The sequence below is a fragment of the Musa acuminata genome, chromosome BXJ3-5 (assembly GCF_036884655.1).
Source record: "Musa acuminata AAA Group cultivar baxijiao chromosome BXJ3-5, Cavendish_Baxijiao_AAA, whole genome shotgun sequence".
In the NCBI taxonomy this organism is placed as follows: domain Eukaryota; kingdom Viridiplantae; phylum Streptophyta; class Magnoliopsida; order Zingiberales; family Musaceae; genus Musa; species Musa acuminata.
In genome coordinates this window covers 28268083-28340171 of record NC_088353.1, presented here as the reverse complement: position 1 = coordinate 28340171, position 72089 = coordinate 28268083, and the positions used below count along the sequence as shown (strand labels likewise).

The window sequence follows — 72089 nt, the reverse complement described above, 5'->3', positions numbered from 1 at the left end:
GATTCCTATTGCACAGATCCAAGGACATCACAATATATATATGTGTATATGCAATAATTAATATAAAGTGATAAAATATCAAAATATAATAAGAAAAATATTGTGTGTCAAGTCACACGTGTCATCACTCACGTGATTGGCTTGTAAGGCACCTATGACTAGCACTTATGTGTCCGATCCCCATCAGACCCCTGTGATGCTCAAAGATAATCTAAGACAACTGCTTTATCGGTGGATCTGTGATGCTATCTTCGGATGGAATTCTTTCCACTGCTACATCTTCTCGGGTCACGATCTCTCTGATCAGGTGGAACCTCCTCCGAATGTTTCTGATGAAACCTAGGTTTCTTGGCTTGAGCAATTGCCCTATTGTTGTCGCAATATAAGGAAATTGACTCCTTGCTGCTCAGCATGACTCCCAGATCTATGAAGAACTTATTCATCTAGACTCTCTCCTTTGCTGCCTTTGCTGCAGCAATGTACTTCGCCTCTGTGGTCGAGTCAGCAGTACTATCTTACTTGGAACTCTTCCATTATACTGCTCCTCCATTCAGGGTGTACGTATACCATGAATTCTACTTGCTATTATCGACATCGGACTGAAAACTTGAGTCAGTGTAGCCTTCAACCCTGAGGCTACTACCTCCATATATCAGTAAAAGATCCTTAGTCCTTCTCAAGTACTTAAGGATACACTTTACTGTTTTCTAGTGCTTCAAGTTTGGATCTGCTTGTGATACTCAGAGCATGCATTATATCAACTCTAGTACATAGCATGACCTGCATTATAGACCCTATCGCTAAGGCATAAGGTATTATATCCATGTTTGCCCTTTCGTCAGAAGTCTTTGGGGATATACTCCTAGAAAGTGATATCCCATGTCTCATCAGTATGAGACTTCTCTTGGAATTTTTCATACCAAACATTTCGATAATAAAGTCTATGTACCTAGACTAGGATAAGCCAAACATCCTCTTAGATCTATCTCTATAGATCCAAATCCCCAAGATATAGGATGCTTCCCCTAAGTCTTTCATAGAGAAGTATCTAGATAACCAAGTCTTTACCATGGATAGCATTCCTACATCATTCTCAATGATCAAGATGTCATCCACATATAACAACAAGAAGGTGATAGCGCTCTCACTTACCTTCGTGTATACACAAGGCTCATCTTCGTTCTTAACGAAGTCATAAGATCTGATTGCCTCATCAAATCTTATGTTCCAACTTCGAGAAGCTTGCTTTAGTCTATAAATAGACCTAAGCAATCTACACACATTATCTGGGTAGTCCTTGGATACGAATCCCTCAAGCAGTATCATATATATCTCCTCTTCGAGGTTGCCATTGAGGAATGTGGTTTTCACGTCAATCAGTCAGATCTCATAATCATAGTGTGCTGCAATAGCCAATAGAATTCGGATGTATTTTAGCATGGCTACGGGTGAGGAGATTTCATCATAGTCAACACATTGCCTTTAACGATACCCCTTAGCCACTAGCCTTGCTTTTATACCTTTCCATCTACTCCAATCTTCTTCTTGAAGATTCACCTGCAACCGATGGGTAAAATAACCTCGGGTGCATCAACTAGGTTCCAAACCTTATTGGAGTACATGGAATCCATCTCAGAATTTATGGCTTCTTGCTACTTCCTAGAGTCTATACTCGCAATAGCCTCCTCGTAGGTCGAGGATCAATATCCTCACCATCCTCTCCTTTAATATGTCTCACATATCTCTCAGGAGGATAAGATGCTATGTCGAACTTATGTAAAGTCGGAACTTGTGTGCTAAGTACCTAAACAGACTCGGGCTGTGGAGTGGTGCTTGAGCGAGGTTATTCAACCTCACTCAACTCTATCATGCTCCCATTGTCTCTGCCAAGAACATGTTCCTTCTCAAGGAACACCGCTCTCTTGGCTATAAAGACCTTTTAGTCCTTGGGATGATAGAAATAATACTCAAAAGTTTCCTTGGGGTATCCCATGAACTTACATCACTTCGTCCTCGATTCCAACTTAATGGGGTTATCTTTTAACGTGAATAGGGTAGCCCCAAATCTTAATAACCTTAAGATCGGACTTTTTCCCTTTTCATATCTCATCTGGTATAGTTACTACCGACTTAGTTGGAATTCTGTTCAGAAGGTAAGTTGCGGTCTCTAGGGCATATCCCTAGAATGAGATGAGTAGGTCATTGAAACTCATCATGGACTGTACCATGTCTAACAGTATACGGTTTCTCCTTTCAGATACACCATTGAGCTGAGGTGTATAAGGAGGTGTCCATTGGGATATAATCTCATGGTCCTTGAGGAACTAGGTGAACTCTGTACTCAAGTACTCTAATAGGACCTTAGCAAGGTTGGATCCTACTCAATCAAAAAGCAGCTAATAAAAAATATATGAGATTGTTATAAACCCCACCTAGTTGTCTCTATCCTATAAAGAAGAGTGGCTAGGGTTTATATTTGGGCCTTTGGGCTTCCTAGCTACCACCCCCCCTTTTACTAGGCCGGTCGACTAGGGTTGAGGGCAAAAGGGATAACTCACTTTGGAAGCAGCCCCTAGGGCTAGGGTTTGGAGTCCTATATAAGCATGTAGCCTCCATCTCTTTGAGAATAAGATACATCTACAATTATAACCATTTGGCAGACTTCTGGGAGGGTGGAACCCCTATAGCGTTTCAAGGGTTGATCCCCCTCAAAGATCAATCTACATAGAATTCCTCTGGGGTTCTATCATCTGATATCAGAGCAGTGATCTTGCTGCGTTTGATGCCACCCCTGCCACCTACCAATAACCAAGCAATTCACAATTGCTCTTGATGTCGCCATCTCTATCGTCATCTTCTACCGTTGATCAAATCAATCTACTATCGTCACCTCCAATTGCATCAAGAGATCTGGTATTCTCTTATCACCAATACCTTTTGCTGCTGTAATTTTCTATTTAAAATACCAAGAAGAAATCTTTTTATCTATCCCGTGCTACGAATTCCTTTCATCGTAAAAGTTATCATCTTTGCGAATGAAGGATTGTTGCAGAAAATTTCAACTGCATATTGTTGCCTTTAACCGATCTATTTGCTATCCTTTTTAAATGAAATTTCTTATAAGCTTCATAGATCATCTTGGCTTCCATCTAAGATTGATCTATTGAGGAATTCATCTCTAAAACATTCTTGTGTTACTGTAAATTTTCGTCGCAAACCATTAGAATTTTTCGACGAGAATTTTACTATCGTAACTTGCACCGATTTCCTTGCTGTTATACTACCGAAATCTTCTTAATCAAATTTGTCATCATTGCTGTTATCTAAACCAAGATTTTGTTATCAAATTTCCTCCTAAAATCTCTCAGTTTTTGTTAGAAATTTCATCGTGAAACCGTTGTTTCTTCGACGATAATTCTGCTCTTACACACACCAATCCACCAACCCGTTCGGCCACCACTTCTCTCAACCGATACATGCTTTTAACCCAATAACAAAAGAGAGATATTAATATTATAGATCTTGAAGCATATATTATGGCAACTGAGGAGGCAATCAATGCTAAATTCGAAGCCTTCGAGACGCGAATGGAGGATGAGATTCAAACTCTCTTTACCGAACTCAGTTTGGGCCAACCACCGAGCCCAAAGAAATCACATTAAGGAGAGAGCTCTAATCGAAGAGATGACTTCCAAGAGAGGGGAGACTCTATGACTAATCCCTACTATCCACGCATGAGGGTGGACTTCCCTAGACGGGAAGGAGACCCGATTGGTTGGATCTTGTGCATGAAGCGATATTTTCGGTACCATAAAACTACAAACGCATCTATGATGGAAATTATGGCTATACATCTTGAAGGGGATACCATATAGAGGTTTGATTGGTTTGAACATACTCATGGAGTCCTCTTATGGCAATAATTCAAAGGACTGCTGATCCACTTTGGACCAATCGATTACGAGAACATTGACGGACAACTAGCAAATATCTAACTAACCTCCACCATTCAGGAGTACCAAGCTAGGTTTGAAAGGTTATCTAATCAAACTCATGATTAGTCTAAAAAATAGCTATTAGGGACCTTTATTGAGGGCTTGAAGTTGGAGATCCGAGGAGAAGTTAAAGCGTGACAACCATACACGCTTATGGCAGTCATCTCTTTCGCACGACTTCAAGAGGAGCGATTGAACCATGAACCCTCGAGAACTAGGGTCACTCCTCAACTAGTAATACCGAAGCCCTTAGCCCCTCATGCTGTTAGTTGAGCCCCTGCACCAAAAAAGTTGACATGAGAAGAGCTTTGGGAGCAATCTATGAATGGGTTATATTGCCATTGCGACAAGCCGTGGAGCCACGAGCATCACTATAAAAAAAGGAGACTTTTTGTGATTGAACTAGTAGAAGAAGAGGTCATTGAATATCTAGAAGAGAGCCTTAAACATAAAGAAGAAGATGCAGAAGAAGAGCCACAATCGACCGACTTTATGGTACACGCGCTAGCCGGCTACTCAAACCCGCAAACTATGAAAGTTGGAGGCCTTCTCGATCACTGATCTCATCGACATGAGCAGAACTAATAACTTCCTAAACAGTAAGGTTGCTGCTCGGATGACACTCCACATCGAAGGTTGCAATAAGTTTGACGTAAAGGTCGCCGACGGCAGAATCCTAAAGTATGACCAAAGATGCCCGTAGGTGAAACTATTACTACAAGACCAAGAAATTATCGCCGACTTCTTCCTCCTACCAATTAATGATTATGAGGCCATGCTTGGCATAGAATGACTGATGATGCTAGGTGAAATTTCTTGAAACTTTTTCAAATTAATTAAGAAATTCTACTGCAAAGGCGAACAGATCATCCTATGTGGGAAGCGCAAAAGCAACGTAACTACCGTTTCGACCTAACGAATGGAGAAAGATTTACACAAGGTAAATGTCTCCAGCAGCAACCAGAGGGGAAGAAAATAGAAATTGAATATCAAAATCTTTCCCAATTGCTTGCTGAATTTGTTGATATTTTTACTGAACCGCGCAGTCTTCCTCCTACAAGACAACATGACCATCGGATTCCAATTCTTCCAGGCAAACCACCAGTGAACACTCGATCGTACCATTATCCTCACCTCCAAAAGGATGGAATTGAAAAGATTGTAAAGGAGATGCTTGAAATAGGGGTGATTCGGCCAAGTTGCTGCCCCTATTCTTCATTAGTGCTACTTGTACGCAAGAAGGACGGAACTTGACGGATGTGCATCAACTACCGAGCTTTAAATGACATCATGTTTATTTTCATGAGATTCACAAGATTGGTAAAATAAATTCATTAATCTCAATATGATAGAAAATTATTTCCATTTCATATAATTGATTTCATGTGAGGGTATTCAAGTCTTTTTATGAAAACAAGTATCATCATTTAAAATTGAAACATAAGTTTCGTCATGAAGCCGTTAAGACCAAACACATCATGATATCAGGTCTATCATCAAAAGACTATCAAGAAATTCATACATAGATGTACATGTACTATGTCATCTTAATATGTCATGAGAATGTAATCTTAATTCATCATAAAAACGATTAGACCAAAAGCATATTAATCTAAAATGAGAGGTTCAAATCAACATTTACTTCAAAAACTCATGCATGACGTATACATATGTATGGATTAATCCTAAACATTATCACATATCATATTATCATCCCTAATATTACATCATTCAACATTTCAAAGCATAACATGCATGAAACCTTTGCAATATACTTTTCATGATCAAATTTTTTAATTTTTCAAAGATGCTACAAAGAAAAACATGATATGATTTTTGAAAAATAATTTTTTTTTATTTCCTATTCCTACTATCTAAATTAAGCACTCATGAAGGGCTTTAAGTAATTTCAAAATAATTCAAGAGAGTTGAGTTACTCACCTTGTAGTCGAAGCCCGTCAAAGCCCAATTCGCCGTTTCGCCTTTGGAAGTTTCTGATTTATCCTTGGTTGCCTTCCTCTTCTTTGGCCTCTTCCTCCGTTTAAGTTCATTGTTTATTTTAGATTTTTGTTTAATAAACTTATTAAGATTTAGTGTTCGAAGTTCAAGTTCAACATTGTCCTCATCACTTGAGTCATCGCTCAAGTGGTATTCATTTGTCCGGAGTTCCAAATCCTTCATGTTCTTTGGAAGGTGATTTTGTTCATCATGTTCATCATGTGTATTGTGAACCATTTCATATGTCATCAATGAACCAATTAGTTCGTCAAGTAGAAAAATATTTAATTTTTTTGTTTCTTGTATTGCGGTTATTTTAGGATCCCACCTTTTTGGAAGTGATCTTAAGATCTTGCTCACGAGATCAAAATTCGAAAAAGATTTACCAAGAACACTTAGATTATTGACGACATCCGTGAAACGGGTGTACATGTCGCCTATAGTCTCGCTTGGTTGCATTCGAAAAAGCTCAAAATCATGCAATAAAATGTTAACTTTCGAGTCTTTGACTCTACTAGTTCCCTCGTGCGTGATTTCAAGTGTTCGCTAAATATTAAAAGCCATTTCGCATGTTGAAATCCGATTGAACTTAGTTTTGTCCAAAGCGCAAAATAAGGCATTCATAGCCTTTGCGTTTAAAGAAAAATACTTCTTCTCCAAATCCGACCATTCGTTCATCGGTTTAGAGGGAAGTTGAAAACTGTTTTCAACGATATTCCATAAATCCAAATTCATAAAAATCAAGAAAACTCTCATTCGAGTTTTCCAATAAGTGTAGTTCAATCCGTTAAACAACGGTGGACGAAAAACCGATAAGCCCTCTTGAAAGCCATGAAGAGCCATTTCTCTCGGGTGTAAATCCGAAATGAGAAATATCAGGCTCTGATACCAATTGTTAGGATCAGAGCAGCACTAAGAGGGGGGGGGGGTGAATTAGTGCAGCGGATTAAAACTTCGGTTTTGATAAATCTTTCGTACGATGAAAAGCAATATCAATGGAAACCGATTTTAGAGGCTTGATAACTTAGAAACGTATGGAAGCATAGTAACTAAGTAGAGAAGTTTGCAGTATGTAAATGGCAAGAGTAGGATGCAAACCAGATAACACAGCAGTTTTTAAAGTGGTTCGGTCAAAATGACCTACATCCACTTGCGAAGCCTTCTTCGAAGAGGCTTCCAACTTCCACTAGCAAATTTCTTGTAGGGGAAGGACTAATACCCCTCTTACAACCTTTACAAGTGGTTCACACTCTTACAATTCTTTTCAACAAGATGGGAGGAGGTGAACACTTAAGCAATATGAAAAATAAGGCTTGCAAAGACTATTCTAAGGCTCTTAACTCAAACTAAAGGTTGTTATCTCAGTTGAGATTTGAGGGGTATTTATAGGCCTCAAGAGGATTCAAATTTGGGCTCCAAAATTTGAATTCTCTTTGGTTCCCGATGCTGGCGGTGCCACCGCGCAGCCAAGCGGTGCCACCGCCTGGCTCTCGGGTGCTAGGCGGTGCCATCGCCAAATCTGGCGGTGCCACCGCCTACACTATTTCAGCTCACTGGTTGGGCTCCAAAATTGGCCCAAACCAGTCCGAACTAGAGCCCAATTAGCCCCTACTTGGTTTATAGGATTAATACCTAATCCTAACACTAAGTAACATGCTAACTACGAATTTAAAGACATTTTCTAAGCTATTACAAAGTCTGTAAGTCAAGACTTCTTTCGGCGAGCTTCCGGCGAACTTCCGACGGTTTTTCGAAAAACTCTCGGAAACCATTATGCAGACTCCCGGCAAGCTCCTAGACTTCACGATTTGATCTTGACGAGTTCCAACGAGCGTCTTCGGCAAGCTCCGATCTTTCTCGGCGAGCTCCGCGAACTTCCAACGAACCTTCCAGCGAGCTTCCGAAAAACCCTTCGGCAAGCTCCCTACTCATTCTCGGCTAGTTCCGGCAGCATTCCCGATGAACCTTCGGACTTCCGTCGAACTCTCGAACTCGCAATGAATCCTTCGTGCTTGACTCCGACACTTTGTTTTGCTTTATGTCTTCGTCGTTATCGTAGTTAATCCTGCACACACAAGCTAAAACTCTACTCCGATCTAGACAATTATTACAACGTGAATTGACATTCTGTTGCCCGGCACGTCATTGGTTGGCGCTTCATCCGATTCTTCGGTGCATCGTCCTCTCTTGCGGCTTGTTGCCCAATCGGTGGTTGACCTTCGCAACCCCGATATCCTTAGCGCAATTTCGCTCTCCTTGGCCCGATGCCCGACGTCCGAAGCCTTCTGCCGTCCAATACCCTGACGTAATCTCCTCCGGCGCAACATCAATTCCTCCTGCGTCAACTGTCTAATCCTGATCAAGTAGACCTACATCACTCAAAATGCAGTTAAACATCTAAATACAATTAATTAGTTTCATCATCAAAATCCGAGATTCAACAATGACTCTAGCTAGGAGAGTCCTAATTGAGTTTCGTTGAAAGAGGCATTCATGTAAAACCTACCTATCCGACCCCTATTAAAGAGGTGAAGAGGTCGGCTAAGGTTAGGATTAGTTTGGAGGTTACTTCTTAGAGAAGCATTAGGAGTTGGTTAGAAGCAGGAGTCTTGAGTAGGAGTACTATTAGGAGTTGGGGTTTAGAAGCCCTATAAATAGTCATGTATTCATCATCTTTTGATAAGCAATAGATGAATATTTTTAGCAGCCTTTGAGCAGCAACTTAGAGGAAGAAACTCCTATAAAGTTTCAAGGAGGCCGATCCCCTAAAGAGATCAACCCCAAGCTTAGAATCCACAAGGGTTCTAACACGGAGCCCCATGATTGTATTCCAGCCAATTGTACCATTGAATAGCATCTCCTTCAAAGTGGATGACAACAATTTCCACCATAGCATCATCCAACGTTCGGTAGTAGCGAAAGTAACATTCGACGCGTGAAATCCACCCCGTCGGGTCTCTTTCTTCCCATCGCGGGAAGTCCACCCTCATACGTGGCTGAAGCATATCCGAGGACTGTCCCTCCTTCTTTGGAGGCCTCTCTGAACTCTCTCCTTGCTGAAATTTGGTTGGACTCAGTGGTTGTCCAATTCTGAATTCTGCAAACAAAGCGCGCAATTTGTCCTCCAAGTGCGATTCAAGCCGCGATTCAATCCGAGATTCCATTGCTTCAAATTTGGCATCAATTGTACTAGGCCACTATGCCGCAGTCCCTAGATAATATAGGGAAATCCAATCCATTAGACATATCTGTCCTTAGTTATCGTGTACCTATAGTCCCTCATCCATCTAATATCCCAAAGACCGTATATTGGGCATGGTGCTATCAGACCCATACAGTTTCTACTCGAGTCTCACTCTAATCGGATTCTCTCGGAGAACTCTTTCTCTCTCAATCCGAATGACCTTGGCCTAGGATTTGTTTAAGCAAGAACACATGAGACATTCCTCTCATGACATCGAGAGTGGATAATCCTCTATCGACACTCAATAGCTCTCGTAAGGTTGACTACCACTCCCGATGACCAACTGTGTTAGATCTGGAACATCCAAACCTATAAGTCTGGTATCAAAGAGTGGAGCATCATACAAGACATTCTTGGTGTCTCATGTCTAAGGACCAGATACACCACTGGGACTACAAAATCATTGTCTGACAATAATGCATCATCAACCATTCAGCATTCCGTAAACGGATCAATCAATGAACTCATTCCCTAATGAGCACCTGTATTGTATCCCTAGTGTCCCCACATGAGCAGCTATGAGATCAACTGCATCTATCATATGAATGAGTATATAACACACCAGTTTGTCCGGTTATCTCGATGTCCCTCTCGAGTAATCTATGACCAAGATTATTTAGGATTTATGTTTAAAGGCGAATTAGTCTCATTATCATGATCTCATTATGATCTGATTCCCATTGCATAGATCTCACATATATATATGTATACATATATATGTATACATATATATATGTATACATATATATATATGCAACAAGCAATATAAAGTAATAAATGCCAAAATATAATAAGCAAAAAGAATGCATGTCAAGTCACACGTGTCATCACTCACGTAATTGGCTTGTAGGGCACCTATAACTAGTAGTAATAGCCTCTTCGTAGGTTGGATGATCAATATCCTCAACATTCTCTCCTCAATATATCCCACATATCTCTCATGAGGTTGGGATACTCTGCCGGATCTACGTAAAGTCGGAACTTGTGTGCTAGATACTTAAACAGACTCGAGATGTGGAGTGGTGTTTGAGCTAGGTTCTCCAACCTCGCTCAACTCTATCACGCTCCCACTGTCTCCGCCTAAAATGTATTCCTTCTCAAGGAACACCGCTCTCTTGGCTACAAAGACCTTTTGGTCCTCGGGATGATAGAAATAATATCCACAAGTTTTCTTGGGATATCCCATGAACTTGCACTGCACCGTCCTTGATTCCAACTTATTGGGGTTGCATTTTTTAACGTGAGTAGGGTAGCCCCAAATCTTAATAACCTTAAGATCGAGATTCTTCATTTTCCATATCTTATATGGTGTAGACACTACCGACTAAGCTAGAACTCTGTTCAGAAGGTAAGCTGCGGTTTCTATGGCGTATCCCAAGAATGAGATGGGTAGGTCGACAAAGTTCATCATAGACCGTACCATGTCTAAAAGTATACGATTCATCCTTTCAGATACACCATTGAGTTGAGGTATATAAGAAGACATCAATTGGGATAGAATCTCATGGTCCTTGAGGGATTGGATATATCTATATATTTGTTATATATATATATGTTATATATATATATATATGTGTATATATATATATATATTATATGTATATGCACTTGTATATACAAGTACTTATACATTTATATACATATATATGCACACACACATATATATATAAATAAATAAATAAATAAATAAATAAATATACATATATATATGTATATATATATATATGTATATATACATATATATATATTTATATATATACTTACATGTATATATACATACATTTATACATATATATATATATACATGTATATATATACATGTATGCATATATTTATATATATACTTACATGTATATATATACATTTATATATATGTATGTGTATATTTACTTATATAGTTTTTAATTAGTGAAATGACTCGTTGAGTTAACAAAACTAAGATTATAAAGCTAAATTAGTTGGACCCGGTTAAAGAACGACTGCTTTTTATCCATGCATTTAACAACTCAAATTTATAACTTGTTCCAAATGTGATACTTGGTTGGCCTGTACAGCACGTGGTGACGTGGGAACATTGGGATAAGCTGGCTCCACCGAGGGCGCGCCTCACGTTTTCGGCAATTTGCCACTGAAGCTCCGCCACGTCCCCGCATTACTTAACTATAACAGAAAAACAGCTGTCCGGGACGCAGTAGCTGTTTCAGAAGGCATGGAACATCCACCGCACGATCTGGGGATCGCGGTCCTGATCCCCTCGACGTGCTTGTGACTCGCCCCGTCGCATTTCAACTACCCCCTGCCGTCGGAACTAAAAAAAAAAAGAATATTCCATTTGGAAATGGAATACTATTTTCTTTTTCTCGTCACTCCGACGAGTGCAATCCATCACAATTCGGTCTCCACTAATCCTCGTCTCTCATTCGCTACGATTAGGGGCCTCCTTGATTTCGTCGTCAGACACTTTTGTTTGTTCTGGCGATCTCGTTCTTGCCGAAGATTAGGGTTTTCATTCCGTTCTTTGGTTTCCCTTGTCGCATTAAATTGAGGGGTTGGATCATTTGCGGCTTTTGAGGGCCCGTTTTTGATGCTTTACTTGCTTGTCTGAAGTTGGAGGGGCATCTGTCGTGGGTTTGAACTGGGGTAGAAATTTGATGAAGAAGAAGTTCGAATCGGGTAAATTTGGTATTTTTTTTATTCCGTTAAAGGAAGAGTGGAATTTTAGTGAATAAGACTGCATCTTTGCAGGTATTCTTTGGCAACTCGAGGGGTAGTCGGTGGCCTTGTGACTTTCTGGCATAAAAGGAGTGGTCATTAATGGGTGCTCTGCAAGTCGGGGAAGTTACCATCGCAAGAAGAAGCTAAATTTAGGGCTTTAGTCCGACGAAGTGTTCCTTCATCATTTGCTTTTGTAACAGAACCATCGCAGTAAAACATGACATGCTATGCATGATTGATCTTTAAATCCGAAGTTGTGGGAGAAGTTTTGCGGGCATTTTCAGTTCGATATCAATTTCTGAAGGTTTTGACCTGATGTTCTCTTCTAGAACCGACTGTACACACGATACAGCTGGAATTTCCGGTCAGGTGCTTATAGCAACGAAGTTTGTCTGGCCCTATGGTGGGAGAACGGTTTCCCTGATTGGCTCTTTTACGGGGTGGGATCTCTTTCTTTTTTCACTCCGTTTCGTTTTTTAAAAATTTATTTTGCTTTCTATTTGTGTAATTGTGAATTAAAGAAATACCACCAAAATGACTGGTTTAATTATCTTTTGTTAGAAAGTGCGATTAGATACTTCTCAGAATTCTAAAGAGTTAGCTTCAGTATATGCGCTTGCAGCCATACAGTGGGAAACTACATCAAGTTCCTTTTCTTATACATCTTGGTTTTGATTAATAAAAGTCAATCCTGTTCTTAAAATGGAAATGTTCTTCTTTAACACATGCAGAGTGTCAAGGTTACTTGTGGTGAATGGAAGTGTAGTGCGCATGCCATGACATATCAACCATACTGGACTACATATAAATAGGCAGTGCAACTATGATTGCTTGTATTTGTGTAATTGTCTGACGTATATCCATATAGGGATATACAATTTTAATTTTCTGGTTAGTCAAGACATTTTGGCTTGTGAAATCCTTATGATGTATTAAACTTTGGAATCTGAAAGAATACAGGCTAGCTTGTTGTTATTTTATCTTTAACGCTACAGCTTATCTATTTTAATTTTCATCATAGGTGGACTGATCGTTATCCAATGTTCCCTGTGGAGGGTTGTCCTAACATATTTCAAGCTGTCTACAGCTTAACACCAGGCATTCATCAGGTCAGCATAAATCTGTCATATCAGAGTTTGACATGGATGGACCATGTCAACATCATGTTGTCCACTTATCATATGCATTTTGAATTCTTTAAACATGTCATGTCTCTTGATATAATATTATTTGCTCTTATGAACATTGGCATCCAATTCATGAACTTTATTACTATTATCTGCAGTATAAGTTCTTTGTTGACGGTGAATGGCGGCATGATGATCAGCAACCTCATGTGGTGGGAAATTATGGGATAGTGAACACTCTTATTCTCCCCCAAGAATCTAATCCTATACTGACTGCCTTAGGCCTTGAGAAACCTAGTAACCGGATAAACATGGATGTAGACAATTGGAACTTCCGGCATGTGGTAAGTCTGCATGTATGTTACTGCATCCATATGTAATCCATGTCCATGACTCACTTTATTGCATACATATGTTGTGCTTTTATGGAATATACTTGCATGCATCACCATCTTTGTGCTAAGTATATGCTTAGTTTTGTACTTTAAATATGTATATATGGTTTGAATTGTAATGCTTGCCACCAAATCACTAAGTTGGACGTGTTTAGAACATTGTTTAACTATTTTCTGCATCTATTATGTTTGCATTTACTGAGACAATATATAGATTCAAGAGACTTGATAAGATATAGCTACTTGTTTGTTGCATATTCATCTTGTTAGGATCTTCACTGTGGTCTTTGGAGTCCTTGAGTGTGGACCCATTTTTAAATGCTTGGCTGTAGATAGCTCTTAGGAAAAAAATGAATGACAAATTGAGTTGTATTTCTGTCTTTTTTTTGACCAGTGGTACTTCTCAACATAAGCAACCTATGTACTTTATTGGTGTGGCTGCACATATCATTGGATCTCTTCAGATGCCGCATTGATAGAAGCCCTGTGCACTAGGTTACTCTTTTTAGTGATGTTACTCATTAGATGGTTGAATTTTCAACAAATTTCTTGTTTCATTGAGTCATTTCCTGATTAAACCCTGAACATGGAAGTCTTATCATGGGAGAATTTCAGAAAGTGTGCTGCATCTCAATTTACACAATATTTGGTAGAACAAATAATATGATATTCAATGGGGAATGGTGGGGAGGTATGTTTACTGGGAGAAGCAGATAGAGTGAGAAACTGAGAATGTCAGCTACAAGGGCTTTCTAGGGGAAAAGCGAGGAGGAAGAGGAGGTGGAGGGAGAGGAAGGGAGATTATCAAGAAGGCTTAGGGGCAATAATGGATGCAGAGGAGAAAGAAGGAGAGCGATAGTGGCAGGGAAGAAGAGGGCGAGGAGGAAGAAACATGGAGGAGGGAAGGGGGAGGGGGTTGTTGGGACACTCGGTAGGGGGCGATGGTGGAGGAGGGAGACATGCAGTAGGAGGGAAGGAGAGGGGGGAGGGGTGGTATGAAGGAGGCTTGATGGGGCAACTACGGAGGAGGGAGAGAGAGAGCTGGAGGAAGGAGAGGGGTGGGAAGGGGGTGAGAAGCACGGAGGAGGTGGAAGGGAGGGGGGTGTCGAGGAGTCTCAACGGGTACGACAATGAAGGAGGAGAGGGAAAAAGAGGGAGAGTGATAGCGAATGGGAAAGGGAGAGCTGCCTTGTGCATGGATATGGGGAGGAGTTTTCACCATGACACCACCAATGGAGGGCTGCCTTACGCATGGATATGGGGAGGAGTGACGGGAATCATCATTGAAGAGGCGGCGACAAGGAGCTTTGGTTGTTGGTGAAGAGGAGGGGGGAAAGCATCTGAAGAGGATAGGAAAACAACAATAAGGAGATCGAGCAATCAAGGGAACAAGAACATGGTTTCTCTCACCAATGGGCTCACGAAATGAGATTGGGGATGGGACTTGGCTTAATTGAATTGATTGTAACATTTGGGTTCACTTCAAGCCAAATTAATTTTAATCGGGTTTCAAATTAGGCCAGGCAAGCGCTTGGGCCCAATTATGCGACTAAGCAACACCTAATAGAAGGCGCCTGCCTGAACCCTATTTGAGGCACTATATGTTAGCTTGTGTTGACTATTTTAGTGTTTATTTTTTATTTAAGATCAATATCTTTCTTTTCCATAAAAAATGTGGACTCTATGGGGATTTGCCCTTGTAGAGTCTGCCTTCTACTCTCATGAGCACTTCCTCTTGGTGTCTTGCTCCACCTGTTGCAGTCTTCATCGCATGACATTTTGAGGAGTTGTCAATCCTACTGTTATTGTGGTTCACCATTCTTCATGGTGACTTTGGCTATTTCTCTTCTCTTTCTCTCTTCTCAGACTACGGTTAAAGAGGATTGACCCGACAGGTTTATCACATCTTTTGTGCATCCTGTGGATAACCCCAACTAAAATCAGTCAATCTTGATCAGGATTGCTGACTTTTTTAAACCTTTAACTGGGACTTGCCCAAACATTGGTTAGGACTGGTTGTAACCTGTTGAGAATTGGTGGGAGCATATAAGTAACACATTGGAACAAGTATGGTTAGCTGAGAGAATTGGAATAGACGAATTCGGTTATTTTTGGTGAATCCAACTGATTTTGGCTGATGCTTTGAAAATTAAAGGGTTTTTTGGTTGGGTCCTTGTTATGAGATTTTGGAGACAATAATCTTGCAAATGATGAAAAATTGGCCAATCTTGAATTGCATCTCCCTACATTCCAACTCATAGGAACTTCTTTCCCTAGAATTTTTATTCTTTGCATCATAAGTCTATTTATGAAAATGTTCTGTGATAAAAAATCCCTTTAAAACCGAGTTCCATATCTTAATGGGTATATCTGAAACTTCCATTGATATGAATTTGTGTTATTGTTCTTTGTGCTTATCTAGTTATTAACTATTAGAAAATTGTGGGGTCATTGTTTGTGATGAAGTCAATTGTAAATTGTAATTATAGATATTTTTATTTTTGAAATATTTAGAGCAAGGACATATGGTGTAATCACTGATAATTTCTCCCTTAACATAAATTAATTACTATAAATGATGTATTATTTTATTATTAACTTCTATGTTTGTGTACTATAGTTAAGGAAATGATTAAATTTGGTTTCCTTAATTATATGGATAAGTTAGGAATTCTACTAATCAATCAAATTATTAATTGATTTATTTCCTAATGAATGATTTGATTGTTAGGAAGTAAATAGTTTACATTCCATTTTTGTATGTGAACTATAAGAAATGAATATTATATTTCTTTCTTTGTGTGCAAAAGAAAAATATAAATAAATTTTAAAAGATAAATTAAATTATTACTTATCTTTCGGGGAGATCTCATCTTCTCCTATATAAAGGGGACTACTCCTCCCTCATTTCTCACCGTGTCTAACAATGGGAGGATTGAGGAGAGGACTTCCCGAGGAGATGATATCGAGGAAAGGATAGCCGAGGAGAGGTAGGATCATTTTTCTTTTTTAATTAACTTTGATTTATGTTTTAAAATCTTGATGTTGAAATTGTTATAATTTTATGATGTATAATGATATTTTAATTTCAAAATTTCATGATTAGTAAATAATAACAATTGATTTGTGATGTTAGAATGATTATTTGATTTATATTGATCTCTTAAACTTCAGTAAATTTTAATATTGATTTAATTATTAAAATTCTTATTTTTGGATTAGCATAATAGTTCTAATTTATTTAATTAGATATATCTATGTTTCAAAAATTATGTGTGAATTTCTATAATGTAATTTAGTTTTAAATTTAAGATCATTAATTAAAATTTTTAATTAATGAATTTGAATTATTCTTTAATAATTTTAGATATTGAAATCCAATTTGATAAGAGGAGTCTAATTGAGGTCTGACTTGAGTCAAGTTGATCTGTCAAACCGGATCGACTCAGCCCGTGTGTTCATGTGACTCAGCCCATATAGCCAAGTACAACCTAGCCCATGTGACTCGACATGACCTAGCCTATGTGGCCAGGTAGGAGTTAGCTTTTTATGGCTAGGTACGACCCAACCCATGTGGCCAAGCATGACCCAACCTATGTGGCTGAGTACGATCTAGTCCATTGACCATGTATGACCTAGCCCATGTGGCTAGGCATGGGCCAGCTTATGTGGCTAGGTACGACTCAATCCATGTGGTCAGGTATGATCCTAACTCATGTGTCTAGGTACGACCAACTCGCGAGCCAAGCATGGCCTAGTTCAGTGGTAAGGCTTAGCCTAGTCCATGAAGTTAAGCTTGCCTAGCTATTTGATTGGCATTAGACACATCGTCGCTCCTCTATCTAGCTCGTTGTACCTCAACTCAACCTATTACTTGGAACAAGCATGTGTAGTGCATATGACCCATCCAAGACTCAGGTTGGTTGTTTCGGTTTAGGCTAGTATTATATGACATAGTCCAATTTCCTCTCCCTTTATTGGTTTGAGCTCGTTAATTGACTAAATCAAATAGGTTTGATAAGTTGAAACCAGTTTAGGGTGATTCCAGACTAACTTGACTAATTCAAACCTACTTGACTTAATCGAGATCAATCAAATCTAAATTAGACCAGTCTAGGGTGATTTTAGACCGGTTATATAAGGATTTGAGGTTGGTTCTATTAGGTCATAATCGAATTGAGCTTGGTTTAAGTCAATTTAGCTATTCCAATTAGGGTTTTAGTTGATTGAGGACTATTGAGAGATTGATGTTTCATGCATTTATGATTTGATGAACTTAAATGTTTTATCTAAAGATATTATTTGAAAATGATTATTGATTTTCTACTTTTCTTAAGTTTATGATATTGATATGATTGTTATCATGTAGTAGATGTAACTAGGCTAGTAGTTCACATTGGAAGTGCAACCTGTGAAAGGAGCTGTGGGCCCATTACAGTGTGGTGCCACCAATGAACATAGTCTAGCAAATTTAAATCAAGTATAGTCTCTCATAATATTTAATCATATTGATTTCTTGATGCATGCGTGAGTGTATGGATGCGTGTAAATGAATGATCATGAATGTTTATGTATCCCTGCCGAGGGCAGGTATGACGATTCCCTTCAGTGATTAGCGGACCGTTAGACGTGATGGTTAGACGGTTCTTCCATCCGCTATTGGGAGGAACGTGTCCTTAGGCGAGTGAAGGATATCACTCCATCCGCTGTTCGGAGTACGATATAGATTATTTCTATCCACTGTTGGGAGGAATCCATCACGTGGAATATGCCTCTATATTTTGAATATGATTTTGCCATTGCCCTCTTCTCTCCTTTTTGCAGAGTAGATAAGAGTTGTTAATTTAATTATAGAATGTATTATTTTCCTTTTGAGACATATATGATAAATAAATATTATTAATTAACTTAGTTATTCGTGAAGATGCACATATTAGATTTATATCTAATACTGAAAAAAAAAAATAATAATTTGGCAATTTGACTAGAAATATTATATGATGCTTATGTTCACTGTAAAATATTTAGATTTATATTTTATTTTATAAAAAATAAATAAATTAAGTTTATTGCATAAGTCTTATAGCATTTATTATTTTGACCATATCATTTTTATGTTAGGGATCTAAAATTCATTCATATAATTTTGTTATAAATTTAAAGTAGATTATAATAAAGGAAGTTTTACATAATTTCTATTATAGTTTGACATATTATTTTTGTTACCCTTTGTTCTAGAATATTATTTTATCTATAATTATGAATATGGTAAATTTAATAAAACATATTTGTTACTGTGTGGATTCTTTAGGATTGATGATTAATTATCTTTTACAGTTTTGTCTTACATTGTTATGAATATTTATAGTTAATATATCTAGTTTTACTAATTGAAGATTATACTAAGTATCAATTATTCTCTCGGATGTAAAAGTTTTGATAATTTTAAGTTTAAAATTTTATAGGATCTTTTAAAAATATAAATTAAAAAGTATTTACCTTTATAATTTTTATTATCATATATTATTCTTAAAATTGAGATTAGATTTGACATGTGCTAGGATGGTTTGTAGAAGTTATTATTGATATTAATAAAATATGTGCCTTTGAAGTTGAATAAATTTGATCGTGCATTGATATTTAAACTTAATCGTATGAGTAATTAATTTAAATAGAGTTTTGATTTAGTGTCAAATTAATTATTAGATATTATTTGTTTAATGCAATGATGAGTCTAATGAGAATTAAATATAATGTTATTTTTTTGACACATATAATATATAAATCATTTGAAATTATAAAAGAATATATGTTGAATAGTTGGATAAATTTTCATTATTTCAATTGCTTTTGTTTGTTGAGTTGTACTTCAACTTATATTTTATGTCGACAATCAATTAATTTTTAAAAATTAAAATTTTTATTGATTTATTAGATATAGAATTTGATATACTTGTTATGGGTAATCTAAAACCAAATTTATTCAATAAGTTTCATTAATTTGTTATATATTTTATGTTAAAAAAAATATTTTTGACTTAAAAGTTTTCAAGTGGCATATTTAATCAAAATATTTTTCAAGCTAGTTTAGTTTTGTCCTTTGACTTAGTATTTCAAAAGCTAACTATATTGATTAATGTTATTTTTAATCAAATTTGGGGACCAAATTTCTATTAAGTGGGGGAGAAATGTAATCACCAATAATTTCTTCCTTAACATAAATTAATTACTATAAATGATGTATTGCTTTATTATTAACTTTTATGTTTGTGTACTATAGTTAAGGAAATGATTCAATTTGATTTTCTTAATTATGTGGATAAGTTAGGAATTCTACTAATCAATCAAATTATTAATTGATTTATTTCCTAATGAATGATTTGATTTTTAGGAAGTAAATAGTTTATATTCTATTTTCGTGTGTGAACTATAAGAAATGAATATTATATTTCTTTCTTTGTGTGTGAAAAAAATAAAAAAAATAAAAAAATTAAATTAAATTATTCCTTCTCTTATATATAAAGGGGACGACTCCTCCCTCATTCCTCATCGAGCCTAACAATGAGAGGATTGATGAGAGGACTTCCCGAGGAGATGATATCGAGGAAAGGATAGTCGAGGAGAGGTAGGATCCTTTCTTTTTTTTAATTAACTTTGATTTATGTTTTGAAATCTTAATGTTGAGATTGTTATAATTTTCTAATGTATAATGATGTTTTAATTTCGAAATTTCATGATTAGTAAATAATGATAATTGATTTGTGATGTTAGAATGATTATTTGATTTATATTGATATCTTAAGTTAAGTGAATTTTAATATTGATTTAATTATTCAAATTCTTATTTTTGGATTAGCATAATAGGTCTAATTTATTTAATTAGATATTCTACGTTTCAAGAATTATATGTGAATTTCTATAATGTAATTAGTTTTAAATTTGAGATCATGAATTAAAATGTTTAATTAATAGATTTGAATTATTCTTTAATAATTTTAGATATTGAAATCTAATTTGATAAGAGGAGTCTAATTGGGGTATGAGTTGAGTCAAGTTGATCTATCAAACCGGATCGACTCAGCCCATGTGTTCATGTACGACCTAGCCCGTATAGCCAAGTACAACCTAGCCCATATGACTCGGCATGACCCAACCTATGTGGCCAGGTAGGAGTCAGCTCATGTGACAAGGTATGACCCAACCTATGTGGCCAAGCATGACCCAACCCATGTGGCTGGGTATGATCTAGTCCATGTGGCCATGTATGACCCAGCCTATATGGCCAGGCATGGGCCAGCTTATGCGGCTAGGTACGACCCAATCCATGTGGTCAGGTATGACCCTAACTTATGTGTCTAGGTACGACCAACTCGCGAGTCAAGCATGACCTAGTTCAGTGGTAAGGCTCAGCCCAACTTATAAGTGAGGCTTAGCCTAGTCCATGAAGTTAAGCCTGCCCAGCTATGCCATTGGCAGTAGACACATCGTCGCTCCTCTATGTAGCATGTTGTACCTCAACTCAACTTATTACTTGGAACAAGCATGTGCAGCGCATGTGACCCATCCAAGACTTAGGTGGGTTGGTTCGGTTTGGGCTAGCATTACATGACATAGTCCAATTTCCTCTTCCTTTATTGGTTTGAGCTCGTTAATTGACTAAATCAAATAGGTTTGATCAGTTAAAATCGGTTTAGGGTGATTCCAGACTAACTTGACTAATTCAAACATACTCGACCTAATCGAGATCAATCAAATGTAAATTAGACCAGTCTAGGGTGATTCCAGACCGGTTCTATAAGGATTTGAGGATTTGAGATTGGTTCTGTTAGGTTATAATCGAATTGAGCTTGTTTTAAGTCAATTGAGCTATTCCAATTAGGGTTTTGGTTGATTGAGGACTATTGAGAGATTGATGTTTCATGCATTTATGATTTGATGAACTTAAAGGTTTTATCTGAAGATATCATTTGAAAATGATTATTGATTTTCTACTTTTCTTAAGTTTATGATATTGATATGATTGTTATAATGTAGTAGATGTAACTAGGCTAGTAGTTCACAATGGAAGTGCAACCTATGAAAGGAGCTGTGGGCTCATTACAGTGCGGTGCCACCAATGAACATAGTCTAGTAGATTTACATCAAGTATGGTCTCTCATAATATTTAATCATATTGATTTCTTGATGCATGCGTGAGTGAATAGATAAGTGTAAATGAATGATCATGAATGTTTATGTATCCCTATCGAGGGCAGGCATGACGATTCCCTTCGGGGATTAGCGGACCATCAGATGTGATGGTTAGACGGTTCCTCCATCCGTTGTTGGGAGGAACGTGTCCCCACTTAGGCGGGTGAGGGATACCACTCCATCCGCTGTTAAGAGAGTGTACCATCGGGTATAATGTATGCCTTTGTTATCTAATTATTATGTATGTGTTGTATGTGGCTGATGCATGATTTTGTTTATTATGTAAGAAATTATTATTATTTTTTTGATGCATAAGTTTTATAATGAATCGATATATTATCATTTTTATTGATTTCTTATTGAATTATTGATATTTATTTATATTACACGAATGTTAAAGATTATTTTTATGATTTTTTCAAGGTTTCTACCAGCATGTGTGATTGCTGATATGTTTTTATTTTATATTTATTTTCAGAGTAATCTACTACTTTTTAATAGATCTGAAGCTTGGGTGGAAGAGACTTGTGACTCTACCAAGAAGATGTCATTCTTTTTCTAGTTAATAGAACATTTACTATTGTAAAAACAATGATTTGAATTCAAGGATGAAGGAAAAAAAAGGAGAGTTTATTATGTAAATTATGGATAATAAAATACTGATTTTATTATTCTTTTTATAAATCTGGGATGTGACATATTGAGCTATCTTTGATTTATTATTTTAGATAAATATTTCATTCATATTATTTACATAGGTTCAAATAAAACTTTATGTGGATAAATTTATTATTTGATAAGATAAATATGTTGTTATGTTCAATCTTAGCATATAGAATCCTTATTTAAGTTTTGATGGGTTAGTTGTTTAATTAAGGATTGAACATATCTTCTAACAAGAAAGAAAAAGAGAGAAGAGGATATTGATCTAATAATCTAAGAACAAAACAAAGTGCTTCATGTGCATAAGAAAGTTAAGTGCTTTGCACATTTTAGTGTTACCAAATATTAAAAGAAAACTTGTCGTTCACATAGCTAGTAGATTAGCTAAAGAGGGGGAAGTTAGTTAACAAATAAATTTTAAACTTTTGAAGGGATCAAATAAGTTGTCGTTTTCATCATGGTTAGGTTTGATACCTAGTTTTACGTGTAAGGAGCATCAAAGAAGTGAAAAGGATCCAGAAACACTTCAAATTGATTAGTTTCTTTAAAGATCATAAACCGTAAAAGATATTAAAATCAAAACCATTTATTCTCTGTGCATTTTAGATTATAGGACATGATCAACGGCCTAAGAGCTTTTCTAAAACAATTCTTTGTGCAATTTGCATCAAAAGATTTATATAAAAGTTTTTTTTGAAATAGATTTATATAAAAGAAAATATTTTCAATCACACAATTGTATATTGTCAACCAAGGTTCGCCTTGCCAGTCCGAACCAATGTATTGGTTGGTCGATAGTATGGCATGTATCGCTCTATGTCGACGTACCATGTGTCGGTACGGCGGGGCATACTGATAGCATGGAAAAATGTTCGACAATAGTTCCAAAAAATTTTGAAAAAAAAAAAAAAAAGTTAAATTAGGGTTTCAAAGAAAGACGTGGAGGATCTCCCGCCTCATCAAGTAGAGGATTCTCTTGGTTCTTCGTTGCTTCGACCCACTCTAACATCGGTTGTGAATCTTCATTGTAGCATTGGAGGTCAATGAGATCAATCTCTAGTTCCTCTAGCTCATTGTCTAACTCGGTGTATTGTAACCTTAGTTGCATATTGTAGTGGACATATACTAATTTCTTTAACTGTTTATACAATAGTCTGTTGCGGACCTTTGTGTGAATCAATATCTATGTTGACCAGTTATGTTTCCAACCACTCGATATTGTCGTTTGCGGAAGTACACAAACGACAACCTTCCTTAAATTTGGTGTATCCCCTCCAAATTGTAGCCACCACTTGATTATAAAAAGATATAAATAAGACTTTATTAGCATAATAAATAATTAATGTCAAATATAGTTTATAATCAATATGTGTGTAACTTTCTCCAGTGATTTTAAAAGGCACTCAGGCGAGGCAAGGCGAGGTTCAAATGCCTCGTTTAATGGCCAAGCGACGCACTTCAAAGAGGTGCCGGTTAGGTGCTCGCCCGAGTCCAAGCACCGGGCGCTTCGGGCGAGCGCTTGGTTTAAACCAGGCGACCAATCGTAACAGCGGTAGCGGAGAGAGGCAACGAGCGCCCGATTAATTGGTTCGATTGAATTAACTAATGCACGCATATCAGTCTCCCCCTCCTCACGACTTCCCCTTACCCTACGATTGATTCCGCTGCCTCTCTCTACCGTTGCCGCTACCTCTCTCTGCTGTCACTACTACTGTCGTTGCCTCTCTTCGCTGCTGCTGCCTCTCTTCACTGTTGCTGCTGCTGCCGCTACTGTTGCTGCTGCTGCCTCTCCTCGCTGTCGCCGTTAGTGCCGTTGCTCTCCGTTGTTGCCAGCTATCGCTGCTCTCCGCTATTGCCCGTTGCTGCTGGGCTCAAACAACAACCTCCTGTCTGCGACTCAGTTCTCACCATGACTTAGCTTCTCACCTCGGTCTCCTTACATTATACTCTTCTCTACTGCTGTTAATAGTAGAGAATATTTTAAAATATTAAAATATATTTTTAATATTTTAATATTTTAAAATATTAAAAATATTTTTTTTATATTTTAATATTTTAGAGAGCCTTGCGTTGCTTGGGCAAGCGCCTAGCGCCTCGGACATTTTGGGACCTTGGCGTCTTTTGATGCTTAGTGCTTTTTAAATCATTAACTTTCTTTTACTAGTATCCATATTGTAATGACACGATATAACTACACCGTCAGAGAATGAACCGATTGTTTTCTGGAAGAATTGACCCTCCATAATAGCTTTGGTAGTGTTTTACAAGAGTTGATATATAACATTTCTTAGTGCTAACTAAATCTATTTGCGTTCTAAGATTATATTGAAATTGAATTGCCGAATTTAAATAATACGTTGCAAGACAAATAATTTTATTAGTAATAATTTTTTAAATATTGAAAACTATGAATTAAATTATACTGAATATGAATTTACTTGCATTATTGATGTCTTGGTCCATATGAGCTTTGGTCTTGTGATGGATGATCTGTAAGTATTGCTCGACCTTCAAATCATCTATGAATGCTTTCTTGATCTCTTCTCTTATTGTAATCAACATATATCTAAGATAAGACATTTGGAGACACTTGTCCATATCAATCTTACGAACGACAATGTAAAGTTGTTCTACCCTTATTATTTCATTTATAGTATCCCAAAATCTAGAAAAAAATTCACATTTTTTCTATCGTTTGGTCTTGAATACTTGAGTTGGACCATTCCTGCGAGGTGACTATTACCTTAAGGCCCTACCTCTTTTGCTGTATTGATTATAAGACAATGAAATTTATAGTAAATTGACTGACTCTAGGTCGGAGTATCTCACCATTTATATACTTTTGTATTAAAGAGTGGTCCCAATGATGATTATATATAAATATTATGATCGACTGTGCCCAAGCTACACACTTGCTGACTGATGATAGCTCGCTAATATCATTTAACATTTCATTTATGCAATGAGCTACACATGGAGTCCAAAACAATGTTTCTCTTTTTTCTATGAATAGTAAATCGACCTTATTGAAATTGGCTCTATTGTTGGTGACCATCTAGACAATGTACTATGGTTCGATCTCCTCTACTATGGTGTCCCTTAGGTTTTCAATATAGTTTGCATATTGAATCATGTCGAAAACATTAACTGACTTGTGAAAAACCACACATTTGTTGTAATACACAAGAAAATTGACGAGACTTACTCTTGTTGGCCTATCTAATTGTCACACATCAATGTCACTCATATTCATCCCGTGCCTCTTGAAGGATTTGATCCAATCCTCTTCAGTTCTGCCACGTCATTTAAATACACGTTGTGGATCTCCTTCATTGTTGGAGGTTGGGTTCCTGTGCCAACTATTAGGACCCTTTTTCTGAGCTTTTGAATAATGTTTATTGAGTCTGTTTAGTCCAGTTGTTTATTGAGTCGATTTGGTTCAATTAGAGTCAAGTAGAGGTTTATTTAATATTTATTTATTATTAGACTTCAAGTCCTGATGGACTTTGGGTGGAACTCTATAAATAGGGATGTAACTGCTTCTTTTCAGTAATCTATGAAAAATACTATTCTGTCTTTGGACAACCTTAGGAGGTCGATCCCCTCGAAGTGATCAAGGAGGGTCGATCCCCTCGAAGCAATCAAGGAGGGCCGATCCCCTCGAAGCGATCAAGGAGGCCGATCCCCTCGAAGCGATCATTATCATCCCCTTTCCCTTCTTCTTTTTTACGATAAGACTTTAGGGTCTTATCAATTGGTATCAGAGCCACGATCCTTGGCGCAACCCGCCGCAGCCTTGCTTCCCTTCTTCCCCACCACCACTACAAGGCAACTCTTTCTTCACAGTTGTCGCTGCTTCTCCTCGGCCAGCGACCTTCGACCACCGCTCGACCTCCTCGCTGCCCCATCTCGATAATAAAAAAAAAAGAGGAAAAGAAGAAACAATAGAGGAAGAAGAAGCCGCAGCCACCCCTGCGTCCCCTGCTTCCGGCCAGCCCACCCGCCGCTGCTGCTCTCCGGCCAGCGCCCACCATCGCCCCGCTTCCCGGCCGGCGACCACCGTCGCCGCTGTTCCCCGGCCAGGAGACGACGCTGCCAGCGTCCATCCCAGCCCTACTGTCGTTGCCGCCTCCCCTTGGATCGCAGCCGCAGTCGCTCGACCTCCCCTCGTCAGCGATCGTTGGTGACACTGCTTCTAGCCGCGCCACCATTGCTGCCTCCTTCTTCACCGCCGCACCGCTGTTGCCAGCATCGCCAGTGGCTCCGGCTGTGGTGCGATAGAAACAGAGCACCCTGTTTCCCATCTCCAGCATCGCAACTTCCTGGCCAGCCACGACGCTCGCTGCCTTTTTCTCCACCGCTGCCGCTGCTTCCCGATCGCTCGATCACAGCCGCTGTAAGGCAACCCTAACCAAGCCCCCCCCGGGTCGCAGCCGCAGCCGCCGGTTGCCGCAGCCCCTCGTTGCAGCGGTTGTAGAAACAGAGCTTCCTCTGTTGCCGCAGCCCCTCGTCGATCGTAGCCGCGCCTCGAGCGCCGTCGCCTTCCAGCCGACCCACCACCGCTGCCAGCCACCGTGAGGCGACCGCCGCTCGCCTCCCAGCTGCCGCTCCCCCTTGGCTCGGGCGAGAACAACCGCTGCCACTCCCCCTTGCTCTGCCCCTTGGTGACCGAAACAGAGCAATCCTCTTGCTGCTGCAAAGCAGTCGCCGGTCCTCTTGCTGCTGCGAACGCCGGTTGCCACCACCGTCGCCGCTGCTGCCCAGCCAGCGACGACGCCGCTTGCCGCCCAGCCTGCCACCGTCGATTCCTATTTTCCACTGCAGCCTCAACCTCGGTGACGCACGTACCGACTCCTCTTCTTAACCTCGACTGCTTCAACGGCACCGTCGCATCCTCAACCGCACGTGATTCCTCGGCATCACCAACGCCTCCTTCCATAGTGCGGTAGAGACAGAGCAACGCTGCCTTCCATTCGCATCGTCGCAACCACCGCAGCGACAGGCCCTTGGCGACGCTGCCCCCAACTGCAGCCACATCAACGCAGTCGCCTTCCAACCTCGGCGCTCTCACCCCACGCCTCGATAAAAATAGGGCAGCTACTCTTCCTCCAATGCAGCGACCGCAGCACTGCCCTTGGCGTCCACCTCCTCGGTAACTTCGCATCTACAGTGTTGATGCCCTTGTCCGACACCAAAAACAGGAGTTGAGATTACAGATTTGCAGTCTTACGCAATGGCCATCGATAACTCAGTGAAAGCACAAATGGAAGCATTGGAAATTAGAATTGAGAACCGGTTACAAGAAGTACTTAATGATTTCAAAAAGGACTTACTGGGGAGCCTTAGTAAATTTCAACAAGGTGGGAGCTCAAGTTCTACGTTGCACAGATCTGAAAATACAGGAAAAGGGCCCCAAGATTATGACACAAATTACTCACACATGAAGATGAAATTTCCGAGATGGAAAGATGGAGATCCGACCAATTGGATCTCTAAGGCAGAAAATGTTTTCCGTTTTCATAGAACCCTAGAAGAATCCAAGGTAGAAGTGGCCTCAATCCAACTCGAGGGAGATGCACTCCAGTGGTACGATTGGTATGAAACTTTTCACGGAGTTCCTTCGTGGGAGCAGTTCAAAAGAGAGCTTCTTGTTCGCTTTGGCCCATCCGAATATGAGAATGTTGATTGTCAGCTCGTCAAAATTCATCAAACTTCTACAGTGTTAGAATATCAGAGTAGGTTTGAAAGATTATCAAATCAAGCTAGAGATTGGTCGAACCGACAACTTCTGGATACATTTATTGAAGGGCTTATTCCAGAGATCCGGTGTGAAGTTAAGGCTCGTCAACCCCGTACTATGATAGCTGCGATCTCATTTGCAAATCTACATGAGAAAAAAATTAGCAAGGAAAGATCAGCAAGGGGTTTGTATTATGATGAAAAATGGAGTATGGAGCACCGATGTAAACAAGGGCAACTTCTGATGATTGAACCAATTGGAGAGGAACCGAAAGCTAAGAATGTGGACTCCGATCATGAAGGTATAAATTCTAATGAAGATGTTGGACCTATCATATATACAATGCATGCATTAGCCGACTACTCTAACCCGCAAACTATGGAAGTTGGCGAAACTCTGGAACATCAGCCTGTTATAGTTTTGATTGATACTGGTAGCACTAATAATTTTATGGACAGTGAGACTGTTGACCGATTGGCCCACCACATTGAAGACTACGACAGATTCGAAGTAAAGATCGTTGATGGACGGATTTTCACTTGTGATAGCAAAGGTTCAAAGATAAAATTGATTATACAGGGCCAGAAGTTTCATGCAACGATTTCTACATTGAAAGACCGACTTGTTGCTTACACTATTAAAAAGTGGAGATCATACTTACTTGATCAACGGGTTGTGATGCGTTACAGATAGTCTATGGCTAAAGTGCTGAAAGAGAAGCTCCTAGAGATTGATGCTGCTCAGCCTTGAGGACAAGGCTGATTTGAAGAGGGAGGAACTATTAGGACCCTTTTTCTGAGCTTTTGAATAATGTTTATTGAGTCTGTTTAGTCCAGTTGTTTATTGAGTCGATTTAGTTCAATTAGAGTCAAGTAGAGGTTTATTTAATATTTATTTATTATTAGACTTCAAGTCCTGATGGACTTTGGGTGGAACTCTATAAATAGGGATGTAACTGCTTCTTTTCAGTAATCTATGAAAAATACTATTCTGTCTTTGGACAACCCTAGGAGGCCGATCCCCTCGAAGCGATCAAGGAGGGTCGATCCCCTCGAAGCGATCAAGGAGGGCCGATCCCCTCGAAGCGATCAAGGAGGCCGATCCCCTCGAAGCGATCATTATCATCCCCTTTCCCTTCTTCTTTTTTACGATAAGACTTTAGGGTCTTATCACCAACCTTTTGAATAGAGGAGATCATGCTATGACAATATAGACCTTGGGCTGTGTATGCTTGAACTCTGTGGAATTTGAACCATGTAGCTATTGCCTTCCTAATATCCCTCTTCTTTCTTTTGTATATGCATCGTTAATCCGTGTCTTTGCTATTTGTAGATGATAGGTTTGCGGATCAATATCACTAATATTTAGTGTTGACCTCCTGCCAAGTCTTTTGATAAAACCATTGATTCTACCTTGCCTCATGTTACCATTTCGACTTAACTAAGGAGGAGGGTCAGTTGGTTACCTAATGCTGGCTGACCTCTGGAATTCTTGTGACGTAGACTCACTACCATTGCCATGCTCCCATTGAGAGTCAGGTCGTCGATCCATCATTGTTTCCTCGTATATGTTTTGATGCTCTAGTGATGCACAAGTACTAGCTTTGAGATCTGAGTTGCTATCATTGTCACGACTCTTTTATTCATCATAAATTGGTTTATGCATAGGCCTGTAGTATTATTCCTCAACTCTTGTCTCCTTTTTAATTGTATCTTCCCTTGCCTATTGTAATTTGTCTTGAAATGATTTACGAGCCTTCGTTGGAGCCTCTTTACATTTTGTAAAATCGGGATACCCATCGATCAAATGCATCTTCACCCGTGTGATTTCTTCACCATTGCTGATGTAGTCACAATAAATGCACTACCAATGATAACGATTCCCGTTTATCTTTCGAGCATGATTTCATGTGTCATCATGTGTTTGTTCCTTTGGTGTCATATTCCTATCAAGATTGAATAAAATAATCAAGCTACGTTTGTCCTAATCATGTGCCTATTTCTTTGGTGTCATATTCATACCAAAATTGAATTAAATAATCAAGCTATGATTTGCTCTAATTTGAAATAACGAGGATCCGGTTATACGTAATGAACCCTATTGCCACTATAAATATGTCAATCAACCTATTCGACATTAAATATATAGAATTGGTGTCATATTCCTATCAAGATTTCATGTGTCATCATGTGTTTGTTCTTTTGGTGTCATATTCCTATCAAGATTGAATAAAATAATCAAGCTACGTTTGTCCTAATCATGTGCCTATTTCTTTGGTGTCATATTCATACCAAAATTGAATTAAATAATCAAGCTATGATTTGCTCTAATTTGAAATAACGAGGATCCGGTTGTACGTAATGAACCCTATTGCCACTATAAATATGTCAATCAACCTATTCGACATTAAATATATAGAATTGACTCAATATAGGTGCAATTACGATGAATTCATACTTAAATATATTAATCACTAGGGATTATTGTACCGCTCGAAATGGTACAGTTTAGGCAGTAAATACCGGTTCGGACATGGACCAATACATGAACCACCCCATTTCCGGTAGTCTGCATTAAAATAATAAAAAAAATCAAAAAGTGGTGGGCCTCAGTTCATTTTAGTGTAAAAAAAATGCATATTAGGGCTATTCTCGTGTACGAAGCCGTGACAGTGTCTTTTTGCCATTGCGTTGCTGCAGCGGCATTACCTCTTTGCTGATTTGCCACTGCGATGCTGCAGCAGCATTGCCTCTTTGTCACTTCACCGCTGTGATGCTGCAACGGCACTTCCTCTTTGCGGCTTCGCCACTGCGATGCTGCAGCGGTGCTGCCACTTCGCCGTTGCGATGTTGTAGTGACATCATCTCTTCGCTGTTGTGATGCTACTGCTTCCCTTCGATTTTGCCGTCGCTGCTTCCTAAGTATCGCTGCACTTCTCCTTTTCTTTCTTCTTCTTCTTCCTTTCTTTCTCTTTCCTGCTCTGTTCCTCCATCGAACCTTCCTCTTTAACCTCTTTTTCTTCCTCATCGAAGCATCAGTACATATCGGCGTACCGTGTGTCGGTACACCGGTACGGAGCAGCACGTGTCGTGCTGTCTGTCGACCAGCACACCGGCTCAGACCGATAAGTCAAACCTTGTTGATCACAACATTAGAAATACTAATTACTCCTTAATTAGCCCTCTTTACCACAATAAGCATGTCAAACACTCTAATAATTATTAAAAACATAAAATTGACCTAATAAAGGATCAAATAACGATTAATATATCATTAAATACACTAATTACAGTGCTAAAATACTTAATTAAACCCTAATTAGCCCTATTTTGCCATTATTCATATGTCAAACACCCTAAGGGGCATTAAATACGTAAATTTGATCTAATATAAGTAAAATTCGGATGAAATCATCATTAAATATACTAATAACACCATTAACAGTTTATTATTCCCTACTATAAACACGCCAAACACTTTAATAGGCATTAAAGATATTTAATTGATCCAATATAGGTCAAATTTTGATTAAATCAACATTAAATACACTAACCACAGCATGAACATAGTTAATTAATCTCTAATTAGTCTTCTTTCACCACTGTAAACATATCAAACACTCTAACAGATATTAAAGATATTGAATTGACTCGATATGGGTCAAAATTTTGATTAAATCATCATTAAAATCACTAGTTACAGTATTAAAAAATTTAATTAAAATTTAATTAAACCTATTATACTATCACAATCATGTAAATCACCTTAATATTATGAAATACAAAGATTTGACCCACTAAATGTCTAATTTTAAAAAAATAAACATTAAATACACTAATCACAACATCAAAAGCCTTAATTACTCCCTAATTAACACCATTCTATAATCATAAAGACCTCAAATAACATATTAGATATTGCGAACATAGAATGTGCTTAATCATCTCATAAATCATTGAAAATCATGTAAAAAATACATATATTTGATTAGAGAGTTCTTCCTCTTACTTAGGTGTTAATCCTCCCTAATTAGTCTTCTAAGCTTGATCCAAACCACAAATCGCAGCGTTGTGAAGTCTTAAGAGGGTCCAAATATGAGAATGAGAGAAAGAAATGAGTGAGAAAGAGATAGAGAGAGAGAGAGTTTGAGAGAGTGAAAATGGGTGAATGAGGGGGAGGAAAGAGTTTAAAAACCTTTCCAAATGGGTCTGATTGTTGAAATTGGTTGAATCTAAGCCATCCATTGATAATAGTCAAAATTTAACTGTTACTGATCAGTACAAGTCGGTAATGGTCAAATTTTGATCGCTCCAACCGGTACAGGCCTTGTTTCAAGCGATACGAGATCATTTAGTATATACCACTCGGTACTGGGTGGTTCGCATATCATTCCCCTATCGGACCAGTATGTACCACCCATACTGCACAATATACCACAACACGACAAACCTTGTTTTCAACAACACAATGAGTTGGAACTTAACCCATATAATGAAGGCCTAGATCTATGTCTAATTAGGATCCTTTAGAATTAAACCCAGTACATCATTTCTAATTCATTTTGCAGTGGAACTAAGTTCAAGAAAGCGCAAAGCCCTGAATTATATATATATTTTAATACTGTAATTAGTGATCTGAGATGTTATCGGTAACTAGTCTCGACTTTGACATGTGTTCTCTTGTCATTTCCATCTACTGAAAGCTTGGATGATGATGATGTTGATGATGAAAGGACAATAGAATTATGAATTAAACTAAGGATCATAATAACTAGGGTAACATTTCACAATCTGTTTGATGACACTGCTAGTGAAAAGTTATCAAACACAACAAAGCAACAATAGGATCCTTTTTAGTTGGACAACTGAATTTTGTACATATCAATATGTTAAATGCTTGCCTGCTTAAATAAATTGAGGGGTTTTACTTTTTGAGAGAGCTGCAAATATATATAGATCCATTGTTATTGAGGACAGAGGACTGTACATTGTTGGTTGGTATGAAGATCAAAACAGGAAGGTAATGGTCCAATTGTGAATAAAAGGTTTGCAATATCGTACCGTACCGATGTTTCGAGGTTGGCTCGGTATGGTACAGTATCGTGTACCGAGCGGAACGCCAGGGCGTACCGAGCGGTACACCTAATTTAGGGTGTAAAACCCTCCGAAAATACTTGAAAATAAAAAAAAAGTTAGGATAGGGTTTTCCATTATCATCATTAGATACACTAATTACATGATTAACATAGTTAATTTTTCATTAATTACTTCTCTTTCAACACTATAAACATGACAAACACCCTAATAGGTATTAAACACATTGAATTGACATAAAATTGAATAAATTTTGATTAAATCATCATTAAAATGACTAATCGCAGCATCATAAATATTTTTTAATATTTAATATGCATGAAACACACTAATCATAATATTAAATATCTTAATTATTCTCTAATTAAAAAAAGAGAATACATACTTCTTGATTAGAAAGTTATTCCTCTTAATCTTCTTAAATTAGCTTCGATTGAATTCACAAATCGTTGTTTTGTAGAGTTTAGGAGAGAAAAAAGAGTTTGAGATAGTTTAAAAGAGCATGAGAATCTAATGAAGTGAAATAGGGAAGAAGAAGGGTTTAAATACTATGAGAAAGGGCTCCAACGGTCAATTTGACCGTTGGAGCACTGTAGCACTGTTATAGTGCGGTAATGGTCGATTTCGACCGTTACGGAGTTGTGCTCGACGGTAACGGTCGAAATTTCGACCGTTAACGCTTGATATTACCCGCACTTTTAAACGTTCCGTCCGGTTGCGGGCGGTCCGCGTACTGGTATGTCGTCGGACCGATACGTACCGCCCATACTAGGCGGTATCATTCGGTATTGCCTACCTCGCCGAATACCATGTCTCAAAGTATGAACATGAAGAATATAAACTGATAATTTCTGTTACATGACGTTCATGTGATTCATGGTGCTTAACAGATGTTTGTAGGATTCAATTTCATGTGATGAACAAGAAGAATATAAACTGATAATTCCATTAGGATTCAATTTCTGTTACTGGCCATACCCTGATTCAAGGTTTGCAATTTTGAGTTTCGGTACTGTGCTGGTTATGGCTCAAACCAGTATCATACTGGTCAGTATCAAGTATCAGTGTACCGAGTGTCGGTACGTCAGTATGTATCGTTTCAAAAAAAAAGAAAAAGAAAAAAAAGGAAATCGGAACCTGAACCTGTACCGCTTGGAAGAGGTCTGATATTTACCGATAACATTTCAGATCGGTAAATTCCACCTGTACCAAACCAATACCAGTCGATACTGCAAACCTTGGTAAGCATTCAATTTTCCATCATCTGTAGGCTTTCTGAATGTGGTTGTCTTGCTCTCTTGAATTCATGGAATTATTTTTTGATAGGATATGATTTGAATCAGGGTTTAATTTAATTCAAGGATAGTTGGCTTCATAAGGATGAGAGGGAGACATAGATAAGAAGTAACTATTAAGTAATGATAATTCTGTTGCAATATAGAAACAATTCAGGACACATGCCTCAACTCATCAACTCAGGAGCTTGGTTATTAGGTAACTTGATAGATTGAAATGATGTCCCATTAACATGTTGAAACAGAGGATTGCCATGTTGAACTTTGGTTAAATCCAGAGTGACCAGAGGCACAACCAACATAGTTATACTTTTATAGTGCTTGTAACAAGAAATTTGTTTGCATAACTTCCAATGATCAAATTGAACATTGTTATACTATCAAAGGGGAAAGAACCCACTGGTTAGAAAATGCTACATCTTGATCTTTGATTCATTCTCATTTCTGTTCAACAAACAATTTCAATGCCAGATGTTTTGTTGCAGGAGACAACTTTGAGGGTTCCAGAGGCTGATATTGGACGCTTTCGTGATCATATTTTTGAACTTTTGTCCACCCGTACTGCTTATGAATTGCTTCCAGATTCAGGAAAGGTACATTATTTCCTTTTATTAATGAATAAGATTTATGTGGCTTCTAGCATATTATAAACTCTGACTTGCATTTTTTGACTTCTTGATTCATTATTGACATTGTTCTTTAGGTCATTGCTCTTGATAGCAATTTGCCAGTAAAACAAGCATTTCATATCCTCTACGAGCAGGTATCTCTTTTATCGGATTTTGATTTACATTGAAAAAGTGATTTTATGCTAAAGTTTGGCTTTTCTGTGTCTTGCATATCTCTTGCTGAATACTAGAGTGATGCAGTATTTTAGTAATCCTTGCTAAATGAAAGGATTATGAGTTATATATGACATTACTGGTTGGTATTCTTATAAGGACATCGCCAAATTAAGAACATCTGAAGGTCACTGATTTTTCAAGGAAAATAAAATAATATATGTCTCTAGGATGAAAACTCTGCGCCTTAGATTTTGTCTACTCTGTACCTGTTTTGAAGAACCACAAATGAGTACCATGAGTAAGGTCTTTAGAATGCTCTACAAGACATTGGTCATATGTCTATTATTGATGTTCAAGTAACTGTTTAATATAGATGTAATCGATTGTCATGAGTATATTTCTGTCAACAAGTCTCTGCTATTTATAAATAGAATATCAACTGGCGTTGATCCCATTATAATTAATTAAAGGAGTGCCAGGATTGAGGGTTGAAGTTTTTCAGCTGGTTCGAGGGGTTCTTTGTCAAGCCTTCTTTAGCGATGCTGTTATTAGAGCCAAATATGGTGGATCATGGTTCTTAGAGCCAAGGACTTCCTTAGTGACGGGGGGTTCTGGCATTGATGACACCATGTGGTGCTGGTTGGTATAAGGGATTTCTGCATTATATCATCACAGCTTGACTCAGCTCCACACAACCAATCACATTATGCTGCCGAACAAGCCAAAAAATGATTTGTCCAAATTATAGTTAATGAAAAGGTGCATCATGAATGGCTCAGTATCATAGTACCTGTGCCTGCTGAAATTTCATTAAATCACTAGGGAAATATATATTTTGTATTGTTTTGGAATGTTTAAAGAGGATCTTCATTCAGATTCATCATTCAAGGATAAGGTGATGACAGTTCATTGTTTATCTGTGTTAAATGATATCTCTATTTCCACCAGTAAGGAATGCTAAGTTTGTTAAAATTTGAGGTTTCAATAGGATGAGTGGAAGGCCTAAGAAGACTTCTTAAATTATGCAAGGTGATTTGAAGATGATTTCCTTGCTGTCCTAAATGGCAGAAAGGATCTATGGAGTGAACCACTGGTAATAGGATTTTGGGCTTTCTGTTGTCATTGTTTCTATTATCTTTTACATAGATTTTTTTTTTTTTGAATATAGATTTCTGCATCTGTTTATATTATTTCATTTCCTATTCCTTTGGAAATTAAAACTGTTAGAGCTGGCAAGCCATAATCTTAGTCTGTTTAATACTTGATCTTTATATATAGTGCTGTACTTTCTATGTCAATGTTTTAGGGCATCATTGTAGCTGCAATGGATTATTATGTATTAAGCATTTCACATATTGCTTATTTTTATCCATCTTATCTTTTTATTTAATTGAATGGTTATTTGGGATTTACTGTACACTCCTAGATATTGCTGTTATGCCTTAGACATAGTGAGCTTCTCAGAAAAAAAAAAAATTTAAATAAAAAAAAATATATGCAAAAGGCTATAGATGTTTCACTTGGTACTTTTGTTGATTGATCATTTCTTTTTCAGTAACTGATGTGTGCTTTTTCTTTTTAAACCTTACTTTCGTCAGGGAATTCCTGTTGCTCCTTTATTGGACACATACAAGGGAGAATTTGTTGGAGTACTCAGTCCATTAGATTTTATATTGATTCTGAAAGCGGTACGAGTGGAATACAAATTATCTGATTTTTTCCATTTAAAAGTATTAATGTTTTCTTGTGGTTGCTTCTTGAATCTTTCTGAAGGTTAGCTATGGGATCCTTAACTGAAATTGTTTTCTTCAATTCAAAGTTTCTTTCATTTGATATATTCTGGAAGATTGCCTTTAAATTGAGTGGATCCTGATGGCTGACTTTCTGTTCTTTATGTGTGGTTTATGGGACTGCTATTTATCAACTGATACATATTCTATCTGTTCTAGGATGAAAATCAAAGTATGCAATCTCGATGGTTCTGCTGTGAACTGGTACAATACTGGTCCATACCGGTGTACCGAGTGTTCGTACACCGGTATGTGCTGGGTTTCAGTAAATACAATAAAATAACCCTAGAAATAAAAACCTATTTTGTTCTAATTTCTTCCCTTTTATGGTTGTGTACAATCAAATTAGGCATTTTTTTGGGAAAAATGAGACACAGATTATTGAAAACGTCCCTCTCGAGAGGCAATAGCAATTGAGACTTTTTTGAGCCCTAATTACATGAAATTAACATAGAGATCATGTTTCAAGTTATCTTGATTCGAAGACAGTTACAATCAATATTGAGATTAAACCCCTGTTCAGTTGCCAATCAACCATCCTTAATCAGTTTCTAAGGCAGTTAGAGAAGATCTACTCGTTTAACCCAAGGAATCAAAAGAATTAGGAGACTGAGTTTAAGAAAGAATGTGAGTGACAGAGTGAGAGAGGAGGAGAAATGAGCGAGAGTTTGTTTAAATAGATCTGCATCGACCCTCCAACTAGGCCCCAACGGTCAAATTGTTCACCGATTGGTATTGTTTGGTAACAGTCGAATTCCGATTAATATGACCTGTGTACCAAGTGGTACACCTCCGATATTACACCTATACTGAGTTTGACCTGATCGCAATTAGCTAGGTCTGCATCTCGATGGCCAATCAGACCAGTAAACATTGGTGACTTTTTGTTTTCTGTTCTTGCATGTACACTCCTCTATGGAATGCTCTGCTACACTAAGATGGTTGATCCATAACCCAATCCTAATTTTTGAAACTTGGATTTATAAGTCATCTGTTTTATCTTTTGTCCAGCTCTCATCTAATTTATTCTTACATCAACTTTACCATCTCAACACCCAGCTTATTCATATTTCAACAACTTTAATATTTCTCTTTCTTCATCCCTTCTCACCAATAATGTTGACATTGAATCTAATGATATCTAACGGAAGTGTCTTGGCACCAAGGTACATTACATACCATAAAAATAATTTAAATTTGTGTAGTTTCCAACACTTTTAGTTATTCATGATTTCTTTAATGCAAAAATCATATATGATAACCCTTGCATAATCCTCATGCATCAATTTTACTATGATTATATAAAATGGAGATTTAACATCCATTGTTCATATTGGGCCAGTTACAATCCTAGGACTTCTGAATATTGAATTTGATGTCCTATTTATAAGCATTTTGATGGAAAATACTTCTTAAAATAGTAACACAAATAAAAAGAAAAAGAAAGAATAAAAGACATATTACAATTTACTAAAACATAGTGGCACCAATCATGGATGAAGAAGTTTTCTGATAAAGAATATTTAACAAACCAATGCATTTACTATTGTTATTTGTTTGTTGCACAAGTACAGAAAACAACTACCTTGGCTCATAACTTGTATATAACTAGTTGCACTTGCTGCCATAAAAGAATTTCTTTTGATCTCCTTGAGTCAAATTCTATTTCCCTTTGCAAACAATACTACTCCATGTTCTGGTTTTTCATTGGATTGGTATGCCTATGGAGCTATGTAGTGGTATTAAAATTGTTGGACTCTACATGTGTTGGCCATGCCACTGTGGTAGCGGCACAGGCCTCTCTGACAAGGGTTTCCTGGCACTCTGTTGGCATGGACCCCTCATGTTGTACCAAGCTGGTGGGCTTGTGACAATATATGGAGTTTGCTGGGACATGATGTACATGGGGCATGCCAGTGAACAATGAAATTCTCAGCTGGCTCGTTGCTTTGAAGTTTGAACTATTGATTTGATACCTCTTTTAACTATTCTTCTCTCACATTTTTGTTTTTCTTATTTCATATTGTGTTTTATTATTGCTCTAACCTTTTCCCTCTGGCAGCTCAGTAATCATGGTTCCAATTTGGCGGAGGAAGAGCTTGAGAGCCATACTATTTCTGCTTGGAAAGAGGCAAAACAACACCTAAGCAGGCAAATAGTTATGCATCAAAGACAATCTCAGAGACAATTAATCCATGTACCTTCTTCTGTCATTACTGTCTCTTCCATCCATTCTTCCTTACTACCTAAGGAATAATCGGTCTCAAATATTTTGATTTTGATCTAATAGGTGTTTGTGATTTCATTAATTGTTGCAAAAGACACCAGAAATGAGTCAAATGAAGCCTTTTCTGTTTGGCAGGAATTATTATATAGCACACTTTTTATAAGAAGGTTCTGGACAATTTAGTTGATCTGTAGGTCAGTGAATCATTTTACTGACATACTTTTATAGTTTTATTAGTATGTTCTCATTAAGGGGCCTTGAAGAAATGCACATAGCTTTAACTGATGTTACTGACATTGAGGAGTCATCATATAGCATCATTTGGTACCTTTGTGAATGTATCAGAAGTGCAATAGAAGAATTTCCTGACTAGGATATATTGCTGGAGTCTAGGGTAATAATTTGACATTTGATTCCACATTGCTTGTGCATGAGAGAATGACATACTACATTTGGATGGACAAACCATGCACAATAAATATTTATCAATAGCATACAATAATTTGTAGGTATTAAATTTTATATTGCAATGCTGACAAGGCATTCGACTATATGAAAGCTATTTGTCAATGTCACAAGGTTTCTTTTACAATAACGTTCTATGATCTGTAGAAATTTTGGTCTACTATATTGTCATGCAGAAACAAAAACAGTGTCACAGAGTATTATGAGTTAAAATTAGCTTTGACTTATGATGCCTACGTTTTGCAGCAAGAAGGCATGAGATAATAAGACCAATTCAAACATACATTCCAAATTAGGAAAATATATAAGTAGTTATGATTGATAGGATCAAAGGCTCATTAAAGCAGTATCGTTTAGGTCTTATATTTGGTAAAAGGATATTATGACTGTCCATTCCAAGCCAGACAGCCTGTGTCAATGGCATACCAGGTGATGCCTAGCATCAAAATAGTACAAATGTGTCATGTGCCATGATGGTGCATGACCACCATGGTTTTCTATAAGAAGAATTATAGTATTTGTGTTTGGGTCCATTAACGCAATTTAATTAACTTCAGACTTTGGTCACCTATAATCATCCAACACAAAAATCAGCCCTAAACTTTCCTGGGTTTCTCCTCTGGTTTTGGTTTGAATTTGACATCTTTTTTCACCCTGGACCCATCTCCATCAGTTCAAGGCTTAGCATTAACCTTTGCAGTTCTGGCACAAACTCTGGGCTATTAATGAAGCCAAGGAATTGAGTCAGTGTCATCGTTTGCTACAGCTATGGGCAGACTGTTGGTGCACAATTTCAGCATGTTGCAGCTTTTTTTAAGTTTAAGATCTAGTATGGCCAGTAACATGGAGGGCCTGGTGGGTCCATGCTATGGCCACATCATCAGGGCAAGGCTCTTATGTTGACTTTGGATAGCATATGGAAAGCTATTTCAAAGCACACAGGTGAGATTCCTAAGCTATATCAGTTTCTTAGTTGAGTTAAGAATGGGGGGAGCAACATTTTATATATATTGGATCACTCTTATTTGTACTTAGAGACGACCTCATTAATCGGTCCAAGGATCTCTAGTAGTTGGCAAATGTATCTACATCAGCCTAGTGATTGTTGGACTTGACCAGATTTTGGACCATTTAAAATATGCATTAGGATAAAAAATTCTACTAGAGTTATCTGTGTATGTTAGTCTACCTAGTGTCCAAGCTTCACATTGTATATTGTGTATAGATTTTGTTTATTATTCATGTTTGTATTGTCTAAGAGTTCTGGATATCTCTTTTAGTGAATTTTCCGAAGTGATGAGATCAATTGTCTGTTGTAGTGAATTCATCGGGCTCCCGTGAGCACCTCAAGATTACCCAAGCGAGGTGCTTGGGCTTGAGCACCACCTAGGTGAGCGCTTGTGCCTGGGTGCTTGGCGGCCCAAGCAAGTGTCTGATTTGATCACTTTTGCTAGGTTGGATCATATCCTATCTCGAGTTTGGTTCGGGCCACTTGATCTAATTTGATCAAGTCTAAATTGACCCAAGCCACTTGATTTGATTTAATCATGTCCAAATTAAAACCTCCTAGTGTGGCACATGTCCCTCGACCACTTCTTTGTAGGAAAACTTAGATCAAGACTTGCGAAGTGAAGACCACTTCTTCTCCCCATCAGTGACCGACTCTCCTTGTTGGCAATCGACTCGGTGGTGCCTCCATCTGTCTCCTTGCCGCAATCTCTTCCCTACGGGAAGTGGTTAAATATGCATAATTTGAGGTTTTAGTATTAGTATTTTGAATATGAAATGATATGGAACTCATGTACTGTCTATTTTATTCTAATTATTATCTTTTCCTTATTATACTTTTTTATTAAGGTTTGTTGTACTGATGCGTACCTCTCGATACGAGTGGTATGTACTAGTCTGATAGGGTATCAGTACGTGGACCGCCCTCTACTAAGCGGTGTCGGTCACTTGTCCTCATATCGGGCAATATAGGGTCTATACCTAGCGGTAATGTTCGAAATTCGATCGTTACTGATCAAGGGCTGAGATCGCCCTATTTCAAGAGGTCAATTTGACCATACAATTATCGATCTTACGATACGGAGCAACAAATCAGTAGCAAAAGTAGAAGTTTTGACATTCTGTCATGAACTTAGCTGGTTTTGCCTAAGTCGTGCGGCACCCTTGCGTGTCCGTCCGCAAAGGTCAGCCTCCCCGAAGCCTCCCATGTCCCTTAGGACCCATAAAAGAGAGAACGGGTTAGAGAAAACGTCTCATTCGGGATCCACAAGCAAACATCTCCGAAAACACTTCATAGACAATGCAAATTACAAACAGACTTTACAAGCTCTGAACAGTTGCACAACAAAGGGTAAAATGGTCCATTACAGATCGAAAATCTCTCACACGTGTCCTCATGACACAACCTTTAATTACAAGCCTAAAGCGGCCACCAACCTAACTAAAATGGGACTATTAAGCCTTCGGCCATCCCTCTACATGGTGTACAAAGCATAAACATACCAAAAGACACGGACATACATAAGCATTACATCAAACATCCTGTTTAGAAGTTTGTCCGTGACATTCTCCCCCACTTATTCCTTCGACGTCCTCGTCGAAGCCTTTGTCGACACTGCAACTCCTCGCCTTTGCTGAGTCTTCAATCTTCTGCTCCAGCTGCAATGCGCCTCTTGGCTCCCAGCTGCTCTCCACTGCTGTTTTTGAGTAGTCGAACCTTTAATCCGCTATGCTACTTCAACTCGCCAATGACTCTGACTCTAGTGTGGGGTTGGCTGAGTTGTGTTGATCCCTGTTGGTTCCTGCGGATCCTCCAGATGAAGGAAAAGACCATCCTTACTACGCCAGTCTCTCAAATGCCTCATGCTGCTTGAACTGGGTGGATGCTTGTTGGAGCTTTAACGAGCATCGTCTCGCAAACTTCTGAAGTTTTGGGTCCTTCCTCCACAAAATTTGTTCATTGACTCTTCTTTCACTTAGTTATCACATCCAAGTAGGTTCGCATCACTTCCGCTTTCGATTGGCATTTCGTTGGGAAATGAAGCGAACAATCTACTCTTAGTAACACTGATCACCGTTGGTGAGGATTTGACAACTATTGTCTTCCATTATCTTCGAAGGGTCTTTGAACTTGTGCAGAGCTCCTCTACTGGATAGATAAGAGAATTGGGGTACTCGGTTTCGCCCATTCTCTTAAGGGTTGAGAAGGCAAATGTTACTTGACTTTGCCCGCCTCCTCGAGGTTGTACTCCATGCATCAAGCTGGTTACTGGCCTTCGCCGGCTCTTTGCTCACACTTCTGAAGCACTTGAAGTGTTTGCACTCCTTGCGTTGAGTAAGTTACTGTGATTCACCTTCTCAATGCCATCGAACTTTTAGAATGCAGGAATTTTTCACCCTAACTTGGAGTAATTCTCTCATAGGTTTGGTCGCCTCTGGGATTGTACCGTCTTCTCCATCAACCCTGTCGCCTACTCCACTGAGTAGCAAAGGTACAATACCGTGTACTGCCTGCTTCGTTCCTTGGTCATGCACTCTTGCCTGACCCGAAGTCCTTTACTTTCGGTTATCATGATGAGAAGTTCGTTGACACCGGTCTTACGAAGTTCCTTGGCCTCTGCCCTTCAGCCTTGTCTCGGTACTTTGAGTTTGCCTCTGTATGCTCCACCTCCTCGACCCCTTTCACGACCAAGCGCTCTCTCTCCCTCCATGAGAGCAAGGGATCAATGACTTTCACGGAAGTCCCGCCTCTGCGGTACCATGGCGCTGCCATGCCCATGGCCTTACTATTCGTCGCCTCGTATCTGCATCCCTTTTCTTCACGGTCAGTAGATATGTCTCCGTGGCACTCCTCTGAGTCCACCTTCATTCTAACTGATGCTTGATTTTGGGTAGCTAAGTCCCTCTGGACTCGTCGTCGCTTCCTCGCCCCTTTTGACCCCTGCTTCAACACCTCTGTGTTCTCCAAGCAGCTCCCTTTTGGTCGATGGAAAGACAGACTGCAACTCCCATGCATGGCCTCTGCCATCGCATTATAGGGTTTGCACCGATTCTGTTCTCCTTAGCTTCCTTGGTAGCAACGTTTGCTTACTCGACCTTGTCCTCTGACTTGTCGGGCTCCCTTAAGCGAATATGAGCTCTGGAGCAGTCCAACTCTCCAACTGCTTCGATCATACCTCTGTTTGATCAAGTCCCTCCCATGGGACTCACTGGTACTTGCATTCGAACTTTTCCCTTGGTGGAACCCAGACCCTATATGCTGATGACCAAGGTTTTCATCCGATGCAAAATTCGATGCACGCACGGAAGACCCGCCTTTGCAGTACCATGGCCTTCACTCCTTGAATCCATAGCCCTTCTTACCGTTATGTTGTTCACCGAAGTGGAGCTTCCAATAGCTCCCGATCATACCTCCGTATAATCTAGTCCCTCGCGGGACTATGTCGTGTGTAGTGCATTGCCACGAACTGTTCCACCACGATCTGCTGCACCATGTCGCCTCCTGGTGACATCTCTATTGCATTCTGATCCTTGTGGGATGAACTCGAATTGTGAACCCTTCATGTGTGGCCTCTGCCGATACATCGCAGGGTCTCTTCCACCTTCGATTTTGTTCGCTCCTTTGGCAATCGACCTTCATCCACCCACTCTTGGGTCACACCTAGATGAAGCATCACTCTAGGACAGTCCGTCGCCTAGTAGCTCCCGAAGTCCCCCGACTTCGCTGCAATTAGTGCCCCATTGTCTGGATCCTGGGCCTCTGCCCCTACCAGCACAATCTCTGCTGCGCACCGCTTCCTGCCTAGCAACTTGATTTGCAACGCTGTGACATATTCTTCAAGAGTACCCGCCTCTGCGTCCTCTTGCCCCATGCTAAGGCCTTCTGAACCCAACTTTGCCTCCTCAAATTGAGTCGCCTTAGTTCCTCCATCAAATGCTTTTCCGAGATAAGGTGCATGTGCCCAGAAGCTCCCTTCGTCTTTGGCACCATACAAGATGAGTCCGCTCCGTCAGAATGAAGGACCCATGGAACAACATGATCCTACTCTTACCTCTGCAAGAGTTCATGTCCTTGACCTCTATCTAAGGAAAGCACTGTGCCTCTGCTCCATGTTCCAGCTTCTATGCTGGCTCCCTTCATGCGGCTTGGGTACTTCGCCAAGTGACACCCAAGTTGCTCCGCTCCTTGTTTTTGCATTGAGTCGATGGTGGCCCTCGCGCCTACCATTCCACGGGTCAGCCCTCCCTTGAGTCCGATCTCCATATCGACTCCAAGTGTGCCTTCATTTGAGTTGCTTTGGGTCGCTCCCCCACTTGATCTCGCAATGCATCCACCAATGCATTCTCTTGAGCGAGATCATGCGACGACTCCTCGCCGCTTGCTCAGTCCATTGAGCTTCGTGGAATTGTTGTTTGTTGAGGTACTCCTCAACATGTGAGGTCCGTCCCACATGATTCTCCCTCTGGAGAGCCAGGACTTATCCCTCCTGGATAACTGTCCCGTTGGAGCAACATCTCTCTTCGTTTTGGAGACCACCATTCCCTTGGACTACTCCGATCTGTTGAACAAACTATGCATTGTTCTGCCTCCTGTAAACTCACTTGCTAGATTGCGACTCCACGTCAATACAGCCCCCGCTGTGTTAGGATCAAGAGCACTAAGAGGGGGGGGGGGGGTGAATTAGTGCAGCGGAAAACCTTCTATGATAAAAACTACGTTCGTTCGTTAAAAGTGATTTCGATAAGAAAGCCGATTCGTAAATCACTTTAACTTTTGTTTAAGCGAGATGCAGCAAAGATATAAATGCAGTTTGTAGTTATGATTCAAATCCGATAGTAGGCGCAAACTGAAATATGATATTCGTACGAAGAAACTGATTTACGTCTAAATGATGATTTGTAAATCACTTGATTAGGCGAGATGCAGTTTAAGCAAGGATATAAAGGCAGTTTGCAGTTATGATAGAAATCAAAACGTAAACGCAAACTGAAATATGATATCGTACGAAAAAACAGATTTACGTCTAAACGCTGATTCGGAAAGTGCAAAGCTTGAAACCCGATCGTATATGCGCAGAAAGCAGTAAGCTTTTGAGGAGGTTTGCAGTAAAGATAATATGCTCAAAGTAAATGCAAACCGAGATTTAGAGTGGTTCGGTCAATCTTGACCTACTCCACTTTTGGCTTCCTCCACCGACGAGGTCACCGACGTCACTAGAGGCCTTCCTTTAATAGGCGAAGGGCAACCACCCTTTTACAGTTTCACTCCTTTTGACGGGCTTAGGAGACAACCCTTACAGAATTTTCTCTCCTTTCTTTACAACTCAGAACTTGGAAGAAAAGAGGGAGAAGAACTTTTGGCCTTTACAACAATTTTGAGCTCTAAAAATCACAGAACAAGATCAAGATTTCGGTGTAAGTTCATGCTCTTTCAGTGCTGAATGGGTGGGGTATTTATAGGCCCCAACCCAGTTCAAATTTGGAGCTCAAAACTGTCAATTCCCGGAATTCCGGGATCAGGCGGTTGCACCTCCTGACTGAGGCGGTTGCACCGCCTGGCAGAGCTCGAAGACTGAGCCTCTGGGCGGTGCCACCTCTGTCAGGGGCGGTTGCACCTCCTGCCAAAGCTCGAAGACCGAGCTCAGGCGGTGCCACCGCCTGACTGAGGCGGTTGAACCTCCTGCCAGAGCTCGAAGACCGAGCTCAGGCGGTGCTACCTCCTGTCAGGGGAGGTTGCACCGCCCAGTCTCGCTCGGAGACTGAGCCCAAGCGGTGCCACCTCCTGGCTGGGGCGGTTGCACCGCCCAGTCTCGCTCGGAGACTTAGCCCAGGCGGTGCCACCTCCTGGCTTGGGCGGTTGCACCTCCCAACAGAAATCAGGGTCCGAATGGGTTGATCCATTCGGCCCAATTTGGGTTTTTCAGGGGCCCAATTGCCCCAAGATTAAGTTAATGGGATCACCTCCCATTTCCAACTTAATCATTGTGCTAACTACGATATTTCCTAAGACAATTACTGCAACTTGCTCCGGTGCGTCAATCGCTTCTTCCGGCGAGCTTCCGGCGAACTTCCGTCGATCATCCGATGAACCTTCGGTGATGCTCCTGCGGACTTCCGGCAAACTCCTGGACTTGCGACGATCCACTTGGCGAGTTCCGACGAGCTTCTTTGGCAAGCTCATGGACTTCTCGGATTTGTTCCCGCAGAACCTCCGACGACTGTCCGAACTTTCGTCGAACTCTCGAACTCCCAACGTGATCATTGTCTTGACTCCGGCGCAACTCCTGCTGCATGTCTTTCTTCCATCGTAGTTAATCCTACACACTTAAAACAAAACTTCGATCGAGACAATTAATCCTAAGCAATTAACCAAGTTGTTCGGCATGTTATTGGTCCCTCGACGCTTCGTCCGATTCTTCGGCGCATCGTCCTCTCCTACAGCCTATTGCCCAATCGGCCAGTTGACTCCGCAACTCCGATATCCTTGGCACAATACCTGCTCTTCTTGGCCCGATGCCCGAGTCCACGGCCCGAAGCCTTCTGTCGATACGTCGACCGATCCACCGACCCGATGTCCAATTTTCTGACATGTTCCTTTGACACAACATGATTTTCCTGCTTTAATTGTCTCATCCTGATCGAAGCATCCCGCGTCACTCAAAACGCAGATTAAATCATAAACACATATCAAGTAGTTTCATCATCAAAATACGAGATTCAACACGCTGCACCCCTCAAGGCCTAGCAACATGCTGAACTAGTTGCACCCTTCAGCTTCCTACGGACGTATCCTTCACATGCCGAAGAGAAAGTTTCAATGCTCCATGGCGTCGAGTTTCGGTCGCCTTGGGATGGCCGCGAACATTCTATCGTCCGTATACAAGCCCATGCATGAGTACCGAATTCTTTGAGTTAGCAATTCCTCTCACCTTTGTGAGCTTTTGCACAACTCTTTCGGTCGCTGAACAACTCATTCCACCTTGCATGGTCTCATCCTTTACCAAGCGCCTCGTTTGTCTTGAGCACCATCAAGTATAGTTGTCAACGTTGAGCCGTAGCTCAAACTCAGCCATCCCAACCTTTGTGCGCTCCGCATTCTTCCAAGCTTGCCTGTTCTCGTAGTGCCTCTTGCGCGAAGGGTTGGCCATTCCTCTGAATGCCAATGTCAGATGCCCGCTCCTCCAAGCGACTCCTCTTCCCTACATCTCCATGCCCGTTTTTCTCCAAACGGTCGTGCGTGTGCTGACTGCCCTCAACGCAGCCCCGCTAGGTCCCCCACGTTTGCATGCTAAGTGTTTCTATGAGTGCTTGTCCCGCTCTGATACCATCTGTCACGAACTTAGCTGGTTTTGCCTAAGTCGTGCGGCACCCTTGCGTGTCCGTCCGCAAAGGTCAGCCTCCCCGAAGCCTCCCATGTCCCTTAGGACCCACAAAAGAGAGAACGGGTTAGAGAAAACGCCTCATTCGGGATCCACAAGCAAACATCTCCGAAAACACTTCATAGACAATGCAAATTACAAACAGACTTTACAAGCTCTGAACAGTTGCACAACAAAGGGTAAAATGGTTTATTACAGACCGAAAATCTCTCACACATGTCCTCATGACACAACCTTTATTTACAAGCCTAAAGCGACCACCAACCTAACTAAAATGGGACTACTAAGCCTTCGGCCAGCCCTCTACATGGTGTACAAAGCATGAACATACCAAAAGACACGGACATACATAAGCATTACATCAAACATCCTGTTTAGAAGTTTGTCCGTGACAATTCCCTATGCTCCATTCAAATATATACCACATTCGTCATTGCCTCAAGAGCCTTCTTGTACACGTGGTTCATGATGATCAACCTACGACCATCACCACATTGATGCACCAATGATATATGTTATATCATTATATTATGTCATGATATCAATCTTAGGATTGGGTCCGATAAGGCGACAAATATATTTTTGGTGGTAGAACAAGTATATCCATCAATTGATTATTTAATTTATTTGAATTTTAAAGCTTAAGTTATATAAAAAATAATTTAATAAACGAGAGAACGATCCATAACGTACCACAAAGCTTACTCCTCAAAGCTCGAAAAAGATATGTGACACTATTCTTTCCAAATTTATATTATTTTTACAAAAAATATACTAAATTTATATTTATTTCTAACTTAAAAACTATAATCTAACTTTTTTTCTATTTTCAAGTATTTTTGGAGGTTTTTTTATGATTTTGGGCATATTGTTGGGATGCCCCAACATACTATTGGTCAAGGATTGAAATATCGTACCGTACTGGAGTTTCGACGTTTGCTCGGTACGATACGATACTGTATACTGAACGGTATACCGCTTGGTATATATATATATATATATATATATATATATATATATATATATATATATATATATTTCGGCGACTTCACCTCTCTCTTCTCTCAGGCGGGGCGACATTGCCTCGTTTATATATATATGTAAATTAATAAATATATATTTATATATAAAATATTATATATATATTTTATAAAAGGTGACGTCGCATCGCCTCGGCAACGTCGCCTTTTCTCCCATGCAGGGTGACGTTGTCGAGGCGACGCGACGTCGCCTCGTTTATATATATATATATATTCTTATAAAAGGCGACGTCGCATCGCTCGGCGACGTTGCTGAAAAAGGCGACGCGACGTCGCCTTTTATAAAAATATTTATAAATAAATAAATAAATAAATAAATTTCATTCCGTCCGGTAACGGGCGGTCTGTGTACTGGTCTGCTGACGGACCAGTATGTACCGCCTGTACCGAGCAATATTATTTGAAATTACATACCTTGCTATTGGTACACCTCGGTACGTACTGTACCGAGCAGGACTAGGTACACCGGTATAGATCGAAATTACAAACCTTACTTTTATAATTTTTTATATTGGGGGGGTGCCTTATTTTGCTCAAGCACCTAGCGCCTGAGGCTTTTTGGAGCCTTGGCACATTTTAGTGCCTAATGCCTTTGACAACACTACCACTCTTATATGTAACTAAGATTGTCAATTAAATGACATAATTGGATACCTTTTAGTGCCTAGTGCCTTTGACAACACTGCCACTCTTGTATGTAACGGAGATAATCAGTTAAATGATATACTTGGATATTTGTTCTCTTTATGTGCAATACATTTAATTTAGTTATATTTCATTCTTGCTCTCTTGTTTTCATGGAGTTACAACTTTCACTTAAAGAAGGGTAACTTCGATATGGCAGAATCAATCATCAGATTTATATTGGTTATCATTATAGTAAGGGACTGATTTTGCGTTAACAATAGGTAGACGCTTAGCCAAATATTTCATTGTGCTTTTCTTATCCTGAAGTCATTTTAAAGTTTGAGGAAGGTGCCACATAACCCTGCAAAAGGTTCCTCTGACTCTTAATATCGAGAACCTATTAAGCACTCTTAGCAGGACATTGGTTGCTGCTAATTTCTTTTTCTTTTGTTAGACATGAGCTCTACATCAAGCCAAACAGTTTGATCATGGAAAAGTGATGTGTAGCTATTTTTTTCTTCTGAGTAGTATGTCTGAAATTTTTACAAATAAAGTAAAAAATTAATGTTTTAGGCTCCTGTCACTTATTTTGTCCCTTTCTTTTTCTTCTGCTTGTTTTCTACATGTCCTCTCTAAATCTCACCAATATGTTTCTATTTCTCTCCTCAACTTGTCGCAAATGAGAAAATAGCTAGTTTGCTGGTCAATGTCTGTCCTGTCAGCTCCTAACTGATCAGAACTGATAGGTATCTTTTGCTTTTATGGGTCAGTCATTCCTAGTCCAACATTGTTGGCCCTGTTGCTTAAAGGTGACTGGAGAAGCCTTTGATCTAACCTGTCTTCTAGTTTCCACTTCTACAGGAGAATATATGGAAGTGCCAAATGTAGATCTGTTAGTAATTAACTCAAGATTTGGTTGATTATAGGGGGGGTTTCTGTCACAAAATCCTACTAATCAAGTATGGACAGTATTTGGCCCTGAAACATGATGACACTCCAAACAGTCAAGTAGCAAAACATCATGTGTTGCTCATTAGATTTGTTTTTTCCCTTCTTAATTTAATGGGTGCTTATACAAATATTAATTGTTAAATTGTCATCTTTCATTATTGACTAGAGTCAATTTATTTTCCTGCATTCTTGCTTTCTATATTTATATTTCATCACATGTGATTGTGTAAAGAAAATTTTAGAGTTGAACATGCATGCTTGTTTTTATTATGAAATATTAATAAAAAAATTAGTCTTCTTAAGTTATTGTACCCAAGTATGTTCTGTATTTGGTTCTAGCAAAAGCTGTGTTCATAATCATGATATTAGTTTCATCAGGGAACCTTTTTACAAATGTAGTGCATATGCATTTGTTCACATAAATATATGCTTTTCTTAATTAGACATTTAAATTGATTACTTTCCGGATCGATTAATTTATTGTTCTTCATCTACCATTAAGTTCAAGTTGATTGCCTTTAGTTTAGCCTAGTTTTTTGTTGTTTTCTTTATCATATTTATTTTGAAGCTACCATCCATGTATCTTTACTATGTCAGATTTTTATCTTATAAATGTTATAATTGCTGTCATTTACTAAATCATTTACATTGTTACAGGCTGAGCCCTATGATTCATTGAAAGATGTTGCATTGAAGATATTGCAAAATCAGGTAGCAACAGTACCAATTATTTCATCACGTGGGGAATCATTTCCACATTTGCTTTATCTTGCATCCCTTTCAGAAATAATGAAATGTAAGCTCTAATATTTGACTATTCTCAGTTAACCTTGCACCTATTTCTACAATTTTCTTGTTTATTTGGCTTAATGACAGTGAGATTGATGCATTTTCAGCAATTCTGGTTTTAAAATTTCAGGTATCTGCAGGCATTTTAGACATTCTTCTGTTTCATTGCCCATTTTGCAACAAGCAATATGCACTATTCCTGTGGGCACATGGATTCAACGAATCGGTGAATCAAATGGGAAGCACTTGGCAATGCTTAGACCAAATGAATCACTTAGCTCTGCCCTAGCACTGTTAGTGCAAGGTTTGACTGTTTACATTTTCAATCAATTTTTTTAGTATATGTATACACATAAAATGTTATCTTTGCATAGCATTATAAGATCTGCTGTGTTTCAGGTTTTATAATACATTCCAGAGGGGCCACTTTATGAGAATATGAGTTGAATCTTTTGAGGGCTATGCATGCAAATATGACCTATAAAGTTCTGTACTCACAGTGTGGATCTTCCGAGCAATATGTTTTCCCTGTTGGTTTGTTAAAATTTTGTCTTTTGATGAGTTGATGGCAAAGAATTAGATATAGATGAGGCTAACTTTTGCATTACTTGGGTTTTTAGCCCATGCATGTCAACTCTCCGTACATAGAAAACTATTCAGGTTATTTGCTGTTAAAGTTATCATCATATGTTGCATCTTTTTAAATGGTAAGTTTGTGTTACACTTCAAACTCAATTTTTTTTCATATTCCTAGTGTTGATTTGTGTATTCCTTGTTGAAAAGGAGTCACTAAATTCCTCATGTGGGGATAATTAATTAGAGTGAGATCCAGTTTGAACTTCTCAAATCCTATGTGACTTGGAGGACTTCATGTTTTCGTTGATTTGTAACCTTAATGTAATCCTCGAATCAATTTTGTTACTCTATGCTGCACATATATTGATTTCTCCTGCGATCTATAAATGCATGGTCCTTTCACAATTCATTTTTTGGTTTACCCTTTTTATCTATTATTACAGAATATGTTTTTCTTATTTCACTCATTATTCTATATGTAGCTCAAGTTAGTTCAATACCAATAATTGATGATCATGACTGTTTGCTGGATGCATACTCCAGAAGGTATTACATCTTTGCTATTGAAGTTGGAAATTTTCATTTAAAATATTATTTTTAGTAACTTGTGCTATTTGATTGAGCACAGGTGGAGCATTGCGGTTACTTTATTCTATTTTAAGATTTTGTTCTTCTTTTATTCTGACTGCAGTGACATTACATCTTTGGCTAAAGACAATGCTTATGCACGAATTCACCTGGATGACATGAGAATTTACCAGGTAAAAGCTGGAACCTCTTCACTTTAACTTGCTTTTATTTTGAAATTGTTGCATCATGAATGTTTCTGGCTTTTCATGTAGAGTGGATTTTGTCTTTGTAGCATTTTATTACTTGGTGGATCATGATGTAATTAGTGGTTTTTTTTTTTTTTTTCATTAAGAACTTATTCTTGTTTGCTTTGTCATCTAAATTTTGTTGTCACTCTATTTTATTTTTATACACTAGTGTGGGTTATGATATAATAAAGTTTTGTTATGCTCCAAACAACCTTACTTTGTAATAACTAATATGGAGGAGGTTACCAGAGTTGCATAAAATGATCATCCTTGATTATGAATATTAACCAACTTAGTTCATATGTAGGTCCTTCTTAATCTTCTTTTGTGATGTAGCTGTTTTTCCCAAAGATTCAAATTTCGTACCGTACCGGTGTACCGAGCTTTGCTTGGTATAGTACAATACGACGTACTGAGCGGTACACCTAATTTAGGTGTAAAATCATCCGAAAATATCTGAAAAATATACATTTAGTATAGGTTTAGCAAAATCAATGTAAATTAGGTAAAAATATTATCATATATCTTTTTCGGGCTTTGAGGAATAGCCTTGTGCAAGGTTCGCAATTTCGGTCCGTTACGGATCGTCGTTCTGTAAATATCGAAATATCTAAAAAAATCATTTGAATTGTTAGATTATCTTGTTACAATATAAATTTTAAGATTCAAATGAATTAAATAATCACATATGTAGATATACTTGATTGTTGATTCTACCACCAAAACGAATAACGGGCCTCCATGGGTGATGGATCGAGGTCCTCGATCCTATGTATCTGCACATTAATATGATATGTTTGTTGGACCCAATCTTGAAATTGATCCCACGACATAGTGTATTGATACATCGTTTGCCATCGGTGCATCAATGTGGTGATGATCATAGGTTGATCGTCATGAATCACATGTGTCTGAGGTGGCTCCTGATACATGTATTGGTGAATGTCAGAGCTTCTATTTTCGCTACTGATATGTTGCTCCGTATCATACTGTTGCTCGGAGAAGTATAACCAACTATCATCGTACTATTGTTGGCCATAAGATTCTCCATAATACGATGGCTGTGAATACGATGAGCTTCGTTCTGTGTCTACATTGTGTAGGTTCTGTCGCATTTGCTCAAATTCATCCACTGCCTTCCTCTTTCTCTTCTCCTTTCACACATAAACTTGACCAGTATCTTGTCGAGTTCCATGATGTAATTCTTGGGTGGCATTTGTAAAACATTGCTCCTCAGTCCATGCACCATCCTCAAGTTGTGTAGACGAGACCAATGATTGCCTAGCGTCGCCGCCATCATCCGTCGAGGCACTGCTGTCCGTGTTGCTGTCATATCTCTAGACCGAGCGAGTTGCTGAATGTGATTGTGAAGGTGTCTCATCGCCCGACTCGATTCTTTCTAATGATGCGGCTAATGCTACTACCTTCCCCTTTGCTTTTGCCTTTGCATGCTGGGCGAACGATTGTGACAGTTGGGTGTTTGTAGTTCCTCGAGCAGTTTGACTTGATGTTGTTTGACTCTTTCCGCTATGTTGTGACCGAGAGAGATTTTTCACCTACTAGGATTGTGCTTTCTCTTCTTTTATTGCCTCGGTGATAAAACGTGAAGGACATTGAGGATCTCCCACCTCATCAAGTAGAGGATCCTCTTGGTTCTTTGCCGCTTCAATCCACTCTAACATCGGCTCTGAATCTTCATTGTAGAATTGGAGGTCGATAGGATCAATCTCTGGTTCCTCTGGCTCCTTATCTAGCTCGGCACACCATAACCTTTACAGCATGTTATAATGGACTTATACGAGTTTCTCTAATCGTCTATACGAGAGTCTATTGCCTACTTTTGTGTGAATCAATGCGAACATTGGCCAATTATGTTCGCAACCACTAGATGTTATCGTCTGTGAAAGTACACGAACAATAATCTTCCTTAAATGTGGTGCATCCCCACCAAATTATAGCCACCACTCGACTGCAAAAAGATATAAATAAGACTTTATTAGCATAACAAATAATTAACATCAAATATAATTGATAATCAATATGTGTAACTTTTTCTCATTAGGATTCATAGTGTAACGATACGATACAACTACAACGTCGGAGAATGAACCAACTGTTTCTCGAAATAAATGACCCTCTGTAAGAGCATCGGCTGCATCAGTAGTGTTTAGCAAGAGTCGATATATAACATTTCGTAGTATCGTTAGTAAATTATTTTACGTTTCGAGAGCATACTAATATTGAATTGTCAGGTTTAGATAATATGCTGTGAGACATAATTTTGTTAGTATGATTTTTTATTGTACAAAAAAAATAAATTAAATTATTTTGAATAGGAATTTACCTGCATTATGGATATCTTGATCTATATGAACTTCAGTCTGATGATCAATGATTCGTACGTATTGGTTGGCCTTAAAATCATGTTTGAATGCTTTCGTGATCTCCTCTCTTGCTGAAATCAGCATATATTTAAGATACGACAATTGTGGATGCTTGTCCATATCGACCTTACGAAAAACAACATAAAGTGATTCCACACCTTTTATGATTTCAACCGTAGTCTCCCAAAATCTAGAGGAAAGAATGGTCTTTTTTATCTTCTTTCTATCGCTCGATCTAGAATATCTGGAATGTGAGGTGACGATTGCTTTCAAGTCATGCTTCTTTTGCTGTAATGACCTTAATGCAATGAAATTGATGTCAAATTGAGTGACTCCAGTTGGAGTATCTCATCGTTTACATACTTTTGCATTAAAGAGTGGACCTAATGATGATTATATATAAATTTTATAATTGACTGTGCTCGAACTGCACACTTTTTCACTGTGTCCAGCTCACCAATATCCTTCAACATTAGATCCATGCAATGAGCTGCATATGGAGTCCAAAACAATGTTTTTCTTTTTTCCATCAATTGCAAACCGGTCTTCTTGAAATTCGCTCTATTGTCGATCACTATTTGGACAATATACTGCGGTCCGATCTCCTCTACTATGGTGTCCATCAAGCTCTCAATATAGTCTGCATCTTGGATCTTGTCAAAAGCATTAACCGACTTATGAAACAATATCCTTTTGTTGCAATAAACAAGAAAGTTGATGATACTTATTCGTCTAACTGTCACACATCATCAATCTGTGTCACCCTATATTCGTCCCATTGCCTCTTGAAGGATTTGATCCAATCTTTCAGTTCTACCACCTCTTTATCTAAGTACACATTGTGAATTTCTTCTAGTGTTGGAGGTTGGATCCCCGTGCTAGACTTTTGAATAGAGGAGACCATGCTTTGATAATATGGACCCTAGGCTATGTTGGTTGGAATCTTGTGGAAGTTGAACCATTTTGAAATTGCTTTCCTAATATCCCGTTACTTTTTTTTTGTATATGCATCGTCAATCCATGTTTGTTTCGCTGTTTGTGGGGGATAGGCTTGCGGATCAATATCAATAATATCTAGTGCGAATCTCCTGCCAAGACCTCTCATAACTGAGGAGTAGTTGGTTGCCTCATGCTAGCCGACCTCTGGATTTTATTATCACCGCCATGCTCCAATTGTGAGTCAGGTCGTCGATGCCTTATTGCTTCATCGACGATATACTAATGCACCAATCGTCATACTGTGAGATCCGGGTCGACTTTATCGTCGCGACCCTCATACTGATCATAAACTGGTTAGTACATAGCCTTACAGTATTCTTTCTCAACTCTTGTCTTCTTTTTTAATGTATCTTCTTTTGCTTGTTGTAGCTTGTGTTAAAATAATTTACGGATCTCCGTCGGAACCTTCTTGCATTTTGCAACATCAGGATACCCGCTGGCCAAATGCATCTTCACCTGAGTTATTCCTCCACCTTTGCCAATGTAGTCACAATAAATACATTGCTAATGATGACGGTTCCCATCCATCTTTCGGGTATGAACTTATGTATCATCATGTGGCTGTTCCTTTGGAACCATGATTCTACCAAATTTAAATCAAATAAGCTATAAACATGTTGAATTAACCTAATATCGATTAAAAACCACTAATCCCAACATTAAATAATTTTATTAAAACATAACTAATCCTATTTTACCATCATAAATATGTGAAACACATAAAAAAAACATTAAATACGTAAGTTTGATCCAATATAGATCAAATAATGATGAAATCATCATTAAATACACTAATCATACGATTAACAGTTAATTACTCATCAATTATTTCTATTTCAACACTATAGACATATCAAACACCCTAATCGGTATTAAAGATATTAAATTGACTTAAAATCGATCAAATTTCGATTAAATCATCATTAAAATCAGTAATCGCAGCATTAAATAACTTTAATAAAACCTAATTAAACCGATTTTACCATCATAAATATGTGAAATATATAAAAGAAACATTAAATATATAATTTTGATCCAATATACATCAAACTATGATGAAATCATCATTAAATACACTAATCACATGATTAACATAGTTAATTACTCATTAATTACTCCTCTTTCAACGTTATAAACATGTCAAATACCCTAATAGGTATTAAAAACAAGGATTGAAATTTTGTACCGTATCGAAATTTCGACTTATTTGGTATGGTACAGTACTATATACTAAGTGGTGTATTTCGATATATCGCTTGGTATATATATATATATATATATATATATATATATATATATATATATATATATATATAGGTAAATCACTCGATTTACCTCTATACGGGGCGATGTCGCAGATAAAAAAAAAAAATAGTGACATTGCCTCCCTTCTCGGGCGATGTCGTAGATTAAAAAAAAAAAATTGTGACGTTGTAGATAAAAAAAAAAATTTGCAGGCGATATCGCCTGAGAAGAGAAGAAAAAAAAAAAATCTTTGCCTCTCTCTACCTCGTGATGCCGATGCCTCTTCTCCCACGCACAGATGAGAAGTCGCCGACAAACGAGGAGGAGAGCGGTGATATCCAGGTTCTCCTTTTTTTTCCTATTTCTTTCTTCCCCTTCTCCCTCTTCTTTCTTCTCCCTCGATCACCGTCGACGATAACGCCTCAATCGACGATGATAACGCCTCAATCGATGGTACCGCTCGGTAGTGGGCGGTTTGTGTACCAGTATGCTGACGGACCGGTATGTACCGCCCCGTATGGGCACTCTCATTCGGTATTGACCAAAAATCGATCAAATTCGATTAAATCATCATTAAAATCAGCAATCGCAACATTAAATAACTTTAATAAAACCTAATTAAACCTATTTTACCATCATAAATATATAAAACATATAAAAGAAACATTAAATACATAATTTTGATCCAATATACATCAAATTATGATGAAATCATCATTAAATACATTAATCACATGATTTAATGATGATGAAATCATCGTTAAATACATAAATATATAAATCATCATTAAATCCCATTAATTACTTCTTTTTTGATAATATAAACATGTCAAACACCTTAATAGATATTAAAGACATTGAATTGATCCAAAATTGATTAAATTTCGATTAAATCATAATTAAAATCACTAATCGTAGTATTAAATAACTTTAATAAAACCTAATTAAACCTATTTTACCATCATAAATATCTTTCAATATTTAATATGCATGAAATATAAACATTTGACCTATTAAGTATCTAATTTCGAATTAATCAATATTAAACACATTAATCGTAATATTAAAGATCTTAATTACTCTTTAATTAAAGAAAGAGAATACATAACTCTTGATTAAAAAGTTCTTCCTTTGAATCCTCCAAAATCAGCCTTAATTCAATTCACAAATCGTTGCTTTATAGGGTTTAGGAGAGTGCAAATATAAGAATAAGAAAGAGAATGTGAGAAAAAATGAGTTTGATATAGTTTAAGAGAGTACGAGAGTAAAATAGAGTAAAATAGGAGGGAGGATGAGTTTAAAAACCGGTGAGAAAGGGCTCCAATGGTCAATTTGACCGTTGAAACACTATTACAGGTAAGTAATGATCGATTTTAATCGTTATTGGCTTGTAACGGTTGAAATTTTGATCGTTACTAATTGAATCGAGCTGTCACGAACGGTCGTTGCGCACTCGCAACAACTCCGTTCAACGAACCGTTCGTCGCTCTAATCTACATGTACAGCTGCTTGGCAGCATGTTTTGAGTTGGTTTTAAGTCCTTTTGCTTGTAAAAATGTAAGCTCGAACAAGTTGCAGCGCTACAGTGCGATCGCTCACCGAACCGAGCAAAACAACCCTAAAACAACTCCGTTTTCGCGTGTCACGGGCTAATTTCTGCAGCCCACTGCTGCACGCGAAACGTCAGCCATCTCAGCACCCTGGAACCCATTGGGTGGCACAGGGTCGGATGAGGCTTCGGTATAGTGTCGGGCGTTGAATAACCTTTCGCAAGTTCGCACGTTACCTTGACGGGAACTTGTTGTCGCGCCCGGCACCCGTTGAGTAGCTGTTTGTGGACTTGCAGCTATTCGTTCAACCCTCTAAAGTCCTTGTTTTCCTCCTCTCCCTCTTTTCTCTTGTGCACGCAAGGTGCTCGCTGAATTGCTTGTAAAGCTTCCCTTTTTCGCGAGACGTCGGGACTTATCCATTGCTCATTCTTCAAACTAATCAACTTTCTCTTTTACAGGTCCTTCGGGACCTGCAAGAGGTTGCAAGTGGGTTGATCTTTGCGGACGCAAATCGCAAGGGCGAAGCGCGACTTAGGCAACGCAAGCTAAGTTCGCGTCTTGGCCACAAGGGTGCCTCACGCCTTAGGCAATTCCAGCTAAGGCCATGACATTGTGGTATCAGAGCGGGCAAGCACTACGAGCGAGATGCGAAGGAACTTCTCAACTTCGCTACTTCGCCATGGCAAAGCATCGTAGCGAATCAAGCAAGACAGGGCAAGCCGGACCCTTGCCCCAAGCAGCCCAGGTGAGCTACAAGTGCACACTTGCTCTCATGCTGTTGGAGCCACTCATGAGGAGCACGACAGCGAACATGATGATCGAGAAGTTGGCTACTCTCCGCGAGCGGAGGAGGCGCAATCTGGAGCGCCTACCGGGAAAAAGAGTTACAAGGAGAGACTCACAACGGTGGAAACCCGCTTGGATGTTCTTGAAGCGAGCTTGGAGGAACTCTACCATGGCCAACGAAGGCTTGTTGGGGTAGAGAGCTCGCAAGAAGAAGCAGAGTCTTGGATCGACAAGGTCGAGGCCCTAGTCGACCGACTGTCACATGACACCAAAGACTCCGTGCAACACCTGCAGGAAGTTGTGGCGGAACTCACTTCGAGGGTGACCATGCTCACGAGAGCACTAAATGCGGGAGGAAGCAACACCCGCGTTGCGTAGCCACAGAACTTGAGGGCACCTAAGCCTCATGGTTATAGAGGGGCCAGAGATGCCAAAGAGCTCGAGAATTTCCTGTTCGACATGGAATAATACTTTCGAGTTACGAGGCCTGATTTTGAAGAAACTAAAGTTTCTATAGCAACAATGTATCTGAACAGAGATGCAAAACTTTGGTGACGAACCCGTTGGGAGGAGATACAACAAGGTCGGTGTCGAGTTGACACATGGGAGGACCTGAAGCGGGAGTTGAGAACTCAGTTCCTACCGGAGAACACAGAGTTCGTTGTAAGAAGCTGTGACAACTCCGCCAAAATACTTCTATCCGAGACTACGTGAAGCAATTTTCTGCGCTAATGCTGGACATCCAAGACATGTCCGAGAAGGATAAGCTGTTCAGCTTCCTTGATGGTTTGAAGCCATGGGCTCAATAAGAACTACATCGAAGGAATGTCACCGATGTGATCGGGGCAATTGCGGTCGCAGAAAGGCTCACCGACTTTGTTTCCTCTGAAGATCTAGGAAGAAGGAAACAACCTTTAAGCAATCGCCCTCCAAAATATTCTCGAGGGAAGAGCTCGGGGGCGAACAAAAGAAGAGGAGTTCCCACAAAGGGCCAAGCCCGAAAGGCAAGGCCTCGAAACTTGGTGGATGCTTCTTGTGCGGAGGGCCGCACATGGTGAGGGAGTGCCCACAAAAACAGGCACTCAATGCTTTAACAACTTCCATCTATCCCCCGAAATCGGACTAGGGCAAGGCTGTCGCTCTTAGTTCGAGTAGTTTTGAATCCAGCAGCAACGGTGAGGAGTCGCAAGGACCCCGGATGGGACCGATGCGTTTATTGAACGCCATGCGGGGTCAAGTGGGGGAGAACACGAAGATAAGGCTATAAAAACCAGGAAGTGGTGAGCTGATGTACGTAGACATTAAGCTCAATGGCCAAACGACCCGTGCCATGGTGGACACGAGCGCTACCCACAATTTTATTGTCGATCAAGAAGCAAAGCGACTTGGGCTGATCTTAGAGAAGAGCCCGAGTTGAATGAAGGCGGTGAACTCTGAGGCCAGGCGAATCTCCGAGTTGGCAAAGGGAGTTCCCATCAAGATCGGAACATGGAGCGGGAGCACAAACATGATGGCGGTGCCACTAGATGACTTCCGAGTGATTCTTGGAATGGAATTTATGCACGCGGCGAAGTTGGTGGCCAATGCCGTTTCTTAACTCCCTATGTGTGATGGGAGGAGATGACCCTTGTGTGGTTCCCGTCTCTCGGAGAGGAACCAGGAAACCCCAACACATATCGGCATTACAACTGAAGAAAGGGGTACGAAAAGACGAACTAACATTCGTGGCTGCTATGAAGCTAGAGCCACTCGACGAGAAGGCCACTCATGAACCTGCTGTGGTGGCGAACATCCTGAAGGAGTTCACGGATGTTATGCCGCCCGAGTTGCCGAAGACTTTGCCGCCACACAGAGGCGTGGATCATCACATCGAGCTGGAGCCAGGAGTGAAGCCTCTAGCGAGACCACCCTACTGCATGCCCCCGCTAAAGTTTGCAGAACTCAGAAAGCAGTTGGGTGAACTGCTAAGCGGTGGTCTCATCCGCAGCTCTAAAGCACCATTCGGAGCTCCCGTTCTCTTCCAGAAGAAACAAGATGGGAGCTTTCGACTATGCGTCGATTACCGAGCCCTCAACAAAGTGACGGTGAAGAACTAGTATCCCATCCCGCTCATCGCGGACTTGTTCGACCAGTTGGGCAAAGCCAAGTATTTCTCAAAACTCGACCTTCGGTCGGGGTATTGGCAGGTGCGTATTGCTGAAGGCGACGAAGCGAAGACTACCTGTGTGAACAGGTATGGAGCGTTTGAGTTCTTGGTGATGCCTTTTGGCTTAACCAACGCTCCGGCCACGTTCTGCACCCTCATGAACCAGCTATTCAAGGAATATTTAGATAAGTTCGTGGTCGTCTGCTTAGACGATATCGTCGTCTACAGTCAAACGCTCGAGGAGCATGTCAAGCACCTTCGGACAATTTTCAAGGTTCTCAGGGAGAACACTTTGTTCGTAAAGAGGGAGAAATGCTACTTTGCCCAAACGGAGATCTTATTCTTAGGGCATCGAATCGGTGATGGCTCCATTCGGATGGACAAATCGAAGGTGCAAGCGGTTGCAAAATGGCGAACTCCAAAGAAGGTGCTAGAGTTGAGATCCTTCCTTGGCTTCATCAACTACTATCGATGCTTCATAGCGGGGTATTCGAAGCGTGCAACTCCACTGACGGAGTTGCTGAAGAAGGAGCAGCCTTGGAGGTGGTCTGATAAATGTGAAATTGTATTCCAAGATCTGAAGGCTACTGAGTTGGAAGAACCAGTGCTCAAATTGCCAGACTATGGGGAGCCCTTCGAAGTCCATACAGATGCTTCAGACTTCGTTATTGGGGGAGTACTCATGCAGGAGGGTCATCCGGTGGCCTATGAGAGCCGCAAACTCAACGAGACCGAGCGGCGATATCCGGTGCATGAGAAGGAGATGACAGCGGTGATCCGCTTTCTACGAGTTTGATGACACTACCTTCTTGGATCGCGATTTGTACTAAGGACAGACAACATTGCTTTGAGCTATTTCCAAACTTAGAAGAAACTCTCCCCAAAGCAGGCACGATGGCAGGACTTCCTGGCTGAGTTTGATATGGCAATGGAGTATAAGCCCGGAAAGGCGAATGTCGTGGTCGATGCATTGAGTCGGAAAGTGGAGCGTGTGAATGTCGTACAATTGGAGGGCAAAGGCCAAGCAAGTCAATTGCACTCCACTTCCTTTCCAGGATCAAGGATGGACTGCACAGTGATCTCCAGGCAGAAGTCCTGATACAGCTCATTAAAGAAGGCAAGGCACGACGGTTTTGGGTCCAGGAGGGACTCGTTTACACCAAAGGGAATAGAGTCTATGTTCCTCGAGTGGACAATCTGAGATGTGAACTATTAAGAGAGTGTCACGATTCCCTTTGGGCTGGACACCCAGGCATTCATAGGACCTTGGCTCTCGTGGAGAGGGCCTTCTATTGGTCGAATATGGGGACTGACGTGGAGGAATATGCTCGAACGTGTCTCATTTGCCAACAAGACAAGGTGGAGCAACGGAAACTGGTGGGACTTTTGGAGTCGTTGCCCATACTAAAAAGGTCGTGGGAGAGCATTTCCTTGGACTTCATATTAAGCTTGCCCGTAGTATGGAGACTCGGATCGATACTCGTGGTGGTCGATCGATTTTCTAAGTATGCAACTTTCATTGCTGCTCCTCTACACTGTTCAGCAGAAGAGGCAGCCAAGCTGATGATGAAGGATGTGGTGAAGTATTGGGGAGTCCCGCACAATATCATCAGTGATCGAGATGCTCGGTTCTTGGGACGATTCTAGACCGAGCTATTCAAATTGTTGGGGTCGAAGTTATACTTCTCCACAAGCCTTCACCCCCAAACGGATGGCCAGACTGAAAGGATAAACTCGCTCCTAGAGCAATATCTTCAGCACTAAGTGAGTGCCAACCAACGAGGTTGGGTGAACTTGTTGGACATTGCCTAATTCTCCTACAACTTGCAGCGGAGCTCTGCGTCCAACAAGAGCCCCTTCGAGATCATTACAGGGCAACAACCGTCAACTCCTCATACCATGGTAATTGGGTATACTGGGAGTAGTCCATCAGCATACCACTTTGTAAGGGAGTGGCACCGAAATGCAGATATTGCGCGGGCTTACTTGGAGAAGGCGGTAAAAAGAATGAAGAAGTGGGCAGACTTGGGAAGGCGACCGCAAGAGTTCAAGATCGGCGATTTGGTGTTGGTCAAGCTCCAACCAGCATCACTCCAATTCTTTAGGAATAAAGTACATAAAGGATTGGTGCGCAAGTATGAAGGGCCCTTCCCAATTATCAGCAGGGTGGGCAACGTCTCCTACAAGTTGCAGCTGCCGGCGTGGTTCAAAATTCACAATGTTCTTCACGCCAGCAACTTGAAAGCCTACCACTCGGATCCGTAAGATACTTCCCGAAGTGTTCCAACTCGGCTACCCCCCACCATAGCCTCCTACGAGAAGCGAGTTGAAACTATTTTAGCGGACCGCTAGATAAAGCTACCCACTGGAGCTGAGCAAACCGAGTACTTGGTGAAGTGGCGAAAGCTTCCCCGAATTGAAGCCAGTTGGGAGCCTGAAGACGCCCTACGACATGAAGAAGCAATCATCAACAACTAGTTAACAAGCGTCGACGAGGGCGTCGATAGTTTGAGTAGGGGAGAATGTCACGAACAATCGTCGCGCACCCGCAACAACTACGTTCAACGAACCGTTCGTCGTTCTAATCTACATGTACAGCTGTTTGGTAGCATGTTTTGGCTTGGTTTTAAGTCATTTTGCTTGTAAAAATGTATGTTCGAACAAGTTGCAATACTACAGTGCGACCGCTAACCGAACCGAGCAAAACAGCCCCAAAACAGCTCCGTTTTTGTGTGCCACGGGCTGATTTCTGCAGCCCGCTATTGCACGCGAAACGTCGGCCATCTCAGCACCCTGGAACCCCCCAGGTGGCACAGGGCTGGATGGGGCTTCGGTATAGTGTCGGGCGTTGAACAACCTTTTGTAAGTTCGCACGTTACCTTGACGGGAACTTGTTATCGCTCCCGGCACCCGGTGAGCAGCTATTTGTGGACTTGCAGCTATTTGTTCAACCCTCTAAAATCCTTGTTTTCCTCCTCTCCCTCTTTTCTCTTGTGCACGCAAGGTGCTCGTTGAATTGCTTGTAAAGCTTCCCCTTTTCGCGAGACGTCGGGACTTGTCTGTCGCTCGATCTTTGAACTAATCAACATTCTCTTTTACAGGTCCTTCGGGACTTGCGAGAGGTTACAAGTGGGCTGATCTTTGCGGACGCAAATCGCAAGGGCGAAGCGCGACTTAGGCAACACAAGCTAAGTTTGCGTCTTTGCCGCAAGGGTGCCTCGCGACTTAGGCAACACAAGCTAAGTTCGCGTCTTGGCCGCAAGGGTGCCTCACGCCTTAGGCAATTCCAGCTAAGGCCGTGATAGAGCGGTAACGGTCAAAAATTTGACTGTTACTACTCGATACAGCTACGTATCATCCGATACGGGGCTATATCAAGTGTTCCGCCTAGTAGCGAGCAGTCCACATACCGGTCTGTTGGCGGACCGGTACATATTGCCTGGTACGGGCGGTACGAATCAAATCCTTGGTTTTTTCTATCCTAATCTCCCTTATTTAAATTCCATCCTTACTAGGACATTAAATATGGCCTAGTGTCCTTTGTGGTCCCATTGGTAGTAAATCTGTATGATCTGTATACTTCAAGTTAACCAAGGGTAACAGTTCCTTAGATTGCAAATATGGTGCATTACTCAAGTTGACGAATTTGTAAGGATGCTCTGATTTTTTTTTTTCTTTTGCATGACCTACACGACTAATGAGTGACTAAGATGGGGTGGTACTGCTAATGTGGTCCAAAAGACACAAGTCATCTCATTGTTGGCTAATTTGTTCAACTATGCAGATTCTTCATTTTCTTTAGTGAGGCTTGAGGTATCATGTTACTACATATTTTACCACTTAGTTCAAATCACTAGTCCATTATTTATTCTTTTCTGAATGGCCATTGATCTGTCATGTTCTATCATGTTACTGCACGTGACAGGACCTCATCCATTGCTGAGTTCTTTATGATCTGCTGGTCCAAACTTATACTCTTTGTTCAATAATTATGATAATAGAAAACAGTGCTGTGATTGTCAGCTTGAGTTGGTAAAATCGTAGCTATTGGCTCTTCAATAGGTTAATCAGGTTAGCCAGCATATCATTTCTACCAAATAGCTGGTGAACAAAAGAAATTACATCTGACATATATCAACTGTTAGATTATCTCAGGTATGTCTCAAACAACACAAAAGGGATTGCCTAATAAGTGCTGCTGTTAATACTTAGATAATGACTTAAGTTGCCATTGGCGGATGTGATATGCATCAGGGGGGCTGTTCCTTTCCTCTGTTTCTGCTTAAACTGTTCTATCATTGTCTTGCTTTGTGGATGAGTTCCTATGTCCTTAAACATATTTCTTTTTGTTTTCTTTTCCATCAGTTCTTCCCTTTCTTTTGCTCTTTAAAATTAGTACCATATGATATGTCAATTTCTTCTCTTATTAGCAAATTGTGTCTGCCTTTTTCTTTTGCTAGGAGGTCAATAGAAAATGTGTGTATAACAGAAAACTGTTGGATCACAATGTTTGTGAGGTCAACCAATTAGAGGCCAAACCAAAGTGATATTTTGGGTGGTGGGCTCGACCTTAGCTTCTCTTGTACCCCCATTGTTTACCATTTTGTGTCCATATTCTAAAATGGCTTCTTTCCCATTGGTAAAAAAGGCTACCTTTTTTTTTAAGATGACGGCAAAGCAATAGTGATAGTAGAGGAGAAGCAACGACAGCAAGGTGGTGGCATCTTACATGATGGCGAAGTAGCAGTGGTAGTAGAGGCAAAGCGGTGACCATGAGGCGGCGATACCTTGCACGATGTGTTCGCAAGCCCTAATCTTTTTTTTTTATGCTGATTTGGACATAGGCCCCACCATTTCTTTGAATATTTTATTAATTTAACTGGACTATCTAGTACAAGGTTGTCCATGTATCGATCCCTTGTTGAACCGGTATGTATTGCCCATACTGAGCGATATACTGCAGCACGGCAAACCCTGATCAACGTTACCTTTTGTTTTCTCTTTTTCTATCCATTGTTTCTAGCATTTTTTCCTATCAGTCTAGGAGATCAATTCTTATAAAATGGAACTCGACTGTGGGTTTCTCTTGTCTTAGTAACAAGTAACAACTCCACAATCTGTTTTCTGAGGCTTAAAAAAATCTCTGTAAATCTAATATGTTAATTCAGTTTGGTAAACTTTTAGAAATGAGTAGTCTAGAATTACAAGTTATGAATCTAACTTGTCACACAAAAGGACATATGATATATTTACTTCAACACTTTACCAACTCTAAGATGTTGGTAGCTCTAGTTATCAAAGATTACTTCAACACTTATGCCTAGTTTCTTTAATTATGTTTTATTACAAATAACAACTGCCTGGCCTTCCCTTTTCTGGATCTGAAGTGCTACAGTTGACCCCTTTATTTGTAGTCTAGAGTCTCTACAATATAGCATCTATCTGGTCTCACTTGATTGTTTAGTAAGAACATAAAAGATGAATTAATATATTGCTCCTGAACGCCTAGGTCTATGGCAATCTATTTTCCTTTCTGTCATCCTCCTATCTTCATTTTGTATCTCAAATATCTCTTAACTTGTTGAGAAGGCAATCATCTTATTGCTTCATGGGTGGAAGTTATAGAAGTTTGATGGATCATCGGAGTCCATAAATACCATAGCTTCAGGTCATGGCTTCCATAATTAGTTTCGTTTGGTTCGTATGGGATATTTGGAATTAGTCACATCCAATTCCGTTTCCCAGTTCTTTTGTTCTTCCTTTCTATAAATATCAATTTCAGTCCATGTGAATATGTTATGCTATTGCCATGTTGTTAAATTGAACTATCATGTTATGCGCTTAGAGTAGGTTAGAGTTAGTGGATAAATTATGAAAATTTTGTTTAGTCATCTAGGACTTATGGTTTTTTACGGTCTTAATGGCGGTAAAAAATCCATGTAACCAGCCTCAAATAATTGGAATATATGATTTTGTTATTGTTATTGTTGTTGTCGTTGTTCAGTCACTTAGGCCTCTACTCAATTCACTTTGATGTATACATTCAAAGGTAATCGTTTTTTTGTCTTTAATTTCAGGCTTTGCAACTCAGACAAGAGTCAAATTCTCATTATGGATTCTACAAAGGGCAGAGATGCCAAATGTGCCTTCATTCAGATTCTCTACAGAAAGTAATGGAGCAATTGGCTAATCCTGGTATTGAACCACATAAAAAGTTAAAAACATCACTTTCCCTATTGAATATTATGCTTTGAGTTTTACCTAATGAAATTTTTTAGGGGTTCGACGCCTTTTTGTTGTCGAAGCTGGAAGCAACCGTGTGGAAGGCATCATTTCATTGAGTGATGTATTCAGGTTCTTCTTCAGCTTGGCTTAAGTGTCACGAAGCAATCGATCATTCAACTTTCTGTCAATGTGTTCAAACCACTACCTTCAGAAAGGCAAATGAAATTATTTTTGTTCAAATGGTTTTTCTATTTTAATTTCGAATGTGTCAGCTAACTTGGTTAAAACTTCGATAGTTTATCGAAAAGTCATGGGCTCGAATCTGATCTTTATCATTTATCCTTTGAAAAAAAAAAAATCAATGGGCTATAATGGTTCAGAGTCGTGTCTTTAAGAAAGGTCATGACAAGATCTCTAAATTAGAGGGAAAGGTTTTGAACTCAGTTAGGAAAATTATTCTCTATTTAGTAGTCTAGTGCTAATGACTTGGGTAGAGTACTACCCTATAGTGATCATTAAGCTGATGGGTCAGCATTATGATGGAAAGATAGTTATATACTTGATAAGCTGTATTCAACAACTTAATCCTGTGTTGGAACATACCAGTGAAGAAAAAGGATTGTTTACAATGTTCCGTGGTCTTCCTAGAATGCAACGGTGGTTCAGACTCTAATGAAACAGCATTCGGGAGTATTTAATCGTACTTTTGATCTCATCTTTGACAATTAATGGTTGAGAAGGGCATCAAGTTTGCTTATTATATAGAGGAAAATTTTATTTTTTAAACTGTGATGGTCCTGTCGTGTTGCTTGTCAGTCCAATTTAAGCTGGACTTCTGCAATGGAACTTCCAATCAGTTGTTCATACATGTGTTCGCAATGTATTCATAGAATGCAACCTTGATGATCTCTCTCTCTCTCTCTCTCTCTCTCTCTCTCTTATTAATTCCTAGATCTTAATGTTTGCCTAACCTGTTGGAATCATCCTGCCCATCTGGTCACCTACGTCACTGGTCCCACGCCGGTCTCTAAGCCACACGCAGTGAGCCCGAGCCAAACTGTGCTGGGCCAAGCTATGGGCCAGGATTTAAGCTCAACCCGAGTTGCACTACCGTGCAGGCTGATTGGGTTCGGTTAGCATGATCCGATCAATATAAAAATATCAATAAAATATAAAATTTTAGGAATCAGATTAGATGATTAAGAACTGAAATATAATTTTTGCAATTAAAAAATATAATTTTATGAATTAAAGTATTAATAAACTATGTTTTATGAATTTAAAAATTCAATAAATAAATGAATATTTCAGATAAAATCATATGAATAAATTTCATGTCAGAGAGGATACATATAATTCAAATTTGATTTAAATTTATGTTTCTAAACAGTTAACAAATCATAGATTTTGTATATTTAAATCTAAAAATAACAAATAATAAATCTAAAGTTTCAGAAAATTTACAGTTTATCTAAATCAGATCATATAACTTCTAAATGTTAAACTATAAAATTTATATGATAACTAAAAACCGATGAGAATCAGAGAACTTACCTCCATTTTGGATCGATTCAACCTTGTTCTTGAAATATTTAAATGAATGAAAATACTAGGTGACTTCCTACTCAAGGCATAAACTACAACGATGGCTTTGCTATGGTGATAATTAATATTCAAATCATATTTTTTTTAAGAAATCATCCACATACCTTGTCTTATATTTAATTTTTTTTTGTCAAGATGTATTTAAGGCTCCTATGAAAATCTCAAAAAACTATCTATAAAAATAATATCTCTATTTTTAATGAAAAAAGTAATAGTTGCTAATTTTAAATCATTTGTGGGATAATTATTTTTGTGTGCTTTTAATTGTTTAGATGCATTTTCTACTAATATCTAATTTTGTGTTAAACATACATTTAACATTACTAAATGTCACAAATCCTTGTCCTATAGGAATCACTGAAACAAAGACACTAGTTAATCTCTGTTTTCATTCCTCAAAACTCCATCGACATTTATCATCTCAAATAAACTTTTTTTTCTTTGTGTCAATCTAGTATAGGGAGCTACTATATTTGAAGATCCTTCGTTAAATCTTCTATAATAACCAACTAATCTAATAAAGCTCATGATATCTCAATCTTTTGAGGGATGCTAATTTATTTAGTATTAATAGAAATGCCTACACTGGATAAGCACATATTTAAAAAACATATCCTTGTGGAGTCAGAAGTTACACTTGCTCAACTTGACATAATTCTAAGACTTCAATGGTCTTTTAGATTTAGAGTAACTCACGGTCTACTATGCTAACGTCGATTGTTTCTCAAAGGTGGTTACCTTTTCACTCCCTTGATTAGTTGCCTTTTTAAGTTCACTAGAATCTAATAGAGCTTCCTCCTCTTTTCTCGACACCAGATGCTTAGAGATGGTTGACGAAAGATTATAAAGATTTTTAGCTTATATTTCAAAAAATATTTATGAAGCTTGGGTAGGAAGATATCTTTATGGTGAGAGACTTTACATGTCTTTTATGAGAATTTTCTTGAATGGCCTTATAATTGAAAAATCAAGTTCACTATTTATTTTCACCATCACACTGTATCTATTTCTAAATTTCCATATAAAACGGCTCCAATTGAACTAGAGGAGTTAAAAGAGGCAACGGAAAGAACTATTAGATAATGATTTTATTCGACCAAATGCATATCTATCGGTTATCCTTATTTTAATTGTGAAGAGGAAATATGAATAACAAATATCCTCATAAACAAATATGGTGAGATGAGATTAAATATTAATTATAGATAATTCAACTAAGTGATCAGCAAAAATAAATATCCTACATAGATGATTTATTTGAAAAATTTTAAAGTTTTCAAGTATATTGGATGATTGATTTGATATTTAGATATCATTCATTGAAAAATAAGAGAAGGAGATATATAGAAGACTATCTTTAGAACAAGAAATAGTTAATAAGAAACTTTCTTGGTGATATCTTTTGGTTTAACTAATGCACTAATTATTTTTATGGGTCTTGTGAACTGAATATTCTATCATTCGATAACTTTGTGATTGTATTAATTGATAACAAAATATTCTAGGAGTAGATGGAACATGAGCTTTTAAAAATAAGGCAGAAGAAAATTGAAGCTATAATGAATTTTAAGAAATTTTTTATCCAAAAATACCCCTCATAATTTAAAAAATTTCCTACATGTCTTTGATTTCAAAAAATATTAATTAATTAAAAATTTTAATTGATTATTATTATTATTATCTAGTAGTCCTACATGATGATGTGTACATGTGATGTATGATATGTGGACGGATGATCATGGACCGTGTGATGTGTGTACGTGTGATTATTATTATTGGGGCCTGCGAGTCTTTATTTTATTTCTCGTTTATTGTTAGACCTGCGTGCCTATGATTAAGTTATAATCACACGAGGAGGCACAGAGGGAGCGTGGAAGCGATAGCGGGACTCACGATGTCGAGACGGACGATCGCGATGCATTGAGATGTGTCGTCGAGATGCCGACAAAACCGACGAGGACGAAATGAACGATCATAAGGCATGGAGATGCATCGCTGCACACATAGACCTTGATGTAAGTGATTAGGCTCACTGGCTCGGGCTTGATCACATTAGGTCATGGTCTATGATCATCTAGTGTGATTGCTTATACACTTACTAGATATGTATATATTTGCATGCGATGTAGATATATATTAAATATGTATGTGTTTGACATATCATATTAAGAGACCAAATCAAAGAAACCCCTTTCTCGACAATATTAAGTTGGTAAACGTGAGGCAATTAGATTGACCC

At 39.2% G+C, this 72089-nt stretch overlaps 1 protein-coding gene across 1 annotated transcript; it reads left to right on the top strand.

Moving 5' to 3' along the window:
• The first annotated feature begins 11587 nt into the window (after window positions 1–11587).
• Window positions 11588–68644, top strand: LOC135638968 (sucrose nonfermenting 4-like protein). The gene is made up of 14 exons (XM_065152603.1): window positions 11588–11910; window positions 11983–12392; window positions 12974–13061; window positions 13238–13423; window positions 34941–35048; window positions 35159–35218; window positions 36839–36928; window positions 39093–39227; window positions 51385–51523; window positions 51647–51820; window positions 52575–52638; window positions 52784–52853; window positions 68098–68215; window positions 68299–68644. The coding sequence occupies exons 2-14, from the start codon at window positions 12268–12270 to the stop codon at window positions 68394–68396; spliced, it is 1455 nt and encodes a 484-aa protein (XP_065008675.1). The 5' UTR covers window positions 11588–11910; window positions 11983–12267; the 3' UTR covers window positions 68397–68644.
• The last annotated feature ends 3445 nt before the right edge of the window (window positions 68645–72089 follow it).

Bases quoted from the DNA above. Each gene is read 5' to 3' on its own strand.
- LOC135638968 (XM_065152603.1), top strand. From the start codon at position 12,268: ATGTTCTCTTCTAGAACCGACTGTACACACGATACAGCTGGAATTTCC. The intron at 35,049-35,158 runs GTACATTATTTC...ATTGTTCTTTAG, and splicing joins TGCTTCCAGATTCAGGAAAG to GTCATTGCTCTTGATAGCAA. The intron at 39,228-51,384 runs GTACCTTCTTCT...ACATTGTTACAG, and splicing joins CTCAGAGACAATTAATCCAT to GCTGAGCCCTATGATTCATT.